Source organism: Ochotona princeps, chromosome 11 (assembly GCF_030435755.1).
Source record: "Ochotona princeps isolate mOchPri1 chromosome 11, mOchPri1.hap1, whole genome shotgun sequence".
In the NCBI taxonomy this organism is placed as follows: Eukaryota; Metazoa; Chordata; class Mammalia; order Lagomorpha; family Ochotonidae; genus Ochotona; species Ochotona princeps.
Window position 1 is genome coordinate 48,858,282 of NC_080842.1, and position 71,369 is coordinate 48,929,650.

Genomic DNA, 71,369 nt, shown 5'->3' on the forward strand with positions numbered 1-71,369 from the left:
AGCTGCCTCCTATCCATTCTCTCGTCTCAGCCACCAGACGGGTAGCTTCCCTTTCTCCACCCAACCCTAAATGGCTTTACGGCCTCTGGTAAAAAGGTGAAAAAAATAATTCACTCAGACATTTGAAAAAAAGAAAAGAAAAACCTGACCAATTGGAGCAGACATGAACACAAATTCTAACCAATCACAATGAGAGGTCAGCTGCAAAACACCATCTTTGGGCACTAATGTTTAAAACTGGTCAAAAGAGTACAAACAAAACACAGAGGAACACACATAAATAACCAAAAGGACTTTTGGAAGAACACTTTGACAATTTAAAATATTTAAATAAGTTCATAGAGCATGCCCTCCGTGCAAGGCACAATCCAGAGCCCAGAGCTTCCGCAGTGAGGCAGCAACACAAGTCCCATCCTCTTGGAAAGTTCTTTTAGCATAGGGAGCAGAAAGCAGAAGAAGACATGCAGTTGGTCAGATGCATGCTAAGTGCTGGAAAGAACGAGGCCGGCGAAACCACAGAGCACTGGGAGAGGATAAGAGGGCAGTGTCCTTTCAGACGGAGTGGCCACAGGTGTCTGAGTGGTGGCAAGAGGTGAAGGGGTGAGCCACGCAGGTGTCTGCTCAGCAGAGACGCCAGAAAATAAATACAAAGGCCCTGAGGCATCAACATGACTACAGAGTTCAAGGCCAAGCAGGGAGGCTGAGTGGCCAGAACAAAGGAAGGTGAAAGCTGCAGGAGCTAAGGCTGGAGCAGCAGAGCTGGGGGCTGGACGGTACCGGGCCCTGGAGGTCACTGTAGGTACTTCCTGCTGGGTCTGCATGTGCACATGATTCCCTGGTGTGTCTCCCTCTTTTCATAAGGACACAAGTCCTAGTGGATTAGGACCCCACTATAATAACAACGGCCTCATGGAACCTTTGCCACCTCTTCAAAGGCCCCATCTCCAAATATTGAGGTATGGGGGCTGCAGAGTTGGACCTAACAACTGGGGATGAGGAGGCTGTTTAGCTAGCATCTTCAGCTGACAGCCGCTCTCTGACTACTGGGATGGGAACAGATTCGAGGTTTGCAAGGCAACGACAATGAAGGAGACCTCCAGTCGACTTCTAGTGAGGATGTGCAGCCCTTAGACCCCAGCCAGGGGGCTCAGAGTTGGGAAGTGCCTCTCGTTCCAACTGAGTCTCTGAGGAGACCGTGGCCCATGGTGACCCCAACCACAAGGGAGATCTTACATCAGAGGCCGCCATGCTCCGATTCCCACAGACACTGTCAGATGATAAATGATCACTGGTGTAAGCTGAACTGTGGAGCAATCTGTGACTCGGCCACAGGTCCCCAACACATCCCTGAGACAGTGCTCTGTCCATGCTGGCTGGCTGAGTGAGCGAGCAACCAATGTGTGGGTACAGGCAGAAGGAAAGAATGACCCCACATAGTAGAGAGTGACTATCAACAACATAAACGCTTATGATGGATTGCTTTTCATTCCCACACACTGTTCTAACTTTATCTTGTGACATACACCAGACACATCCAATCGCATAGATGACCAACTTAAGAAAACATTATGAAATCTATACCCAGGGAACTATCAACCAGGCCAAGGAATAGAATACACCTGCATACCAGATTAACGACATTAAAAAAAAATAGTCTCTTTTGCATAACCCTGTAGTTCATGTGTTTTATTTATTTATTTATTTATTTTAATTATTGGAAAGCTGGATATACAGAGAGGAGGAGAGACAGAGAGGGAGATCTTCCATCTGATGATTCACTCCCCAAGTGAGCTGCAACGGGCCGGTGCGCGCCAATCCGATGCCGGGACCAGGAACCACTTCCAGGTCTCCCCCGCGGGTGCAGGGTCCCAATGCATTGGGCCGTCCTCGACTGCTTTCCCAGGCCACAAGCAGGGAGCTGGATGGGAAGTGGAGCTGCTGGGGTTAGAACCGGCGCCCATATGGGATCCCGGGGCTTTCAAGGCGAGGACTTTAGCCGCTAGGCCAAGCCGCCGGGCCCAGTTCATGTGTTTTCTATCAATTACTTCTCTTCCCTATTTTCATTGTGATGAAGTAGAGGGTAAATGTTACCAACTGATAAAGGTGTGGTTGAATAGCATTAAGGTACTCGCAGTGTTACATCACCATCGTCGCCACAGCACTTCATCCTTCCAAGCTCCAGTACTGTTCCCTGTCAGCACTATTTACAGCTTCTTCCTTCTCTCCAGTCCCTTGCAATAACCATTCAGCTCTGCCTTGATGAAATCAACTCTTCCAGATGCCTCATATAAGTGGAAGAATACAGCATTGATCTTTTAAAATCATTTTTTAAAAATAGCATTCAAAAAATAAGACTGAACTCTGAAGAAGCGGTTCACCTTGTCTTAAACCCCACGAGGTACAGCAACAGGCAGTTGGAACACGCTGAAAGCAGCTCCCTGAACCATCTCAATATGCCAAGACAGTGATTTCCTGGCAAGGACTTGTTTTTTGTCTGTTCCAACCATTCCCGAGTTCCTTCAAACTAGTCCGGGTGGGAGAGAACAGGTGGTGCGGAACAGGAAGGTTTAGGGAATGCCAAAACAGTACCACAGAATGCCTGTCCCTTTGCTCCACTAGCCCTTGCCCTGGAATGGTTCATAGCAGAACAAGAACAATAGCGCTGTTAATAATTAATTCTACCAGCTGTCATCTATTCAGTATTCACTGCAGACCCAGTCTAAAGTGCTCCAAGGCATGCTCTCAGCCCTGTGGGGTGGACTAAGCTGCCAGCCTCCCAGCCCACGTGAGGGCACTGAGGCACAGGAAGTTGAGCGACTTGTTCAAGGTCACAGAGTGAACAGGAAGCTCAGCTGGTTTCTACCAAGATGGAGAAACATCCTGTCCCTGGTCTCCAACAGTGGTTCTTGAACCTGAGGCCACATCAGAATCCCAGGAGGGTCTGACCAAACCCAATGACTAAGTGTAGCCCAGAGACCCTGACACAGCTCCTGACGGGACCCCAGAATGTGTGTTACAGGGTCCCAAGTATGAAGCTGCTGATGCAGGGAGGTCACACGGAAAATCACTGCTCCTAGCAAGCTAGCAGGTGGCTCAAGCCAGGCCTGAAGCAGCTACCAAGCGCACAGTGTGAGAGGTTTTGCAGCTGAAGACCTGCCCCAGTTCACAGGCATAGCCTGTGGTCACTGCCAGCCGTCACTTTGAATGTGAAAGACCCTGTGTCTTGGCGCCCACTGCACTGACTCAACAGAACTGAATTGGGCGCTCTGGGTAGTCCAGTAACTGGGCGCCCTTTGATAGCAATACTCAGGAAGTGCTTAGCGGAGGAGGAGAAATGGTTTTTCTTATGGCAATTACACACACCACACACATACAGAAAGCTTTATGCTCAAACAGAATTCACCTGCGGCACTAAACGGCGCCTGTGATATTTTCACCTCTGAAGTAGTGTCTTTCACCTCATAATTCTCATCATTCATAACTGTAGTGCATTTGATCATTCTCAGCCACTCAGGAATGACTCAACAGATACAGTGTCACAGTCTTATTCAACATTTTTCCAAGTTTGCTTTGTTCTGATATTCATGTTGGTCTAATATTTCCTTAATTTTTAAATGCCTTTTCTCCCATCTATGCCCTTTTGAAATTTATCAGCCAAGGCACATTCTGAGAAAATCAGTAACGGATCTGAGTTTCCGACTTGTAAAAGCTTGCCCCAAGAGCTGACCTTATGATTGCTGCTTGACTGATCTGAGACATGGGATCTAGAGAAGTTTTTGCTCCCTGTTCAAACTCAGTAATCTGCCTTGGCAAGGAGACACATTTTACACCTGCCACGTTACGAAGCACGAAGCGGGTGGCTTAGACCTTTATCCACTGGCACCGTTTTGTTGCTTGTTGCCAGGTCCCTATGCTCCACACTGCTGTCTGCCTACAGAGCTGTGGCCTACTGTGCCTGCTGTTGCTCAGGTATTGCAACAGCAGCAATGAGTAAGGCAAAGAGGATCCCTTCCCCAGCCCCAGGAAATAAACTTGATTGTTCTAAAGTGAGTCGGGTCATCAACACCTTTGTCAGCAACTGGTGTAGGAGTGCACCTGAGCCCAAACTAGCTAATGAGCTGTAGAAGAAACACTGTTGGAGGACCTGGGAAATACGGAGCTGACGAAATTAGGGAAAAGTTCCTCCACGCCTGAATTCTCTCTCATTGCAAATCCTTCTTTATGGCTCTTGCACCACTTCTAGAACATTTCTCAGAATGGTATCAGTTACTTCCTAATGTCAGACACATTGCACTAAGCATTACAGCTGGTCTCCATGAACAGACAGAACGCATGGAAGCGTACAGCTTTGCCCCCACTAGTTGCCCAACACACGGCAGGAGCACACAGAATCCACTGTTGGGGACCAAAAACGCCAGCATGCTGGCTATCTCTCTGCCCAGGAGCTGGCCCCTGGACCTTGGCCCAGTTATCTGATATGAGAATCTCAATTACTGTATGTTGTACAGCTAGATTACCCTTAGAGGCAGAGAGAGGCTCACAGTTTAAATTACTTCCCATAAAACCAGCCATTAAGAACTCAACTAGCTGGCACACAACAAATCCTTTTCTGCAGGAGGTTTTCTGGATTACAAGGGACACCTGTGAACTGTGGCTGAGCCCTTGCTGTTCTTCCATTACCACCACAATTGTGCACTACTTCTTAACTGGATTAAGGAAACAAGGATGATAGCATCAGCTTCAACCTGGAATTCATTTCAACCTGACCCAAGATTCTCGAGTGTGGGAGGGTTAGAGCCCTGCTTCCAATCTCCGAGATCTTAGAATAAGGCAGCTCACCTGCTGGGGACTCACGGATCTGCCTTCAAACCTTGGGACACACAGGTGAAGTTACCATTCTGCAAATGATGGAAGCCAGAAAACTCTAATTGTTCCAGGCCAGGGGCGAAGAAAACCCTTCTCTGGTTCACAGCCAAAAGGGGACCACCTAGCCAAAATTCATCAAAACACTATTTCCCCAAACACAAAGAAGAATCAGACTTTGTCTCCTTGAAAATACCAAATTGTAAAAAAAAATGTAAAGAAAAGAAAATGTTGAATTGTTTTACCGTTCCTGATTTTGAATCATCCCATTGTCTCTTCTTGCCTAGTGTTTCTCAACTGATTTTTTTTTTAAACCCAAACCTCCTTCAAAGTTTTCTCACACTGAATTCTGTGGATTCCTCCAAGCTAAGATTCAGTCTGCTTCATTTCCTGTAATTTGGTTAACAAAGACAGTAGCAACACAGAATGTTCTGGTGTTGAACTAATGACACAGCTCTATCCTGCCAGAGTCCTCTTCCCTGATTTAAGAATGTGTGCTCTAGTGCTTAATCCTAATCCTAATCTGAATCCTTTGGACCAGCACCTGACACAGCTGCGAAGCCTCACCCGGGACACCTGAACTCCGAGTTTGAGCCCCAGCTCTGCTTTAGCAGCCAACTTCCTGCCGGTGTGCTATGCGGGAGGTGGCACTGGTGGCCCAAGGATTTGATACTCTGCCACTCTCCTGGGAGACCTAGACTGAATTTCCAGCTACTGACCTCGGCCTGGCCTTTCCCTGGCACCTGAGTGGTCAACAAGACAGGATCTCGGTCAACTCCCACCCTGCCTTCCAAGTAAATAAACAAACATTTAAAAAGAATTTATTAAACTTAATCCTTACAGTTCAACCTGTGATAAATCACTTATTTTTAAATGCAACTGAGGTAAAACTGCAAAAAAAAAAAAAAAAAAAAAAAAAAAAAAAAAAAAAAAACCAAAAAAAACCCCTCACATTTGGTGGGTTTCTGTGAGCTAAAAAAAAGACCCAAAAGTCTTCTATCATATCTTTCACTATCTCCAGCCCCATTCTTGCCTATTATTTTATTGTTAATACTTTGTAACCCTGATCCTCGCGAATTATGGATTACAAAGCAATGTACAGTTTATCGTTCTTATACTTTCATTTGGATCACTAAAACGGAATTGCTTGTTCAAAATCCCATGACCTTTTTGATATGAAAATTCTATGACTGAAATTCAAAAAACAGCAATTATCAGCCACCAGCCTGTACTAATTTGACATGGGCCATCCATATATTACTTCCCAATCCAGTTTCTTGGCTCCCACAGAGGTAGAAAAACTAAACAGAGACCGGTATCACACGCAACAATAAAGAATTTAACACTGATGAAATAAACATACATTCACAAGCGAGTGTAGGCGCCCCCACACAGAGAAACACTCACCGTGAGTGGAACAGAGAGAAAATAAACAGAATGCTCTTCCACAGGGAGACGAGGAACCAGCCGCCGGAAAGTAGTCCATGGTAGAGAAAGAAATTCCAGCGCATTTCTGCTCCTTTTATAAGGAAAGGGTGGTCTCCGCATGCGCGCTGGTCTTGGAAACCGAAAGTGCCCCTGGGAAGGTGGGTATATCAAACTGACAGTTAAAGAGGCAGTAATGGGCCCGGCGGCGTGGCCTAGCGGCTAAAGTCCTCGCCTTGAATGCCCCGGGATCCCATATGGGCGCCGGTTCTAATCCCAGCAGCTCCACTTCCCATCCAGCTCCCTGCTTGTGGCCTGGGAAAGCAGTCGAGGACGGCCCAAAGCCTTGGGACACTGCACCTGCGGGGGAGACCCGGAAGAGGTTCCAGGTTCCTGGCTTCGGATCGGCACAGCCCGTTGCGGCTCACTTGGGGAGTGGATCATCAGACGGAAGATCTTCCTCTCTGTCTCTCCTCCTCTCTGTATATCTGACTGTAATAAAATCAATAATAAATCTTTAAAAAAAAAAAGAGGCAGTAATACAACAAGCCTTGTAGCTCACCTAAACTATAACTCGCTGCCCTGTTATACTGCTGTATTAGATAGAATTGTGTTCCCCTGGCCCCAAAACTCTAAGTTCTAGCCCCAATGGGGGATACTTGTGAAGGTTGTCTTACTCTTTTTTTTTTTTTTTAAGATTTATTTATTTTTGGGACTGGCGGTGTGGCCTAGCGGCTAAAGTGCTCGCGTTGAACGCACTGGGATCCCATATGGGCGCCGGTTCTGGTCCCTGCGGCTCCACTTCCCATCCAGCTCCCTGCTTGTGGCCTGGAAAGCAGTCAAGGAGAGCCCAAAGCCTTGGGACCCTGCACCCGCGTGGGGGACCCTGAAGAGGTTCCAGGTTCCCGGCTTCAGATCAATGCAGCACCGGCCGTTGCACTCACTTGGGGAGTGAAGTATCGGGCGGAGGATCTTCCTCTCTGTCTGTCCTCCTCTCTGTGTGTCTGACTCTGCAGTGAAGTAAATGAAAATTTTTAAAAAAATTTAAAAATATATTTATTTATTTTTATTGGAAGGGCGGATATACAGAGGAGGAGAGACAGAGAAAAAGATCTCCTGCCTGATGGTTCACTCCCCAAGTGAGCGCAACAGTTGGAGCTGAGCCAATCTAAAGCCAGGAGCCAGGAGCTCTTCCGGGTCTCCCACACGGGTGCAGGGTCCCAAGACTTTGGGCTCTCCTTGACTGCTTTCCCAGGCCACCTGCAGGGAGCTGGATGGGAAGCAGGGCCTCCGGTATTGGAACCGGCACCCATATGGGATCCTGGCACGTACAAGGTGAGGACTTTAACCACTACGCTATTGCGCCGGGCCCAGAAATAGGGTCTTGCTGTTCAAGTGAGGTCATGCTGTATTAAGTTAGGCCCTAAATCTGAGGCGTAGTGTCCTTTTGGGAGACAATACGGGGCACTGAGGAAAAACATCAGGTAGAAGACAGAGGAGGAAATCAGAACATGAGCTGGAAAACAAGGAATGCCGAGATCCATGGAAAACCCCCTGAAGCTGCAAAAGCAAGGGTTTCTCTCCCAGAACCCCCAGGGGTTCTGCCACAACTGCATTCTGGCGTGCAGCCTCCAGAACAGGAGGCAATTTCAGTTGTCTTATGTCACCTTGGTTACAGCATTCCTTGGACAATGCCCCACATGTAAAGATCAGATGTGACTCCTATCACCAGGTATCCCAAGCTAGGGAAGAACCCCTGAAGGCCCCTTTTGTGCGTGTTTCCTGGGGGTGGGCATTTGGTGCTCATTTTCCCATGTATACTTCAAGACTCAGCGTTACCAGGTACGTGTTCTGGCTCAGCCTCAGAAGCCAGCTCTGATTCTCCTTTGCAGTGAACACTAAGAGTTCTCACTCCCATACCACCCTCCATGCCTGCTGCAGGGGATCGTACATCCTCCCCGCAGAAGAGATCCGATTACTTTATCTGGAGGACATAGGAGGGGTTACTGTCTACACCAAGAAGCTCATTTACACTCACCGGGGTGGACAGGAAGTACCACTTCCCACAGTTTTAATTTCAGTTATATCATATTAAGGAAATTGGACTGTGTCCTTTAGGCATTTTAGCTTGGCATTGAAAAGGTGTTTTTTTGTAAGATTTATTTATTTTTATTACAAAGTCAGATATACAGAGAGGAGAGACAGAGAGGAAGATCTTACGTCCAATGAGTCACTCCCCAAGTGAGCGCAACAGCCGGTGCTGCGCCAATCCGAAGCTGGGAACCAGGAACTTCTTTCCAGGTCTCCCATGTGGGTGCAGAGTCCCAGCACTTTGGGCCATCCTTGACTGCTTTCCCAGGCCACAAGCAGGGAGCTGGATGGGAAGAGGAGCTACCGGGATTAGAACTGGCGCCCATATGGGATCCTGGCGCGTACAAGGCGAGGACTTTAGCTGCTAGGCCACCGCACCAGGCCCAGCATTGAAAGGCTTGAAGTGGAGGAGTCATAAGGTTAAGTTCGGCAGTGGTGAGAATGATGAATTTGAGAGGAATAAACCCAACCTGGAGTCCTGGTGGAGGTAATATTGCAACGGTTCAGGCAAGCATGATACACACCCAAACCAAGGCAACATCAGGGCAGAGTCTAAAGCTTGCAAGGCAGACAGAATCCACAGCCATCAGTTTGCTGTTGGGTTGGATATGCATCCAGAATGACTGCTTAATGTCTAGCCGGGGTGGTGATGTTAATGACAGCTAAACTAAATGATACAGGAGACCCAGGAGAAGGGATAGTCCTGGGTGGCAATATAAATAATGAACTTCTTTTGGGACTTGTTGAGTTTAAATTCCTGTGAGATATTCAAGTACAGTCATTCAACTGACATGAAAACTGTGTTGGATTTGGAACTAGGAAGAGATCAAGACTGAGAAAATGGGTATAAGAACCATCCACATGTATTTGATAATAAAAACCATGGAGGAGGGGAGGCATTGTGGTTCAAGAGGCTAATCCTCTACCCGAAGCAATTGTTTTCCAGCTGCTCCACTTCTGATCCAGCTCCCTGCTAACGTGCCTGGAAAAACAAGCAGAGGATAGTCCAAGTGCTTGAGCCCCTGCATCCATGTGGGAGACCTGGAAGAAACTCCTGGCTCCCGGCTTCAGATCAGCTCCGCTCTGGCCATTGTGGCTACTTGGGGAGTGAAGCAGCAGATGGAAGATCTTTCTCTCGGTCTCTGCTTCTCTTTGCTAATTTGCCTTTTTTTTTTTTTTTAAGAATTATCAGGATGCACTTGGTAATAAAAGCCATGGAGAAGGAAAGCCGAGGCTGGAATGCTGAGGGACCTCAATCCTAGAAGAGGAGGAAATCGGAGCCAGCTGGGAATTCTGAGCATGCGCCACTTCGGGGACAGCAGGTGGGGACACAGGAGAGAAGAGTTTCAGGAAGGAAGAACAAGTGGTCAGCCACAACGAAAACAATCAAAGGGTGTCAGAGTTATTCCGTGGATGATGGTGAAATCCAAGATGAACCTGGCATGAACACTTTCAGTCGAGTGGGGAAGAAGTTTTAACACAGAGTAAAGGCAAGGAGGGAAAGAATGTGCTCAGAGTGTCCTCTTTGTTCCTGCAGAGTGACACTGTGCTCTCTGTCCTGGGTACACTGGCCACATCAACAAGTGTGTGTGGCCGTTGAGCTTGGCCAACAGAGAGCCCAGAGAGACTGCAGGGAAGGAGGGCGGGGTGGGGAATGTGGATCTCCTCCTCTTGCCATATCCACTCAGCTGCATTTACTCAGGCCGTGGTTGCACCTCTGTCCCCCTGCCCTTGGGCAGCCAAGCACTGTCACAGAGTGGTAGCAGCCCTGCTTGCCAGCCCTGCGATGCTCCACTGCTTCTCGTGTTCCTCTATAGCCTGCCCCGGGCCTTTGTAGCTAATCCTTCAGTAAACCTTCCTGGAATTCTCCTAATTCAAGCGCACCACCTGTGTCCTGCCTGAGCCCTGTACGATGCAGGGAGGAAACTTGGCTGAGTAGAGAGAGGTAGACACACATAAAGGCAAGGCAGGTTTTGTCGTGGGATTTTACGTATTTAAGGTTGTAGAGGTTCAGATGGACTGACAGCTCAATAAGCTTTACCAGCAAGTCCTGTTTCAAAGGTTTACACTGAGAAGGAAGACAAAACAACGACATGGCGAATGGCCTCTCCTCTGTTGCTTCAGCTGTTCTAGAACTTGAATTTCCAGTTTGTCCAAGGCCATCCACTAGCCAGGTTTGCCCATGGCTGTGTTGGCAGGTACCAGTGTGAGCCCTGAGCTGACAAAATAGATGCAAAGGCAGAAAGAGCCAAGGTCAAGGTCTCGGCCGAGGTGGTCACACCTTAGTGCACTCAACAGCCAGACATGAAGCAGGGCACTGCGTGTTCTTCTAACCTGGGCCAGGCTCTGCGTGAGCGACCAGCCCTGCTCACCCTGCAGGTTTCAACTCTTGCATCTTCTGTAGGTCATGGATTGGACTGAGCACCTCAGTCTTTCTTTTTTTCTCTTTTCTTTTTTTAGAGATTTACTTATTATAATTGGAAAGGCACAGTTACGGAGTGAGAAGAAGAGACAGAAAGATCTTACATCCATTGGTTCACTCTCCAAATGGCTGCCATGGCCGGAGCTGAGCTGGTCCAAAGCTAGGAGTCAGGAGCTTCTTCTGAGTCTCCCAGGTGGGTGCAGGAACCTGAAGGCTTGAGCCATCTTTTGCTGCTTCCTCAGGTGCAAGGAACTGGATTGGAAATGGATTAGCGTGGACTTGAACCGGTGCCCATTATGGGATGCCAGCACTGCAGGTGGAGGCTTAGCATACTATGCCTTGGAAATAGTACCTGCCCAGTCTTTTTCTATCCGAAATGTAATCAGGCCTATTCTGCCCTTGAGCCCGAGTTCTGCCTGCAGCCTGTCACATTCCACAACTCTTACCCTGGATTAGCCTTCTCATCTCCTATCTTTCCTCACCAGGTTGGAATTTACTCCACCCCCTTGTGGCTTCCCTGCTACAGAGAGCCTGGACTTCCTGGCCGAAGTAGCCACCAGTGCTAGAATTTACCAAGCTGGAGCTGATTCAGAAAGCCTGAGATTCTCTTGCAAGCCTTTTATTTTTACCTTTCATGTCTCTAAATCACCTATACAGATTTCCTTTACTACCTTTGTGGCTCTAGGCTGTTGGAGCCACTGTCAAAGAAACTGTTGGAGCGCCCTCATGTTGGTAACCTAGGAGACAGACCCTGGCAGCTGCCTGGATATGGGGTTGGGGAGAGGGTGGTGCTGGGAATGACTTAGAGAAAAGGGAGAAGACTCGGGAAGGACTAGGTTTTGCAGGACAGGGTTCTTTATGGGGCATTTGGAATTAGACACACCCACAGGGACCTCCAGATTGAGACATGTGGTAAGCAGCTGCATATGCACATGGAACTTTGGGGATAACAGAAAGCCAAGCTTTAAAACAAAAACAAAAACAAAAAAACAGCTCTCACACTGAGGTTAACTGTTAAGTTTTTATGAAGTAACTTCAATGGGTATTTCCACAAACTGAAAAAAAAAAAACAACTAAAACCACATTCCTGGGATGGTTATTTAGGCTAGCAGTCAACACGCTACCTAGGAAAACCACCATCCACATTGTGGAGCTTGAGTTTTGAGTCCCTGCTTCATTTCCAACTGCAGCTTCTTGACGGACAGGTGATGGTTCAAGTAGTTGAATCCTTGCCCCCATGTGGGGTGAGAGCATCTCTTTTTCCCATTGACAGAGTCCTTCTCCTGATGCCATCTCCTTGGCTCTCTCCTCTGCCTTGTTCTTCCACATACAAGGACCTTTATGATGACTCTGGGCCCACTTGGGTAACCCAAAATAGCTCTCCCCGTCTCCTTGTCAGTTGATGAGTGATTTGCATTTGCCAGGTCACTTACACTCATAGGTTCTAAGACTTAGAGCATGGTCCTCTTTGGAGGCCACGGAACATAAAAAGCAAAACACGTGTCCAGTAAGAGGAAAATAATTGAATAAATTACAACAGCATTGCTCTTAAGAATAAATAACCATTTAAAGTATAAATATCAATTTTCTGGTTTTATGTGACCATATGCAACTCTGATAAATTTACTTATGACAAAATCACTTCTATGATTAAAAAAGCTCTCTGATCCCCACTTAAGTTTCCTCAATTTTTTTACCAGTCTAACTGATGACTAGCCCAATGTGTCTATTCTTCTAAGCTCTGCTCTCACTCTTATCCCTAATGCCTTCTAATCCAAACCCTATTTCTTCATCTCTCTGGAAAACTCCTACTTATCCTTCAAAATTCATCCCAATATTATGTCCCGTACCAAATCTTTACTAAACTTTCCCTTGAAGACTCTTCATCTTTGCTTCCATGACACTTTGTCCATGACTCAGGGCTGTCATCTTTCACCCTGTTCTGTACTTTGTCCCTGACCTTAAGTATTGTCTCCACTGAACCGTGAGCAGCATGAAGATGGAGGGCAGAAACCAGGCTTTGTAGTTGTTCCTCCCAAGGCTGGCTTAGCACTAAGTATACGATGCATAACAAATATTTTTGAATAAGTAAACACAAGCATTTTTTAAAATTCCATTTTCTCTAATCTAAATAGCATTCCCTCCTTCCTCAATTAATTAATCTTTTTTCTCTGTTTTGAATTGGAAAAAATAGTTGCAGAATTGGAAATTAGGGAATGGATTGGGTTATTTTAATCAAGGTAGGGATGGGAGGGGGTTGAAGGCACATTTGGAAGTAGGAAAGAGACATGTAGGAATTGAATTAGGATAGAAAAGTAAGCAAACAAATTCGTCAGTCTCTCCTATCCTAAATCATAATCTATCATGGTCAAAAACTGTGTGGCTTTAGCAGGCCTGGTTTAATGTGGAGTCACAGGGAGGGTTGAGCCCCATTTCCTCTTTATACCTGAAACTGAAGATCAGCAATACTTGCCTGTATAGTTCACAGGGTTACAAAGATTACAGTGAGCAGGACAGTGCACGAGTTGTGCTAACACCCAGTGTAAATGTGTGTTCTATCACTGTGTTACATTAGAAACAGCTCAACGTTTGATGACTAGCTGAACAAACAAATGAATGAGTCCAGCTTGCTGACTACCATATTTTACTCAAACGCTCATTGCAGGAATGGCCACACCTTTAGGGCTGATAAAAAATATAACCGACATATAAGACATGATTGTTATGAAGAACAGTTATCTTTCCCCATTTCACCTCTAACTCTTAAAATTTATTGACCTGGGACAAAACCTTTTATTCCACCATTTGAAAATTGATTTGAAATGTACCATTCCTGGAGAAGTCACCATCATGACTTAAATCACATTGAGGTATACATGACTAATCTCCTTTTCTTATAGGACATTTTAATAGGGACTAAGGAGAAAATGAGCTCGTTTCCCTTTTTCATTTTTGCTTTAAACTTACAAGAGCAATATGATGTACTTTGTTATTTCCTTCCATCTTTCTGCCCTTGAAATTTTTAGATCTCCTGCTTAACTGAACCTGACAGGTTGCTATGATATTTATTTGAAGTTAAAAATAAAAATCACAGACAATCTAACCACTGAATTATATATGAGCAAAAGTCTGGCTTAGAAGAAGCTTGGAGTAGATCACAAGGTAACTTATTAATATGTCCTCAGATGTCAAATGGCCACTAATCTGCTCTCGCTATGATTAAAATAGTCATCACAAATACCATAATGAAAAAAATCCACATGAAAAAACGATCGATGACTTTCGCAACCTTCTTCCACTCACTGCCCTTGGAGTTGGTGGCCTTGTGGTCCTTGAGGCACTTGGCGATGTACTCAATATTCCTCGTTAGGGATTTGTACCGGACACAGTCACCATCGTCACCCATGGTGCTGTGTGCCTGTTCCCCCAGGTCATTCTTTATGAGTTTGTTCATTTCCTTCTTTCTGGAAAGGGCTTTGTTCCTGGGTGTCTGCAGCTTAGACTCTGGGAGTTTGTCATAAACCTTGGTGAGGTGGTCCTGCTCCTTGTCCTGGTGCGGGCCAAGGCAGCTCTCACCCACATCGTAGACAAATAAGATCCTGGACATGTATTTCAAGATGACCACCCTGGCCCAGGGAGGCACCGGCCGAGCCTCCGCCCCGCAGAAGTGGATGTTCATCACCATGATGGTCAAGGCGGTGGAGGCCGTGATCAAGGCCATGGTGGCTATGTAGTACTTGCCTGGAGTTGAGATAACAATAACCAACTTAGCTTGGCAAGTGTTCAGAAAACCTCTCCCAAAAAACTAGGACACCCTGGTCATTAATTGGCATAAACTTCTAAATCAGACATTTTGGGTTCAAATGCCAGTTTGGCCACCCACTAGGCCTGTGACTTAGAGCAAAGTATACACTATCCTGCCAAGCCTCAGCTTCCTGCTCCATAAAATAGGTGTGATCGTTGTGTCTGACTCATAGGACTGTGATGAGATGATTCATTTAAAGTTCTCTGGACCATCTCTGGATCCAGGTTAAAAGGTTTACAAATATTTGCTGAGACCATGATATGGAAAAAACTTTCCATTCTTGACAGATAATTATGTTGACCAGTTGTCAGAACTGTTTCCAGGCCTCATTAACAGGAAAATTGATTATTTTTGGGCTGAGAAAAGGGACTGTGTCACTATCAGTCTTTGAAATGTGGCTGTATGAAGCAAATACTCTAGAGAAGGAGGTATCAAGGAAGGAAATGAGTTCCCCAGTGGTGCTGAAGGTCTGACATTAGGGACTGTCACTGTAAGAACCACTGCTCTAAATTGCTGCATCTCACTGCCCCTCTATATAAACCCAGAGACCACAAACCGGAGTTGATTCCCACAACCACAGCTACACTAGGAGATGACAGCCACACACACTAAGTGAATTATACGACAGTCTGAGTCGGTTGGTCCAACTGTTACAAGTTTTCAAATCCCCCCTCATTATGTATCTATGTGAGTCTGCACCTGCCTCTGGCTCTGTCTCTCAAGTAACTTTTTTTTCTTTCAATTAAAAGCACATGCAGTTCTAGTCACCACCATGCTAGGTTTTCAAGTTCAGCAAGAAGTTGAAACTCACCAATCAGAGGCACATTTTCAGACGCCGGCATGATCTCAGCCACCATCAGCTGGAATACAGTCATGGCCAACAGGATGGTCACTCCCAAAGAGACCTTCTCCCCCGAGGCTGCCGGTAGGTAAAAACTCAGGGGTGCCAGGAAAGAGATGAGGACACAGGGGATGAGGAGGTTGACGATGTAGAAGGAGGACCTTCTCTTCAGCAGGAGGGTAAAGGTCACATCCGGGTAAGGCTCTGAGCAGCAGCCGTAGGAGATGACGTTCTTGACGGCAGGCATGCCATGGACCTCCCATTCGACATCTTCGATGAAGTCGGAGAGATCCCCGCTGTCCAGGGCATTGAAGAGGTCCACCTGGTTGCCGTTGTAGGTCCAGGAACCGAAGGTCAGGTTACACTGCTGGTTGTCGAAGGGGAAGTAGGTGACATCTACCACGCAGGAGCTCTTGGTGATGGCAGGTGAGTCCCAGGTGATGAGCCCATCATAGCGCAGGACCACGTTGGTGTTCACAGGCTCTGAAGACTCGTCATCAGCTCTGCAGGGCAGAGGGGTAAGGACTGGGGGGAGTACTCACCTGCTTCCTTACCTGGAAGGCCGTGCTCCCTGCCCTTGCCCAGCACTTGACTGTCTTTGGCAATGCATCAGTACAAACTTCCTGGTTGTTCTGGCTTGACAGCTTGGGAATAGCCCTTCTATCTTGTGGCTGCTGCTGTGACATCACTCGTGATGCCGACATAGTATCCCATAGCAAAACCACTCTGCTGCCCATCCAGCTCCCTACTAGTGCACTTGGGATGATGGGGGCAGATGGCCCAAAGGTTTGGGCCCCTGTTACCCATGGGGGAGATCCAGGTGGAGCTCCAGGTTACTGGCTTCAGCCTGGGTTATAGTGACTGCTGTGACTATTTCCAGGCTGAACCAGAAAGTGTGAGATTTTCTTAACCGCGCGCTCTCTCTCTCTTTCTCTACTGCTCTGCCTTTTAAAATAAATAAATAAATCTCAAAACAAAAACAAATGACCTCCCCTGTCTCCTTGACCTGTAGCCAGTTAAGGCCAAGTTCTCTTGCTTTCTTCCTTTGCTGTGTCTCTGTCCCACATTCCTTGCTGTCCATTGCCAGTGCCATTTGAACATCCAGAGGAAAAAAGTAAGCCTGTCATAGCTAGCATCTGCTTAGCTGTGTTTGTTCCATTTAGGCACAGGAATATTAAAATAGCTTTTAGTTGCTGGTGTAAACCAGGTAGAAGTTACCCACAACCTCAGAGATGCGTCTTCCAGCGCCTTATTTATACCCAGTGTTTTGGATACAGAAGTTCTGTTTCCCTTTAGGGAATTACTCTTTGTCTATCCCCAGCAAAGTAGATCAGGGTGCTCCTGCCAGTTCAGAGCTCTCCGTGTGGTACAGGGCAGGCTTAACTCAGTCACACATGCCAGAGTTCAGATCTTAGGCAGAGTGACATAAAGACCAGAAAAACAGACACCTTGGTGATGCCTCTCTGTTATACAGAAATAGCTCCATAGTGCCTGCTGTCTCCATCACTAGACCTGTCTGGGTCCTGTTCTTTCTAAAGTCTGGCTACTGACTTCTTTCACTTAGTTAGATGCACCACATTTTTCTAGCAGGTTTCTTTTTGCCACCAAGTACTCAAAGTCAATTCTGGTCTGATGCTGTTATGTTCCTGTTCACACTTGGATGCTTATCCTTTCACTTGCTCACATTTTCTTCCCCCCACAAAACATATTTTGGCTAAAGGAAATGTGATATCCTAGGCTGGATCTTGGAACCAAAAAAATGTGCCAGTGGAAAAAAATGCTAGTTTTCCCTCAGCTGGTGAAATCCAAATAGAGTCTGTAGTTTAGTTAATCACACTGCAAGAATCTTGACAAAGGCACCACCACGGTTGTGTAAGGTATAACGTTAGGGGAAGTGAGGTGACAGCTTTACAGGAACTCTGCACTATTGTCCCACATGTTTTGGAAATCTAAAATTATCCCCAAATTTAAAAAGCTCATTTACCGGGCCTGGTGCAGTGGCCTAGCAGCTAAAGTCCTCGCCTTGAACGCACCAGGATCCCATATGGGCGCCGGTTCTAATCCTGGCAGCTCCACTTCCCATCCAGCTCCCTGCTTGTGGCCTGGGAAAGCAGTCAAGGATGGCCCAAAGTTTGGGACCCTGCACCTGCATGGGAGACCCGGAAGAGATTCCTGGTTCCTGGCTTCGGATCGACACAGTACCAGCCGTTGCGCTCACTTGGGGAGTGAATCATTGGACATAAGATATTCCTCTCTGTCTCTCCTCCTCTCTGTATATCTGACTTTGTAATAAAAATAAATAAATCTTTAAAAAAATAAAAGCTCATTTACCAAAACCAAATCAAAAGAGAACAATATTTAACTAACCTGGTCATCTATTCATGGTCTTCTACTACATTCCTTCCTTCACGGGTGAACTGTACTGTCTGATATTCCACAGCGTAAATGCACCATCCTTATTTAACTAACCTACGCATGTTTCGCATCATGGTTGGGTTCAATTTCCTATGTATAAGGAATTCTTCAGGAAACATTTCTGTCACTGAATTTTTACATTTATTCACTAACTCCTTACTTAAGACAATGTATTGGGTCAAAAAAGGCATTATTTATTTATTTATTTATTTTTTTAGATTTATTCATTTTATTACAGCCAGATATACACAGAGGAGGACAGAGAGGAAGATCTTCCGTCCGATGATTCACTCCCCAAGTGAGCCACAACGGGCCGGTGCGCGCCGATCTGAAGCTGGGAACCAGGAACCTCTTCCGGGTCTCCCACGCAGGTGCAGTGTCCCAATGCATTGGGCCGTCCTTGACTGCTTTCCCAGGCCACAAGCAGTGAGCTGGATGGGAAGTGGAGCTGCTGGGATTAGAACCGGCGCCCATATGGGATCCCGGGGCATTCAAGGCGAGGACTTTAGCCGCTAGGCCACGCTGCCGGGCCCAAAACAGGCATTTTTTTAAAATGATTTTAAATTTTCAAAATTGGCACCAAAACTATTAACTGCAACCACCTGATTGGGTCTACACCATACTCCAATGGGATTTTTCCTTCTTTTAAAAATGTTTATTTATTTATTTGAAAGGCAGAGTTATATAGAGACAGAAGGAGAGTTGGAGAGAGAGAGCAAAAGCAAAAAGTGTTGTCTATCTGATGGTTCACTCTCCAAAGGGCCACAGTGGTCTGAGAGTTCACAACTCCATTGCTGTCTCCCACATGATGCAGAGACCCAAACACTTGAGCCATCCACCACTGTTCTCCTAGACGCATTAGCAGGGAGCTGGATCAGAAGTAGAAGTAGAACAGTAGAACAGTAGAACTGGAACCAGTACTCCAATATGGGAAACCAGCATCATAAGCAGTGACTTAACTTGCTATGCCACAGTGCCAGCGCTTATGTGGGTCTTTGTGAAGACTAAAAAAAAAAAAAAAAAATTAATTTCTTGAAAGTGCCTGAACCTGTCCCCTATTGCAATAAGAAATATGTATCATTAGTTATATGAGAGTTGAAAGGTACACGTGGGGACTTCAAAACATTCATAGAAAAAAATGGAACTAAAAGATAAATTTGTTTTGGTACAAACAGTTTTTGAAATTCAGTTTTTCATCATCTACATTGGCCTTATATAAGCTTTTTGAAGACCTCTCATGTGTGAGTGGAAAACACTCACCCATCCTACTGCCTTGAGTGAGAGCAGAAATCTGGGGACCAGAGAGGATCTATCTGGACTAGAACAATGGCATTCACCTAGACCCCTGTAGTTAATGTACAATCTGCTGAAACTAGGTCATTTTAGGCAGGTTTGTTAAAGGGATTATTTGCAAAAGTATGAGTAAGATGAGGAACAACCACAGCACACCTAGGCCCAGCTGAGCTGCTGTCATTCAAGGTCCGAGGAGGTGAAGGGAAGGTGTAGTTGCTACAACCTGGGAGGAGAGTGTTGCATGAAGAGTGACTCTGTGGTAGAAACCATGACTTTCTTTAGAGCCACAGATAACTCTGTAGGGAAGAAGCAAGGGGTTATATACCTCTCCTCACTCTCTTTTATCCCCCAGCAAGAACCCATTGGCCAAACCCAACCAGAAGCCAAAGATATCCACTAAAGATATCACCTTAGCTCACTAGGAGTAAAGACATTTTTATTCAGTCATTTAATGACTAGTACTTTATTATTTTACCCCCCTAGCTTTTTCTGAAAAAAAAAAAAGAAAAGAAAAGAAAAAAAAAGGTGTTTTCTTTGGAAAGGCACAGTTACAGAGTGAAGGAGAGAGAGGGACATCCTCAGATGGCCACAACGACTGGGGGCTGGGCAGATCTCTCCTGCGCGTTACAAAGGCCTATGTACTTGAACCATCCTCCACTGCTTTCCCAGGTGTGTTAGCTGGGAAGTGGCACAGCTGGGATTTGTCCTGGCACACATGTGGGATGCCAGCACCACCATTTAGCATCATAATAGATCTAGAGGGTAGAAATCTTAAAACCAGTGTGTGCCTGTCCATCTCTCTACCTTTCAGATAAGAAAAATAAATAAAAATAACAAAAAGCATCAGCCCATTCTTGGAAATTGGGGAGGAGCAGCCTGGTAAGCAAGAGCCAGCCAGGATTTTTTTTTTTTTCAGTTCCTGGGAAGCAGCTGGCCTTTCAGCGTAGACTTGGCAGCTTCCTCAATCCTGCAGTCCCTTCTCCTTTCTGTCCCCAGAGTCTCTGCCTTCTAAGGGGTTATCTTGGCCACCGCACACCGCTGTGCGTTGTTCCTCACACCCTTTCTTCCCCATGATGTAGCTCTGCTTCAGTTCTGTGTCTCTAACCATTTCTTCTTTCTTTGCCCTGTAAATTTCTCACACCATAGGGATTATCCCCAATATGATCTTTAGTCATTTTCTTCCTTTCCTTGACTAGCTCTGCAAGGGCCTGAGAAGGCTCTGGACGCCTCCAGCCCTGACCTAATTTTTGGGCTCAAGTTGTGCCTTCGCAGTCTCATGGTGGGGCAGCTCCAGGCATACGCACCTTGCGTTCCCTAAACTAGACCGACAGACCCTCTCCCTCCAGATCTGCTCCTCTCCCCTCCCCTTTATCTCCAGCCCAGTGGGGAGTCTTGTCATTCCCCCCTTCATCTCCTGTAACTACGAAAGCCACCTCAAAGCTGACTTCTATACAAAAACCTTCTAATTCCAGAGGGCACCCAATTCCTCCTGAGTCTAAATATAGACCATTAAAACACTCCATTAACTTTTCCCATTAAAACTGCCCATTAAAATTCATAACTCTCCCCTAATCACTTGAAATGTCTGTGGTCAACTTTTTTACATAATTTGAAAATGTCAGAAATCCTTGCAGCCTTTTATTTTAAATACTGTACTAAAAACATTCTTGCTGATACTAAGCCCATACCAGCAATTCAAGCCCAATTCATTTATTCCTTTACCAGTTTACTGGGAGTTTAATATTTAATATCTACTTGAAGGATTATATTGCTAAAGAGTTCATTATATCTTAGGAAGATTCATGACTAAATTTATTAGGGAATTTGTCCTTTTCTAAGTAGAACTTATCTGCTGTTTAGCTGCGGCTTCTTCTCTCTGGAGTTCTTTCCCATGATTGCTAACGTAGAGCTAAGACCCTCTCTCTTCAGAACCAAGCATCAACAAACTCAACTGTTCCTCCTATGACATGCCTTCCAAGTGCACCATCTTGCTTGCCCACCTCTGACATGTCCAGCACCATGGTCTCAGGCACCAAGAGTGACTCTAGATGCCAAGTACCCTAGTCGCACCAGGCTGAACCACCCCATGCTTAACTCCCCACCCCAACCCTCCACCCCCATCACCACTCAAGAACAGTTTGTGGTTCACAATGTTCAGAACCAGTTTCTGAGAAGTAGTAATACTGTATCTGTCCTCAGGACTGTCTGCAGAGCCAGGGATTCTGCCAGAAGGACCAGGGTCAGGGGAACAACCCTGACTGGAATCCTTAGATTGCTCTTCTATTTTTATTCCAGTTGGCAAAAGGTACTCAAATGCCATCCGAGCCACAGCCACGCTTAGAGCTTCTCTAAATAGGAACACTGTGAGACGTTTCATTGAGAATGAGAGGGCAAAGATAGAGCTGCAAACCAGAAATAGAATTGTCTGTGTCCGGAGGACAAGGAGGCCTGGAGGCAACAGAGAGCGGTGGATTCATCCACAGGGTGAAAAGGTGCTTCGTTGAGAACGAGGTGAGAGCAGAACCCACACAACAGCTCAAGGCTGGGAATCTGGGCCAGGGCCAGAGAGTGAGGACAGAATTGACCAGAGCCATGGGAGGTTTGTGAGAGGTCAATGATACGAAATTGGCATCTCTAAGCTAGCAAGGTTGGCACTCTGGATGGGCTCCACTTAGGTTACCATTCAAGCTTGCCTTGCACAGAGTGGGAAGGAGAAATATGGAGTTATTAGAATTTATAGAAGATTGGGCCCCGCTCAGCAGCCTAGTGACTAAAGTCCTCGCCTTGCATTCACCAAAATTCCATATGGAAGCCAGTTCCAATCCCAGTGGCTTCACGTCCCATCCAGCTCCCTGCTTGTGGCCTGGGAAAGCAGCTGAGGACGGCCCAAAGCCTTGGGACCCTGCACCCGCATGGGAGACCTGGAAGAGGTTCAGCTCCAGCCATTGCGGGCCACCTGGGAAGTATCAGTGGACGGAAGATCTTTGTCTCTCTTCTTCTCTATCTGACTTTCCAATAAAAATGAATAAATCTTAAAAAAAAAAAAAAAACTTCCAGAAGGCCATCAGTGATCACCTGTGTCAACTGTGTGCTCTGTGTAAGAGAATGGAGAAGAACAGTGTGGTTTATTTTCTTGTGCTGTGTGTATGTGAGAGACAAGGAGAGCACATGCGGAGGAAGGCAAACTACAGAAGAAAGTACCAGTTCTTGCATGCTGTCTCATGTCAGAAAGATCATGGAAGCTTCTTATGGCCCTCAATGAGGGATGGACAGGAGGATCAGGCCTATGGTTCCACAGATCATGACCGTGGCTGAACTCTCCGAGGCAGGAGTGAAACTAAAATGCAGGGTGTGGCTCACCACAAGGGAACAGGAAGGCTCCACCAGGGGAGCCCCCAGAGGTGCCCCACTTTCACATGGTTCTGAGCCCCAGAAGGGTTTTCCCAACTCAGGGAAACATCCATGGAGAAGCTCCCTGGGCAACAGGCACAGAAACAGAGCTCCAACTGTGACAGGGAGACCTGGTTCCTGCTTCAAGCCTAGCCCAGGGCCAGAGCTTGGGGCAGACAGCTCTGTGGGCCCCAGACCTGAGGCAGGTGCTGGCCAGCAAGATCCCAGGGGATTCCTGTGCACGTGACAGTTTACACAAGGTCAGCAAAGGGCCAGCTTGGGTGCCCCAAAAGAATGTGTGCTCCACTCCACAAAAAGCCCACAGCTCATCCCCTCCACTTTGGGGTTGAATGACATTCCTGGAAAATTCATACGTTGAACTCCTAGCCGCAGCCCCAGCTCCTCTACCTCAGCAGGTGACCTTACTTGAGACTAAGATCACTGTAAATTATAACAGATTAAGTAAAAGTGAATCCTTGCTGGAGTAAGGTGGGAACCTAATCCAACATCAGTGACATCCTTCTAAAGGGGGGGCACAGACAATTCAGTGAACATGAAGGCAGGCATCAGCCTGGGACTTCTCCCACAGTCCAGGTGCTGCACAGAGGCACGGAACAGACGCTCCCTTCCAGTCCTCAGGAAGAACAAACACCAGCTTGCATCCCATTCTTCCCGCCTCCAGAGCAGAGATGCGACAAGCTGCTGTTGTTTCATGGGATGGGCATCCCAGATCAGAATGCCTGAGTTTGACTACCAACTTCCAGTCCCAGCTGCCTGCACACGTACACCCTGGGAGGCAGCAAGGAGAAGTCCATATTTGGGGTCCCTGCCACTCCCTCATGGAGGACACCTGAACTGAAGCCCCAGCTCTTGGCTTCAGCCTGGCCCAGTCCAGCTGTTAAGGGCATTTGGAGTCAGTGGATGGAAGGCTTTCTGTTCTCTGCCTTTCAAATATAATGAAAATAAATAATAAATAAATAACATTTCTGAGGGTCTCCCAGTCCACAATATTTGATATAACAGCCTAACAAACTCAAGCCCTAGCAAACTTACCCGAAAAAGGAGACAGCAGATTGAATTTGGCTTTTATGTTAGCCCAGACTTCATAAAGTTTATTTCAAGGCCTGTGAGAAGGGCTTCATAATCAACTTCATGTCTATTTTAAAGAGCTCTTCTTCGTTAGGTTGCAATTCTGTCAAATCAGCAAGTCCATTCCTGGAAAGACACTTACTTGTTATACAGGACAATGTCTGGCCTCCACACGAGATCGCTGGGAATCCTGATGGAATCCAGTCCATCATACTGGTCTCGATCCCACGTGAGATACGCGTCATGCCAGGTTTGGCGAATCCATAGGTAGGCAGTCAGAATTTGGTTTCTTTCATCCTACACAATGAACTCAGAGGTTAGTTTATATAGGAGCTATCTCAGCCAAATGCCTGCTAGTTTCATAGCAGAAATGTCAAGAACACCTCTTCTCAATAAGTGAGAGCTTTTTCATTTGATACCTTTAATTGGCTACCAACAGCACATTTTGTTTTCCTTCATTAGTGTTCAGAATATGAAGCATACAAGTGTTTGTCTTCAGAACTTAGCACAGATCAATTGTCCACGAATGATACACTTGAATGAGAAAGTCAGGCAAGTTATGTACAGAAGAAAAATCTGTGATTCTTACCTTTGTATAATAAAGTATATAAAGCCACTAAATAAGTTATGTGATCTTTAAAACACCACCTGTCATCTTTGATAAAAACCTAAAAAAAGGGATTCGATTCTTGTGACATAAAATTCATTGCATTAACCACTTTAGAAGTGTAAAATCCAGGGCCTGGTGTGGTAGCCTAGAGGTTAAAGTTCTTGCCTTGTGCACACCGGGATCCCATCTGGGCACTGATTCTTTTTTTTTTTTTTTTTAAGATTTATTTATTTTTATTAGAAAGTCAGATATACAGAGAGGAGGAGAGACAGAGAGGAAGATCTTCTGTCCGATGATTCACTCCCCAAGTGAGCACAACGGCCGGTGCTGCATAGCTCTGAAGCCGGGAACCTGGAACCTCTTCCAGGTCTCCCATGCGGGTGCAGGGTCCCAAGGCTTTGGGCCGTCCTCGACTACTTTCCAGGCCACAAGCAGGGAGCTGGATGAGAAGTGGAGCTGCCAGGATTAGAACCGGCGCCCATATGGGATCCCGGTCATTCAAGGCGAGGACTTTAGCTGAGGCCACGCCGCCAGACCCTAGGCACTGATTCTAATTCCGGCTGCTCCATTTCCCATCCAGCTCCCTGTTTGTGGCTTGGGAAAGCAGTCGAGGATGTCCCAAAGGCTTGTGACCAGGACCCATGTGGGAGACCTGGAAGAGGCTCCGGGCTCCTGGCTTCAGATTGGTTCAGCTCCAGGCGTTGCAGCTGCTGGAGGAGTGAACCAGGTTCCTCTCTGTCTCTCCTTCTCTCTGTATACCTGCCTTTCCAATAAATAAATAAATAAATAAATAAATAAATAAATAAATAAATCTTTTTTGTAAAGTGTAAAATCCAGCAGCTTCTAGAAAATTTACAGTCGAGTGTAACCCTTGCCATTGTCTGATTTAAGGACATGTTCAGCATCTCAGAAAGTGACCCATAGCAGATAGAGGTCACTGACCATTTCTTCCTTCTTGCCCTCTGTCTTTCTGTAACCATTTCGCTTTCTGTCCTGATTTACTCATCAGGTGCATTTCACGTCAATGGACTTATACAACATGGAGCACCACCTTTCTTTAGATTGCATAAGACTGACCAGGATTAGCTAACCCTTAGTGAACTAAATTCTGCAAAAGCTGGAGTTGTCCTCCTGTTGGCTTGCACGCAGAACTGACTATTCTCCTTCCGTCTGAAACCCAGCTCGTGACAGTCCTGTTAAAGGGCCCGGCTGTCTCCCCTCGAGGAAGCACTCCAAAGTGTGCTCACTGTTGGCCACTCACCATGTCCTTGATCTGAGACAGTGTGATCTGCAACGTGACATTCAGGACCGTATCTGTATCCTCCACTGGGCGGAGGGCATTGGAATAATCTTCAAAAAGGTCATTAAACAACTTCTGTGCGTATTTTCCATCTGCCGTCTCTACAGCTGCTCAGAGAGAAGGATGCAATCAACACTGAAGAGCAACCTCAGACGGAGATCTAAGACTGGAGACGGCCCAGCCCCACCCAGCGAGAGCCTAAGCATGGGTCAATGGAGGTGCTGTCTTTCTGGCACGTTCCATCTGGAGCAGGACAAGTCAGGGTGGGGCAGGGACCACTTCCGTGCACTTAGATAATTTCTTCTGTCTCCTGCCCCACTACCTCTCACCAGAGAATTGGCCACACACACCCACCTCTACCCCCCTCACCTTTCAGTCTGGAAGCTGCCAGGTAAATCGAGCAAAAGGAGATGCAGGAATAGAGCCAGCTCATCTCTTTTTCCTGAGCCTCTATGAAGTGCCAGGCCGGCAGTGAGGTCTTCTATGTTGCTCTGTGAAACACAAAGGGCTGGGCACAAACAGCCCACACTGCCACAGTCTCAGTGCAAGAGACCGAGAGCTTGGGCATGCACTGCCCATGGCACGGAGGTCCTGCAACCCAGATGCCTGCCTGCCTGCCCTCCCCTCTGGGTAACCGGAGAGCTGCAGCTCCAGTGGCTGAGGTGGAGCCCAAGGGTGGGGCAGGACCAACAGGGCAACTGTGGCGGAGTCATCCCAGTAAGGGGTGGGGGCCGGGGAGACAGTCATGCTTGACAGGGGCATTCAGACTGAAGAAAAGAAGAAAGGAGCAGGACTCAGAGGGTCTGTCAGACCCCGGGAGACTGCAGCTAAGCTGAATGTGAGTTTTCTACACCTGTGGCAGGTAGCAGTAAGAAGTTGCCACGTGAGGCCAAGGGAAGTTGAAATCAATCCAGAAAGACCCTGTGTGCTTCTAGCAGCATCTGAAGGCAGAAGACAAATAGCCTGAGGTCTCAGGGTCAGATGGTTACCTGGGTTTCTTTTCCCACTTCTGCTTCGGATCAAGTCCTCAGGTGTCCCACTGGGCATCCATCTCACCCAGGAAGCAGGGCTGAGTGGATGCCCAGTGGGTGAGTGATTCCACAGGGTAGGAGGAGAGAACTCAATCCCTCGAAAAAGCAGCAACACGGCGAATTGGATTTGGAGTTGAATGCTTGGGTCTGACTGCCAGGCCAAGCCCTTAGTAGCCCTCCTGGGTTCTGGGATATTCCCAATCCTCCCTGAACTATGGACCTGGGTGGGGAGGGAGGATGATGTTCCCTCTTGCCCACAACTACAGCTGTGCTGAGTGTGACAGCTCCTTGTACCCAACACAGCACATGAGTGTCAGCAACTGTCCCTTCTAGCCAGCTTTGCAGGTCCATAATTTCTACTTTTATCAAATCGTGATTTTACCAGCACTGGAAAACAACAGAACGGTACCCGGGTGAGGTGAACCCAATCAGCGGAGGATGACTCATAGCCAATATCAGTGGTACTGCTGGAGATGATGTGGCCTCCGCTCGAAAGCACTTCATGTAATTTCAATCATTTCTCATCTGTGATCTAATTTTGCTCCCACAAAAGAACCTTGATTTCCAATTGCTAACGTAGCCTGCGAATTGGGGGGTTGTGTGGGAGGTTCTGTCCCCTCCCTTAGCCTGGGGGAGGCGCCTTGGGAAAGCAAATGAAGATGGTTTGGCTGCCTGGAATCCGAGAGAGGTAATTGGATAGCCCTGTTTCATCAGGTTACAGTCGTCTGATGAGTCACCCTCTCCCTCTTCAGGAATAGATCCTCCAAGTGGAACAAGACACTCAGGCCTCAGTGGGATCCTTAATTGCCTCTCCCCGGTGTTGATTGTAAAGATGTTATTTTCCTCCAGCCCAGGCCTGACTCACTCATGAAATGACACGGTTGCCAGTGCCCACGCTCAGATGCTGCTCTGCAGCAGCCAAGGCAGCGGGAACCTCTGGGATGGAGTTAAATGTCTGGCCCCCACAGGGGCAGATTGAGGTCCTGGGATGCAGACTGGCAGTAGACCGCCTCAGTTGGTCACTTACATACACATACATATACACATACATACACATATGCACACATATAAATATGTGTATATACATAACCACACATTTGTAATATATAAATATATAATATATTTACATGCAATGTAAAATATATAATATAAATGTATATTATTTATTGTTGTGCCAGATTTTGAAATCCCCAGAAAATCATCAAATCTGAAGTTGGTGCTAAGGCATAAAGGTGGTTTATTCGGATTAACCTAGGTCTCACAGCCACCTCCCCCAGTCCAGCAAGGCTGGGCAGGGAGGACAAAAAAGAAAGAAGAGCGAGCTTAAGCCCCCTGGTTGAACAACCCAGTGTTATACATTTTAGGCTATTAATTATACAGTCATGTTTTAGCAGGCTTCTATTGGTGGATTTGAAACAAGCAACTTTCAAAGGGTACAAACTGATGGGCTGTAGGGTGGTGGATCTTATCTAACACCAGGTACCTCCTTCCTGAGGAGTGGTCTGCCTAGTGACCTGCCAGGTGTCCTGCCGGGTGTCACGTAGACTGTCAGGCCTGGAGTACACACAGCCCCCAGCCAAGCCACTAAGGCAGAATCACAAAACCAGAAAACATCTAAGTTCTTCATTATAATAAACAATATGGTATATATATATATTTAAATGAGTCTGCAACTCTGAATGCTAAAGCAGGCCAGAGTAAACCAAAGCTTAGGGGAGATATTTTTGATTTTTAGGGCAAAGGAGCTGTCAACTAGAGAACAAACTCCTCTCCAGTTCACCCCGAAAGGGACAACCAGGTGTTTTCCAGGGATCTGCTCACCTTCTGCCAATCACTGTCTTCCAGGTAGCTTCGAACCTTTCAGCTACAGAGCCAGCAGCGTCGGGATCCTGCAGCTCCCCAGGCACTAAACGGAAGGAGAAAATAGATGCACTGGTCAGAGTTTAAATTTTTTCTAAGATGTGGGCTCAGACCATGAAAATGATTTTTTACGATTTATAGGAAAGGCAGAGTTAAATCACTAAGATCAAGTGAAAGAATGAGTTACAGAGAAAGAGACAGCAGCTTCCATCTGCTGGTTCATTCCTCCAAATGACTGCAATGGCTAAGACTGGGCCAGGTTGAAACAGGGAACCAGGAGCTTCCTCTGGGTCTCCCACGTCGGTGTCAGGGACACAAACACTTAGACAATCCTTTGCTGCTTTCTCAAGTATATTATTGAGCTGGGTCAGAAATGTAGTGGGGCTCAAACTTGGAACCGTATGGGATGCTGGTGTTGCAGGCAGCAGCTTAACATGGAGTGCTACAAGGGCAACTCTGGACAATGAAAACAATTTTAATAATCCTCAGGTATTCAGAAATGTTGTCCCTCTCTAGTTCACCCCATTCCTGATTGCCCCCCAACAATCAAGACAGATTGTAGCTGTCACTATGTAAGTTCAGATTAACAGAGCAGTCAACTACTGAGGTGTGTGAGTTCATGCTTTTCACCCCAGCCGCTACCTTTCCTGGGCATGTGAGTGGAGATTCCGAGCAGCATTTTGCCTTAGCTATGTGACATCACCACCCAAGGGACTCGGAATTCAGGGCATTTCTGGAGAGCCCGGCAATTCTTTCCATAACTACCCCATCTGAGAAACACTAGGCTCTTGTACCAAGATCACAGATGTGCAGCGTTATGGCTGCTCCAGAGTGACCAGGAGCCAAATCCCTGCAGACAGGCCTAAGTTGAGATGCCTGTCTGCTCTCAGAATGTGATGTGAGGACATTGGGCATAATTCCATAAGATCAGAAGGTCTCTTACATACAGCTCTTCACCAAATACGCAACATGCACCAAGTGCAGGAAAGTCAGACCTGCACAGTGAAGATGAAAGCTCCTTCCAAGAGACATCCAAGCAGCAGAGACAGAGAGAAGCTGGCCTCCTTCCAGCAGGAAAGAAGTGGGCCAGCAGCCGAGCTCTCACTAGATGCAGGCCCTGGGCACATGGGAGGACAGAGGATGTGTGCACTCCTGCCTGCTTTGATCTTGTGGGTTTCACTTATATGACTTCCCTTCCTTTCCTCTCCCTCCCCCTTGCCCTTGGGTCCCTCCTTCCTGTTGAAGCTTCTGGAGAACATTTGTCCACTGGGGTCAAACCTCCTGGGGGAACATCCACGGCTCCATTCCAAGAGGATGATGGCAGTGCACAGACTGCTTGGGAAAGAGCAGCCCCCAGTTGCCAGGGAATGCCAGCAACTTATTTTGCTAAAAGACACCCTCCCCAGAAGCCATGGAGAATAGAAAAGTCAAGTACCTTTGCCCTGCTTCTGCTACATGTCCATGGACAGAAGTTGCAAACATCTCTCTCCTCTAATTTTACTATCTCTTTATGAAGAAAACATTCACAAACACACATATACACATATTTAACATATATGTTATAGACACACATGGGGTGGGTGTTGTGGTACCACAGGTTATGCCACTGTTTGGGATGTCTGTGTTTGAGTCCAGGCTCCTCTGCTTCCTGCTACTGCACCCTGGGAAGCAGCAGATGATGGCTCAAGTGCTTATATCCCTGCTACCCAGGGGGATGCATTCCAGGCTCCTGGATTCAGTCTGGCCCAGTGCTGGTGTTTTGGGAAGTTGGGGAGTGAATTACCAGGTAGGAGAACATTGCCTCTCTCTCTCTCTCTCTCTCTCCTCTCAACCCTGTCCTTCCCCCCTTACTTTTGTGAGGTCAACATTTTTATATTCTATACATCAGTGAGACTAAATGGTACTTTTATTTCCACGCATGGCTCATTTCACTTAACATATTTGCTTTATTCACTCGTTGGCAGATGGACATTTGTGGTTTTCCTCTCTGGGCCATTGTGAAGAGAGCTGCAGTGGACACAGTGGTGAAAATGTCTTTACGATGGACTGATTTAATGGCACTTGAATGCATCCCTAGTGGCGGGATTACTGAACCATGTGATGGTTCTAGTTTCCTTTTTCTTTTAAAGATTTATTTTTTTTAATTGGAAAGTTAGATATACAGAGAGGAGGAGAGACAGACAGGAAGATCTTCCATCCGTTGATTCACTCCCCAAGTGACTGCAATGGCTGGAGCTAAGCTGATCCGAAGCCAGGAGCCAGTAACTTCTGCCAGGTCTCCCACGCAGGTGCAGGGTCCCGAGATTTTGAGCTGTCCACAACTACTTTCCCAGGCCACCGGCAGGGAGCTGGATGGGAAGCAGGGCTGCCAGGGTTAGAACTGATGCCCATATGGGATTCTGGTGCATGCAAGGTGAGGACTTTAGCTGTTAGGCTACAGCACCAGGCCTGGTTCTAGTTTTTTGAAGAACCAGTGTACCATTTTCCATAGTTGCTGTGCTAATTTATGATTCCGCTAACTGGGCACTGATGGTTGCTGCCACGGTGGCCAGAAGAGGGCCGAGCCTGCTTCGAGCTGGTCTCAAGCTACAACCCAGAAGTGACGGTGGAATTCTGGCATCCCTCAGGTATCGGGGTCAGTGCTGCAGTAATGATGGACACAAACCAATATTCTCCACCAAATAAGGGTTGAAGTGACCCCCTCTTCAGCTTCCGTGTTAAGGGGTTTTAAAGCTCCCTTGTACTTATAACTCACTGGGTGGGACAAAAAGATTAGTTACTCCTCACTGGAGTATGAAAGATTTCTCTGCACACCCGTCCTAAACATGCTCACCTAAACTGTTGACATATATCCTGTTGGAATTATAGAGCTAGACCACCTGAAAAACAGCCAGGTTCAGCGAAAACATGCTTCAATGCTATAAACTGCTAAATACTAAAATTAGAATAGGCATGAGACAGCTGAATAACAATCTAAGCCATTTTAAGGTGTATAGAACATGGTTGAATATAAACCAAAATTGAAATGTCTATGAAGAAGTCACAGGTTGTGGTTGAGAACCTGCATTTCCCTATTAACATATTGGTTAATCAATACCATGTCAATTAATGCCACAATGTTGTAAATGGTTGGAAATATTATGTTGGGGCTTTTAATTGATTGGGATGATACTCTGCCGGCTCTACCTTCAGACCAGAGATGGTCTCACCAAGAAACCATTGAACTTACCAGGACAATAAGATGCTGGACTTTATGCTTGGTAAATACCTCCAATGAAAGAATGTCAACTGAATTTGAACTATGGAAATGCAACAAGGTGGAGCAATCCGCCGTGGGGGGAGGGTGTGGGAATGGGTGGGGGAAATCCCAGTGCATAAAAAATGTATAACATAATGCAATGTAATTAATTTTTAAAAAATTAAATGCAATAAAAATATGTTTAAAATAAAAAAAATTAAGGAAAAAAAATAAAGCTCCCTTGCACGTCTCTTCTTGCTTTTTCCTTTGCAGCTCCCTCCTTCGTCTCTGCCTTTCCACTGTACGGGGAAGGAAGCCCGGTTCCGCAGCTCTCGGGAATGAAGGCCATTGAATTCTTCTCTATGCTCGGCTGATGTATTCCTTCCCTGGTGATCGGCGAATCTAACAGGCTCGAGGGTTGCCTTTTCTCCATGTTTTCTCTAGCATTTGTTGTGGTCTGTCTTTCCAGTCATAAACAATCTGACTGCAGTGAAGGGATACTCCATGGAGATTTGTATTTCCCTAATGATGAGTGATCTGCAGCATTTTGCCACATACCCTTTGGCCACTTCTATGTCTTCCTTTGAAAAAAAAAAAAACATCTATTTAGGTCTACTACCTGTTTTTAAATTGTATTCTTTGTGGTTTTCTTCATGACTGAGTTGAATTCCTTATTTATTCTTGATAAGAGAAAACCCTTCACTGTCGAGTTTCACAGTTAAGATTCTGGGTTAAGGATTCAAAGTCCTGAATTCAAATCCAGCCTCAGCACTTACCAGCTATGTAACCTTGTACAGATAACAGCTCTGTGTCAGATTCATTATCTATAAAAGGAACGAAAATGCATCCCAGAAGCTGAAAAAAAGTTAAAGCTGCAGTCACATTTCACTATTTACTTCTGCCTCCCTGTTTCTCCGGCTCTCTTTGTCACCTAAGTTCTTGATAGACCTGGTTAGGGGAGCATTATCTGAAAAGCAGCTGTAGGTGGGAGACTGTCACACCAACCATTTTCCTGTCCCCTTTTATTTTTTTTTTTAAACTACAGCATTAATATCATCAATCCACGGTAGATGGGTTGATGGACTTGGTTATTTTTGCTGCAGTGTTTCTAATCTTACCCACTTTGTGAGGGTTGCCTTCATCTAAATCTAGCACAGAGCTTGGCAAACTCCTTCTGTCAAGAGCTGGATAGTAAATGTTTGCAGCTCTGTGGGCCATCTGGTCGCTGCCGCAACTCCTCTTCCCTGGAGTGCTGTGGAAGCAGCCACCAGCAAGATGAATGAGCGTGGCTGTGTTCCAGTCAAACGGTATTTACAGAAGTAGGTAGGGGAGGCAGGCATTGATTCTGCTTAGCCATTAAGACACCTGTTAAGGTGCTTGCATCACATGTTGGAGTCCCTGGCTTTGGTTCCCCACTCCTGCTTTCTGCTGATGTGGATCCTGGGAGGTAGCCACGATGGCTCATTCAGCCACTTACAGGGGAGCCTGGGACGAAGTAACCAGATTCTGGCTTTGGACCCCACTCCCACACATCCACACCCTGGGGTCACTGCAGGCATGTGTGATGTGAACCAGTGGATGCTCACTCTCCGACTCTCAAAGAATAACAAATTCGAAAGAAAAGATGTAGGTAGTGGTCCATTCTTTGTTAGGGCAGAGACCCCCAGGTCCATATTTTGTTTCTAGGATTGTCACTCCTCTCTTTCAACTGTTCCCAAATCCATTGGGCTGGGGAAATGCAGTTTAAACCAGGACAGAAGGGATTCAGGAAGGGAAACGAGAGTCTCCTGGGAAAACAGGTGCAGTGGGCTCCTTATCTCAGATGATGTGGGCCCCCAGAAGGTGTCTGGTTAGACATCTGGAGAGCAAGTCCTTCCTTTTTTCTTGTTAAAAGAGATTTCATTTATTTGAAAGGCAGAGAGGGAGGGAGGGAGAGAGAGAGAGAGAGAGAGAGAGAGAGAGCGAGAGCAGTATCTTCTACTGCTTTACTCCCCAGATGGCTGCAAGAGCCAGGTCTAGGCCAGGTCAAAGCCAGAAGCTGAATCTAGGTCTTTCACAAGCATAGCAGGGAGCATTAGTGGGGAGCTGGATCAGAAGAGCTGTAGGGGAGACTTGAATAGGCACTCTGCTATCAGGAGGCTGGCATGCAAGTGGCCAGCTTATCCCTCTGCATCCCATGCAGCCCCGAGTCTCTCTCACACATGCCCATCTCTCTCTCTCTTGCTGCCCCACAGGGTACCACTCGTGCTCTTGGCCTTGGCTATTTGTCCCCCTCCACCTGGGGTGCCCCAGGCTCTGTTCTCTTGGCTCCCTCTCTTTCTTCCTTCTTGGGTCAGCTCCAATACCACCTTAGCAGAAACCCTCCCCTGGTGAGCCTACATGGACTAGTAGTCCTCTCCATCTTCCTTGCTTTACTTTTTCCTCCCACTTGTGACCAGCTGACCTGTGTGTGTGGTCACATTTCCTACTGGAAAATGAAGTCCCAAGAAAGGGGATCTAATCTCATTCTGGGCTGTACTTCCAGATACAAGGAGGGTGTCTATTGACCACATAAATGAGCAATACCTAGAATGAGAAGAGAGAATGAAGGGCTGAAAAAGGAGGGGAAGAGCCAGCTTTCAGACAAAAGAAGGATAGAAATATTGCCTATGATTCATAAGCTTACCAATTTTTGTTCTAGCACTCATGCACCCTTACATTATTAATTAGTTTATTGCTGTATTATAGTTTAATCCATATCAAAGCCAGTTTCCTAAGAATTGGGACCTTCACTGTTAATTTTCTGTGTATGTAGTCTGTGCCTTGTATTAGGGAGGCAACCATCAAGTAGCTTGGGGTGGAGGAGGTGGGTATGGAGGCATCTCCCCCTTGTCTCCGCAGACTTATGCAACAGAAAGAGCATAATGACATAGGAAAAGCCCCACAGCTCAAGTTCAAGTTCTGGGACTGCCACTTATTAGTTATATGAATACTGTTTTAGAATTCTCACGTTCTCATGTATAAATGTAAAATTGCACCACTTACCTAAAATAGTCATTGTGAGGATTTAAAAGGAAGAGATAAAACCAGGCTCAGACTTGTCTTAGAACAGGCTTTCTATGAGAATTCATATGAAGTGGCCCCTTCCAAGCCACCCAGGCTCCAGAGTCAGTGAAGTTCCCATCAGTTGCATAATAATAGTCAGGGTTGGGAGGGGAAAGGGGCAGGGGCATTAAGCTACCAGTGTGAGAGCCAAGTTCCTAAAGAGTCATGGTCAGGTGGGAGGGCTCATGCTGTTTTCTGGGTCAGGGAATCGGCTGACACACAATCCAGGGCATCTAATACATGCAGGTAAACGATCTGGGGACCGTAGCAGGCTCTGATGTCTTGCTTTGTCAGAGGGTGCAGACTGGTCACTGCAACTCCCAAAGGGAATATATGTAATAGTACCAGTGTGGTGGGTGGGGGTGTGTCGTCCCTGGTTGTGTGCTGAGCAGCTCTGGTCTCTGGGAACCTTCTCTGGGGGGCCACCAGCACTCCTGAGGTTCTGTTCTTTTTTCAGACCCAGATGTTCTCACTTCACTGGTTCTGGTTCCCTTTTCCCTAGCAGATGGCTACGGTTGCCTAATCTGTCCTTGCTGCTGGCAGTCACCACCTCTGTGATGACAATGCCCGAGTCCAGTGAGCGATGAGCTGTGGTGGGGGCAGAGGGGAGGCAGGAAGGGATGCTCTTCTCTTGCTAGTCCTCTGGAAGAGGAGAGGGCCATGTGGAGAGATGGCCCCCTTACAAAGAAAGCTGAGACCTTCCAAGGCTACTAGGGAGCTGCTGGTCTCCAACATACCTGAGAAGCAGCATGTCCCCAAGGTCCTCACGTATTCCCTCCATCCCGTCTCCTGTGCTGGTCCTGGCAGGTAGGAATAAAAGAGAAAAGGAGTGGAAAGCAGCTTCTCCCTGACATAACATTCTCCTCCATCTCTCAGGACACCTGCAGTTCCCAGCCTTCGATCCGGCCCGGCAGGGACACCCCCCCACAGCCACCACACTGTGGGGAGCTGCAAGCCACCCCCAACCCCAAGGCCCAGACCCCTCCCAGATTCCATTTCCTCATAGCTACTGTTGAACAAGCCATTCCCTCATGTATCATGGCCATGGGTTCCATACACTTGATCTGAATGAAAAAAGACCAGAAGAGAAGGCCCAGCATAGTAGCCTAGTGGCTGAAGTCCTCATCTTGCACACCCAGGATTCCACATGGGCATCAGTTCTAGTCCTTGCAGCCCCACTTCCCATCCAGCTCCCTGCTTGTGACCTGGGGAAGCAGTCAAAGACAGCCCCGAGACCTGGGACCCTGTACCTGTGTGGGAGATCCAGAAGAGGCTCTGGGCTCCTGGTTTTGGACCAGGTCAGCCCCAGCTGTTGTAGCTGCTTGGGGAGTAAATCATCGAATGGAAGATCTTCCTCTCTGTCTCTCCTTCTCTCTGTATATCTGAGTTTGTTTTAAAAAAAAGGAAGAAAAAGAAGAAGAAAGAAAGAGAGAAAGGAAGACCGGAAGAGCCATAGAAAACACAAAGAAATATACGGCTGGGGGCAGGAGTGGGGAGGTACCAGGGCTGGGAGTGGGGATGGGGAGGAAGGGACATACACCCACTGACCACACACAGGCCAGGCTGATGTCCTCCTGTCTGAAGCACTCTCCAGCACTTTCTGGAGTTCCGTTGAAGCCTGAAACAAAAGGAAGAACCAGTAGCACTAATCTTGTATGTAAATTTTTGGTAGTTTGGTTCACTAATTCTATGCACTCATTCTGACTTTGTAACATATTGCAATAGAATGCAGCCTAGGTCTCCCACAGAGATTTTGGCATCCATTTACCTGTTGATATTATTTAAAGGAAAGAAAGATTGGAAGCTGTAAAAATAAATAAATAAAAGTTCACTTAAAAAAGATGTATTTCAATCTTGCTAAATAACTGGAGGAAAGAATGGATTCCTCAGGCACAAAAGAAAATCAAATTTTGAATGCAGCTCAAGTCCTTTGGCTTGTTGTTTCACGTGTTAACAAAGCCGGGGTACTTCACCTCCCCGGCCACCAGGTGTCTCTGTAAACTCCCTGCAGGTCTGCTCAGGGCATGGAGGATAACGTCATAAATGAAATCCTATGCTTGTAACCAGCTCTGAAGAGATGGCAGGCACACAAGAAACTGCTGCAAATGTAACGGCCTCGAATACCAATACACAGCAGTGTGTCTGCTTACTTAGGATTTCTGGCCAATCATGAAATGCTTATAAAAATAAAACTATTCACAGATGGAAGCTAAGAAATAGATGATTGGGGTCAGTTTGTCCTAGCTAGTATAGCTACTTTCCAGAACATTTTCACTCTGTGCTTCTTCCTGTCCCCTAGCCTGATCAGTGTCTAACAAAGTGCAATTCTGCAAAGACCAGAACAGTGACTTCCAGGAGGGGTCCCAGAGCAAGCTATGCTTCCCGGCTTGGAGGGCTGGGTCTCACCCACCATAGAGTGGGCAGGGGATTTTGAAAACAGTATTCAAAGCATTCCCTTGAGTTGGGGGGGGTGCATGAACTGTCAAGTTGTAAAAAAGTGGGGCTGGTGGCACTGCATAACAAGTTAATCCTCTGCCTGCAACATTGGCATCCTATATGCGCGCTGGTTCAAATCCCAGCAGTTCCACTTCTGATCCAGGTCCGTGCTAGTGGCCTGGGAAAGTAGCACATGGGAGACTCAGAAGAGGCTCCTGGTCCCAGCTTCCAACCAGCTCAGTTTTGGCAACTGCGGCCACTTGTGGAATAAACTAGCAGATAGAAGATTCTCTCTCTCTCTCCTCTTCTGCCCATAATTTTGCCTTTCAGATAAAAAATAAATATTTTTTTAAGTTGCACCTCTTTTTAAAATTGAAATGTATTTATTTATTTGAAAGGCAAACAGGCATGGGGAGAGAGTGAGATCAGTCTTCCATCTGCTGGTTCACTCCCCAGACGGCTGCAATGGCCAGGGCTGCTCCAGGTTGAAGACAGGAGCTGGGAACTCCATCCAGGTCTCCCAAATGGGTGGCAGTAACCTAAGTAACTGGGTTGTCCTCCACTGCCTGCCCAAGTGCATTAGCAGGGAGCTGGACCCGAAGTGGAGCAGTTGAGCCAGGACTCAAATTGGCACTCCAATACGGGATGCTGGCATTCCAAGCAGGTGCTTAATCCAGACCCTGGTTGAGCTCTTCTTTACAAATAAGCTTACTGACGTGGTTATCAACATTCCCCTCCATGCTCCCAACCTCCCACTGAAAGAAGATGTGCTACTCCACCAAAGACGGCTGCCTTTACCTCACTTCTGTGAATTCATCCTGCACATAAGCCCGCCTTGGGCCACGCCCTGGAGGAACCCTCAGTCCTTCTCACCCGTGACCAGGAACATCTCTTGGGGAGAACTCTCAGTGATCATGCCCTCTGGAACTTCTCCAGCTTGTCTAAGACAGCCTCCATTCTTCTTTTTCGAAGTTGCTATTTGTAATAACCACAGCAAGGATGCCGGCTAAGGGTCCCAGGGTGGGGCATGCTGCGTTTTTTTCTAGAATGAACTCTCCCACCGCTATACATCTCTTTGGGTGCTCATGTGCTTTAACCACTGCCCTTGGAGCCGGTTGATCACTGGACTTTGTGTCTTACAGTGTCACCCTGTGTACAGGAAGCAGGCTTGCAGAGTCTTCAGCCGCGTATCCAAGCTGCAGCACTGGCTCCAGCCCAAGCTCTCTCTCGCTCTCTCTCACTTGTGAGCTCCAATCATTCTCATGCCGAATCCCAGCAACACTAACTTCTGATGCTGAATTCTCACACTGCTCGGGAGGTCTGCTGTGCTGTATGCATGCAAGGCACAGGACTGTGGGAACACCCAGAGGTTGCGCCCTTTCTTGGGGGACCAGTCATGAGAAAACAGAGTGAAAATATAAGTGTGCTTCCAAAAATTCATGGAAAATGGAATTAAGAGAGGTTTATTTGCATGCAGAAACGTTCATTTTTAAGATTTATTTGAAAGTCAGAGTTAGAGAGAGAGAGAAAAGGAAAGGCACATAGAGAGCAAGAGACAGAGAGAATCTTTCACCTTCTGGTTCACTCCCCAAATGGCCATAACAGCCAGGGCTGGGCCGGCTCAAGCCCAGGAGACAGAGAGAACCTTCCACCTTCTGGTTCACTCCCCAAATGGCCACAACAGCCAGGGCTGGGCCGGCTCAAGCCCAGGAGACAGAGAGAACCTTCCACCTTCTGGTTCACTCCCCAAATGGCCACAACAGCCAGGGCTGGGCCGGCTCAAGCCCAGGAGCCGGGAACTTCACCCAGATCTCTTCTCTTCTCTTTTCTTTTTTCTTTTCTTTTCTTCTCTTTTTTCTTTTCTTTTAAATATTTATTTATTTTTATTACAAAGTCAGATATACATAGAGGAGGATAGACAGAGAGGAAGGTCCTCTGTCCGATGATTCACTCCCCAAGCGAGCGCAAAGGCCGGTGCTATGCCGATCCCAAGCCGGGAACCTGGAACCTCTTCCAGGTCTCCCATGTGGGTGCAGTGTCCCAACACTTTGGGCCATCATTGACTGCTTTCCCAGGCCACAAGCAGGGAGGTGGATGGGAAGTGGAGCTACCGGGATTAGAACCATCTCCCATATGGGATCCCGGTGCGTTCAAGGCGAGGACTTTAGCCACTAGGCCATGCCACCGGGCCCACCCAGGTCTCTTTTCCCACATGAGTGCTGGGGCCCAAGCACACCAGCAGGGAGCTGGATTAGAAGTGGAACAGCTGAGATGCAAACCAGTGCCTGTATGGGATGCTGGAGACTTAGGCGGCATCTTTACTCGCTATGCCATAGCACCAGACTGGATGCAAAAAGTTTTGAAATCCATACACAGTTTTTTTTCAAAACATGCATTTTCCATGAACAGTTCAAAATCCCTGTGTACCTATAATTTAGGTCTTAGTATAAATAATGCCACTTGCCCTTCACAAAAATCCATAGGCTAATTAGAAAATCTAGGCCATGGCCCGGCACGATAGCGTAGTGGCTAAAGTCCTCACCTTGAACACGTTGGGATCCCATATGGGCGCGGGTTCTAATCCTGGCAGCTCCACTTCCCATCCAGCTCTCTGTGGCCTGGGAAAGCAGTAGAGGACAGTTCAAAGTCTTGGGATCCTGCACCTGCGTGGGAGACCTGGAAGAGGCTCTGGCTTCGGATTGGCTCAGTTTCAGCTGTTGCGGCCACTTGGGGAGTGACTCACTCGACAGAAGATCTTCCTCTCTGTCTCTCCTCCTCTCTGTATATCTGACTTTCCAATAAAAATAAATAAATCTCTAAAAAAAAAAAAAAAGAAAATCTAGGCCCTACAAAGTGGGGTTTGCTGATGTTTTTGCCTGGAGCAGCAGACCAACCCAGCAGCACAGATCCCCTGCAAAGACCCAGGACCCAGAGTATCTGTGTTCAAACCTTGGAACTGCTACTTTCCAACTGAACGGCTTGGAGTTAAGGCATTGTGAACTCTGTGTGTCCCCAATTTACCCATCTGTAAAGGGGACATTGTGAAGGACACAGGCCACAAGATTGTGTTGAGCCCTAGGTGAGGTAACACACCCACAGAGCTCAAGAGGACCACTGCATTGCAGTTCACAAATGGGTACGGCCCCACGGCTGGTCTAGTTATCGACACCCACCTCCTGCTTGGGCTGGCGCGTCACACTCGCCTCTCTTCCAGCTCTCTGCCCACTCTGCCATCCATTTTGCCAGCAACTTGCCACTGTTTCTGCCTTGCACGCGTGACCTGTCCTCTATGCAGCCCTCGGCCCGTTTCCATGGCTGCCTTCCTCCTCCTCCCTGTGTCATTGAAAACTCAGCTGCAGAAGCAGGTTTATTTATAGCTGAAAAAAAAAATTAGTGTGACTTCAACTGAGCTTCTTGCAAAATCCTGGTCCGTTCCTGGGGAGCATCAGCATTTACACTGCAGTGTCATTCTGTTTCCCCAGTACCCTGTAATCGTTAATTTGCTACTCAAAACAATGCTTGTTGAGTGTCTGTATGGAGAGGGAGGCTGGATTCAGCCTTCTTCCACCAAAAGCTGTGTCTCGCCTAAGATCAACCTCGCTGGTACCAACCGCTCATGACATGGCTCTCTGGGGATGGCCGTGGCTGTCTAAACATGGCCACAGTTCAATTCACCACCCCCAACAGCTCCCTGCCATTCACCTCTAATTTTGGTAAATGGAGTCACCAGTCTGGTCCCCCATGCCAAGTCCTGCAAGTGGTCTTGGATGCCCACTCTCACCCCTGCCCCCATACCACCTGTTCCCAGGGCTGGCCTGTTCAACCCACAATACTCCTCCTCTCATTTCCTCTAACACACAATGCAAATCAGCTTGTGGCTGGCCCCTTAACCTCCCCTAGTGCCCCTTCACACCACCATTATATAGATCTTTTGAAATTTGACCGTGATATATTCCCCTACCCATTTGAAATTCTTGCATCATCCCTCTTCACTCACAGGAGGACACCCACACTCTAAAACACAAGGTCCATCCATCTTCTCACCTTCCCCATCAAATGTCCTTCCTGCCCATCCACATAGCTTTAACGGCAGGTGAGTTGGCTGCATGCCTTCGCACTCCAAAGCAATGGCATTACCTCGTGTCCACTGTGAGAACATGGCACCACCTGGGTGGCTCTGGGCATTGACCTCCCTGCATCCATCCCTATGCCAAGTATGGCTTGCTCCCAGACAGCTGTCCAAAGATTATGATACAAACCTGGGTGCACATGGACCTGGCAGCACCCTTGTTACTCGCTCCCAGGACCATCATGGTCCCCGTTTGGCAGAGCAGACTCCTGCTTGAGAAGAGGTGTTGGACTAGGAGCTGACAGATTGTAGATAGAATTAAAGGAGCTAAGTGAGTTCAGATTGCAGCTTGAATCCAAATCCAGTGTAGCAAGAGCCAAGCCAAATATGTACACAAGGCTCTAAGCCCTAAGAGAAAAGAGATCTGTCTTTAGCTTAGCTCGGAGTACAGGTCCTTGTGAGAGAGAAGGACCAACATTTCTGAAGAGACAAATGCTTATAGACAGAAAAAAATTAGAACTATTTCCCAGTTTCTCATTCAGGCACTGGGAGAGAAGTTCTGATCAGCACTCTACAGCTAAATCCACTCCCAATGCAAATATTTACTGGGCAGAGAGTTAGTGGAAGGATTGATGCATTGGCCCACTCTTCAAGATGCTCCAAGACTGTTTGGAAGGAAAAAAAAATCAATTTCTCACTGGAGCAAAAAAGGTTGCATAACAATAAAAGAGTTAAGCAAGCTGCGCAAAAAGAAGCTGCTGTAAAGGGCTGACAATGCCAAATGAGATGTCCAGAGAACAGAGAGAATGTGGGACTAACCACGAGAAGGGGCAAATAGGCCATTTTGTGATTTTTTGTTGCTCTAGCAAAACACCAGAGGCTGTGTGCATCCCAAAGAGGTGAGCATAGCTCCTGCTTCCGGGAGCCTGAGCTCATCGAAGCCACATCATCTGGCAAGGGTTTTGTGCTGCATCATCAATGACACATGACATCACTTGCAAGGATGAGAGACAGATGTCCCATGTAAGAGTGCTGCTAAGAAAAGTTGACCTTGCTTCACAATACACCTTCCTAGGAATCAATTCAGTCCCACAAGACCAAACTCACCATACAGAGGAGAAATGGGCAGTGATGCCCTCCAAGGGCAGTGCCTGAAGAGGCTGAAACACTTCCCCCAAGACCCCACCTCTCTCAATCGCTTTACCTTGGGGACCAAGCTTCCACTTCAGACCATGGCAGCCCTCCTCCTTCCCCTCCAGGTGGCTCTCATTGGACAGGAGGGCTGCTCAGGCCCAAAAGTCGCATCATGGATTGCTGCTTTAGGGTTCAGAGGTTTGGGGGCCCAAGATTCTTGTCGCCTGTCCCTTTGCAAGGTGCCTGCCCTCCTGGCCCACTCTCTGGGAGGAAGCGGAACTGTCCTTATGGAGGCCAGAATCCCTGGTTAGCAAGCTGAGTGTATGCATGGCCAAAGACAGCAAACTCATTATCCAAAGCACCTGCTGTCTACTGCCTTGCTGAGTATTGGAGTTTTTTCTTATTGAAAAATGACCACTAGGCGGCCTAGGAGCAAGAAACGGAGTAATGTTCCCTCGTGTTAATGGGATATCCGTTTCCTTCTTGCAGAAAAGAGTAACCACACAGGGAGGGATGAGGACAAGACCTTCCGCACCTCCTGTGATCCTTCTGTGAACGAACACATCTCCCTTGGGGCTAGGGCCCTTTCTTAACCCAGTCCAGCCCTCACAATCCATCCCCCCAGGCCAAGGGTTTCTTAGCCCCGACTGCACATTCCAGCATTTTGCCTTGCCTCAAAGCCCCTTGGCTCAGCAGGGCTGTCTCAAATGGCAGTAAATGGCTCATGTGAGACAACAAGAGGCTGACAGTCATCTTGTAAAGTCTTGCCAACTGTCTGGAGTCACAGCCCTAGATGCTCAGCTGGGCACTGGTGGGGTACCTCGTTCCCCCATCCCCCTTCATTTTCCTGCACCTTATGCAAAGACATGAATATCTAGCTCTAGGTACACACCTATGGCAATCCTCACTAAAATCAAACATACATTTGCCATAAGAATAATAGCAACGGGAAATGCTGGGGCTCCTAGCTGCCTTGGAAGGTCACAGTCCATCAAATCCCTTGGCCCCAGCTGGGTGGTGTAGCTCGCTTCCCCTTAGCGGGCGTCTGCTTTTCGCAAGGCTTCATCTATGACATTTTCTCTGAGACACTCAGCCACACTCCAGCAACCATGGAAATGAACATGATTTCCCAAGCTGGTTGCCTAGAAACCACCCCTGTGTTTCTGAAACGAATTTAAACATGAAAATCCAGCTCTTGACTCATGCCAGCAACGCATGTCCTGGTCTTCTCGGTATTTTACTTTCTTTCTGTTTCATATCACACAAGAATGGCTGCTTGCTGTAGATCAGTCAAAAAGAATATGAAAATATAAAGGTTCAGGAAACAAATTCCCATAATCTCACTATCAGAGAAGACTGCTAGATTGCTACTATCAGTTAGGGACATTTTCTCCCATGCTTTGTTTTCTATGCATTTTTTTTATAAAGATTTTATTATTATTGGAAAGCCAGATATACAGAGAGGAGGAGAGACAGAGAGGAAGATCTTCCATCTGATGTTTCACTCCCCAAGTGAGCCGCAACGGGCCGGTGCGCGCCAATCCGATGCCGGGAACCAGGAACCTCTTCCGGGTCTCCCACACGGGTGCAGTGTCCCAAAGCTTTGGGCCGTCCTCGACTGCTTTCCCAGGCCACAAGCAGGGAGCTGGATGGGAAGTGAAGCTGCCGGGATTAGAACCGGCGCCCATATGGGATCCCGGGGCTTTCAAGGCGAGGACCCCAGCCGCTAGGCCACGCCGCCGGGCCCTTTCTATACATTTTTAACATCATTGTTAACACTGTACTACAAGATTAATACTGAATTTACTTAACATATTGTGTTTCTCCATCTAGCAAAAAATTTCGGAAACTTGCCTTGTTAAAAGTCTGCATTATATTATATCCATTTTGCAATAACCTGACCCTGAATATTATGCATTAAGGTTAGTCCCAGCCCTGCCACTGTAACTGTCTTGGTAAATATAATATCTTTTTATAAATATGAAAAATATGACATACCTATTTATTCAGGATAGAATGATAAAAGTAGCTTTTTAAAGAGCCTGAATATTTTGAAATCTTTAATTTTTTTCTGTTTCTTCTGGAAGGCAGAGACTTAGAGGGTGTTCTACCCAATGGTTCACACTACATATCCACACTAGCCAGGCCTGGGACAGGCTGACACTGAAGTTCAGCTGGGGTCTCCCACAGGGTGGCAGGCACCCAAGTTCTCAAGTCTCAGGGTTTACATTAATAGGAAACTGGAATAAAAGCAGAGCCAGGAGTTGAACCTATATCTATCCTGAGCTAATACATTAATGTTTTAACACTTTGCTTATTCTGGAAGCAGTCCAGAGAAGGGACAGAGAAAGTGGGGAGATCTTCCATCTACCAGTTTAGTTCCAGATGACTCCCCTGGTTAGCTCTAGGCCAGGCTGGAGCCAGGAGCCAGCAGCTTCATTTGGGTCTCCCAAACATTTGAGTCAGCTTCTGCTGCTTTTCCAGGGCCATTAGGAGAGAGCTGGATGGGAAGTGGAACAGCTAGGACATGAACCAAAGCCCATGCAAATGCTTGCGTGTGGTGGCTCTACCTACTACACCACACACTAGCCGAATTACATAGGAGACCTCAGTGCAGTTCCTGGCTTCTGGTGTCTGGCTTCAGTCTGATCCAACCCTGGCATTTGTGGCCCTCTGGGAGTGAATCAACAGATGGAAGATCACTCTGTCTCTGTCTCTCTCATTGTCCCTTTCCCTCCCTCCTTGTCTCCCTCTGTAATTCTGACTTTCAAATAAATATCTAAAAAAAAAAAAAAAAAAAAAAAAACCCTACAGAACATTAATCTTTCTTTTTCCCGTCTCTAGTGCCACTCCCTAGAAACGCCACTGCTATTCAGCACCTTCCTGTAGATTCAGAAGTAAGTCTAAAAAGTTTGTTTGATCCTCAACAGTCATAATGAGGTTTCTGTCAACAGCAGCCCACACATATCTGGGAGTTTCCAGGACGTGACATTGTGGCATCTCTGTATGAGAACATGCTGGGATATTCACACAAGGATGGAGCTGTGTAAAGATTCTCTTTGCAGAACTACACCCAGCATTAGGCCATCATGACCACATCTTGTGATACCACTTGTTACGTCTCAACATCTTCTCATGTCAGTCTAGATCAATTCATTCTTTTTAGAATGCCACTGGTTGATGCATTGTCATATAAGTGCTTGGACAGACTCTCTGATAGCTACTCAGTGAGCTGCGTTCCCAGCCCTGGCTCTGCATCTAAGCTCCTCCACACTGATATACCTTTCTTGGGAGGGAGGATAGGGGTGGTGAAGCCAGCAAGGAAGAATGCCTGGGTTCTGGGCCTAGGACCTGGGAGGCTGGGGTCCTTGATAACTGAGATGGAGTCTTCCCCAGATGGAACTAAAGTCAAGGTCGAACATGGAGGTCTCCAAGCATTTCTGCTCTCCATGATTCCTGATTTAAATTTTGAAATGCACCCACGTATATTAATACATCTGTCTTTATTCCTATGTGAATATATTTTTCCCATGATATAACACACAAATGGACATCTTCAGAGGTTGAATTAAACAGGGAATGAATAACACTGAGAATATTTTTCTATGATAAATTATTACAATATAATAGTAAAATATTTTTAACTATTTGAAAAGAGTAATCATAGCTAATGTGCTTCATTATATTTTAAAATTTTGGTTTTTTAACATTATGTGTTAGTTATTCTGAGACCTGCTTCTTAATTCAGCATTTTCAGTCATTGATCTGAAGGGGTGTCATGGCAAAAGAGACCCTTGTATATTTAGGAGAACTTCACAAAGTTTGTGGAAAATTAAAATTAAAAGATAAAACTATAGCAACAACCTTCCAGTTCAGTGGTTAAGACATTACTCGAGATGCTCACATCTCATGTTGGAGGGCCTGATGTGAGTACAAGGCCCACTTCCAATCCAGCTTCCTGCTAATGCACACCCTGGAAAACGTGATGGCTCAGGTCTTCGGGTCCCTGTCATGATGTGGCAGATCCAGACTGTGTTCCGGGCTCCTGGCTCCAGACAGGCCCAGGTCCACTTGTAGAAGGTATGTGCATGGAGAACCAGTAGATGGAAAATCTAGCTATCTGCCTTTCAAATATAATCAAAATAAACCTTTAAAAATTTTAAAATATAAACTTTACTTCTCATCAAGAGCTCCACAAAGTTCAGGATACTTCTGAAAACATCTCCAAAGAACTGAGGGTCTTGAAAACCTAGCCAAGTTAATGCATTTTTTACACTCTTAGCTGAAATAGCCTTTCTTCATTAGGGTACAGATATTAATGGAGAATATAAATCCCTGCTTCTCTCCCCAAACACTCAGGGTGTTAGAAACTCAATCCAGGTCTCCTACATAGGTGACAGGAACACAGTACTTGGGCCACCACCTGCTATCTCCTAGGGTCTGCATTAGCAGGAAGCTGGAGTCAGGAGCCAGAGCAGGGACTCAAATCCAGTCATTTCAACACGGGCTGTGGGAGCCACTAACAGTGGTTTAATCCCCTAATCGAACCTGCCTCCTCTCTCCTGCGGGTTTAAAATAGCGTTGGTTCATTAGGGTTTTCTGATGTTTTCTCATCATTGACAGTTCATGTATTCTTGGCCAGAGCACTGCACACATAAAAGATACCATATCCTTTTTAGAATAGCACAGCTGGCAGCACACCAGGTTTATAAATGCCAATCACTTAGCCAAGTTCTGTTTGGTTTCTCCACTATAACTATAGTTATCATCTTTTTTCTCCTCCGTAACCAATCAGCAATCACTGAGTAGGCGCTTCAGGACCATGCAAATATCTTGCTCCTCGTTCAGATTTAGCAACCCCCAATGATTCTTACGTGAGCCAATTTTGACACTGGTGATTATAAATGGTGCCTTTCTGACTCCAGCACACCCGCACACCCAGTTCTCAGCATTGAACCATGAGCAGGATTTCCACCAGAGGGTGCGTGTTATTCTGTGTCCTGGTTTTAAAATCAGACTAGCCAACTCCTCTGCTCTGAAGTCTGGCCATCTTTCCACAGGAATGGTCTATTACTTGCTCTGGTTTCTGAGAATTCTCCCAAGAAAGTAGCATTCACAGCCATGGGTTAGTCTGCATCCCATACTAGAGTACCTGGATCGGATTCCCAGTCTTGGTTCCTGACTCCACCTTCCCGCCAATGCAGACCCTGGCAAGCTAAGCAGATGGTGCAGTAACTGAGAACCTGCCCCTCCACAAGCAGCGTAGACCTGCTCTTGGCTTCCAGCTTCAGCGCCAGCCCCTCTCAGCCACTGCGGCTCTTCCTTTCTTCTGCAGGTGACTGGCTCCCTTCAGCTTTTCTACCATGAGCTGGCACAGAATGAGGCCCTCACCAGAGGCCAAGCAGATGCGGGTGCTATGCCCTTGGATTTCCAGAACTTTCAGGGTACCTGTTGTCCTTACTGGAGACCTGGATTGATTTTCTGGCTTCAGTCTGGCCCAGTCCTGGCTGTTGAGGCGTCTGCAGAGTAAACAATAAATGCGAAATCAATTTATCTTTCTCTCCCCCTCCCTTATTTCCCTCCTCCTCTCTCCCAACTCTCTCCTCCCTTCCCTTCCTTTCTGTCCTTGTCTCTCAAATGAATACAAAAATCAGAAAGACCAAATCAAAAGTATAATAGTTAATAACTTAGAATGAAATTTTTAAACCAAGTATAACACACAGCAAGACCTCAGCAAGCACTGGCTGTTGCTAAAATGACATGTAGTAAGTAGCAGTGCTGTGTAGAGGAAGTTTGGACCCTCCAGGGGGTTTAGCAGGAAGCAGTGAGTGAACAACTGGAAGGAGGGGGAGGAGAAAAAGGAGGAAGGAAGAAGAGAAGGAGGAAGAGGACTCCCAGGCACACTGGGGATTCTGATCATAGAACAAACATTCCATTTGCTACAAGTCGTTTGCTGCTGAATACTCTCTGGTCTAACTTTGTGCTTCCTCTGCCCTCCAACACCTTCTCTTCCTTATGACAGAAAGGAATGACTGAATTGACTTGGACACACCCATCCCGGGACAAGGCGACAGCCTTTCCCAGGGTTGCGGATGTTTGAGCATATTGCTCAACTCAGAACTGGCTCTCCTCTGGTATCCATCCGTCCTCTCCCGATGCTAAACCTCCTTTGCAGGCCTATTCTAATGTTTTCCAGGCCAAGGCAGCTGGGAAAGCCAGTCCAAGGCCTGAATTCAGCTGATTTGGGGATGGAACAAGAGTCATGAATTCAAACACAGGAAAGTAGTGAAGAGGACAAGGCAAGAGCAAGTGCTGTGGGCTGTGGGAGCTGCAGCACTCACAACCAAGTCCAGGTACTCACATTCATTCTTGGAAAACACTGTTCTGCCTGGGGATGGGGGGCAGCGCTAATCGTCTCCATGGCCTGGGCACCATCCCATCACAACAGAGAGTGACAAAAGCAGCTGGCAGTGATAGGAACAGAGCAACCGAATGAGTGCCAGCCCCTCACTCTGGCCAAGCTGGACACTTCTACAGCCAAGACTCTGAGGCTCCCCAGCTGGTCTTCAAGTTTCAACATCTACCCTTGTGGAAGACTGGGCATGACGAGCAGGTGTGCAAACCAAGAGCACTACATGGCACCACGTGCAGCACGCGTAAAGGCAGCTGCTGAAGAATCCCTGGAGCAAGGGATCATGTGGCTGAAAAGTGTTGGCTTAGGACCAGGGTGATGCTGTCACCTGCTTCTGTGGCCTTGAGCAAGTTTTTGAAACTCTCCAGATTTCTACTGCCCCATCTGTAAAGTTGGGTATAACAGTAGCTGTGGGATTCAGTTAGAGAACACTTATAGAGGAGTCAGTGCTGTGGTGCAGTGAGTAAAGCCACTGCCTTTGATGCTGGCATTGCATTTGGCACAGGTTCTAGTCCTGGCTGCTCCACTTCTAATCCAGTTCCCTGCTAACGCCCCTGAGAAAGCAGTAGAGGATAGTCCAAGTGCTTGGGCCACTGTCACACACATGGAAGACCCCAGACAGAGTTCCTGGCTTTGGCCCAGCATGGTCCTGGCCATTGTGGCTATCTGGGAAATGAACCAGCAGATGGGAGATCTGTCTCTCTGTTTCTCCTCCTCTCTCTGTAACTCTGCCTTTCAAATAAAGAAAGAAAGAAACCAGAAGAATGAACGGCACCTAGAAAATGACGAATACTCAATAAACACAAGTGAGCAATGTGGGCTCCACAGCACTGAATAAAGAGTAGTGTTGGGATTTCATGCCAAAGCAGACAGGCACCCAAGCCAGCAAGCAGGATCTAGGCCATCAGTCAGACACAAGAAACCCTCACCCCACCCTGAACTGCTCTCACATAATGGAAGTCAGGCAGCTTTCACCAGCATTCCTGACTCCAGAACTTTCTGGATCCCTTCCCCTTTGCCTTGTGCCAGGTATTCTTCACCACAAAGATCATCTTACAAAGAAGGAAGATGTATTCTAACAGGCTTCTGGGTGCACCATCTGCACACCGGGCCAGGCTCTGGCAAACCAGGAGCAAGGCAAAGCCTGAGACCAAGGGACCCCCACATATGCTCTCTGGTACCCTTGTTTCCTAGCTGGAGCCCTGTTTATCCCCTTCCTGTTATACCCAACTTATTCCTCGCACAAAAGTTCTTATTCCAGTGTCACAGTGACCAACAGCAAGCAGTGTCCTGCAAGCAGTGTACCTCCCTGGCATCCCAGGGCACGAACAGGTGTTTGTGTTTGCAGATCAGCCACCTGCAAGGGGTCACAGGCTGGCCCTACAGGGCTAGCGGGAAGGAGGGCCAGCAAAGGCAGCTTGGGCTGGGGTCCAGGGCATTTTTCAAATGAAGCCATCAAGCCATCGGGACAATGCAAAGGCTCCTTTCAGGGGCTCTTCTGTTGTGTGGTTCAGCTGGCTATCTAGGGAGCCAAACCCCATGGTCACTTTTATCTTATAAATGAGAGGCAGATTAGCAATAATAAATATCAATAAAATAGACCAGCTCTAAATATAACATTATAATACAGGTTAGCTGAACGGAGTCTCTTTCAAAATATCTTTTTTTTTTTTAAATAGAAAGGTAGATTTACAGAGAAAAGGAGAGACAGAGAGAAACATCTTGCAACCACTGCCCCACTCCCCAAATGGTCACAGTGACTGAGCTAAACTGATTCAAAGAGCTTCTTCCGGGTCTTCCACGTGGGTCCCAAGGCTATGGGCCATCCTCCACTGCTTTCCCAGGCCACAAGCGACCAGCTGAACGGGAAGTGGAGCAGCCGGTACTAGAACCAGCACCCAGCACTAAGCCACTGTATAAAGGTGTCTCAACCAAGAATATGCAGCACCAATGATGTGACCAGAGACCTGATAATGAGACAGCCCCTAAGGGACCAGTGAGCGGGTCATGTCTACAACCAGGACACAGCAGACAAACGAATGATTCACACTCTAGATATGGAACTGTGTCAGAGTTCATCATGCCACTCAGAATGGCATATAGTTTAAAACTTTGAATTGCTTCTTTCTAGAATTCTCTATATAACCTTTTTATTGTGCAGTTGACTATGGGTAACTGAAACTGAGGAAAATGAAGCTGTAGCTAAAGCTGGGGAGGGAGAGGGGACTACCAAACATTCAGTCCCTGCTTATCTTCTGGTTTATCAATGTCAAGACAGTTTTTATACAATGTTATGATTTTAGGGGTTGGCATTGTGGTGCAGAGGGTTAAGGTGCCAACATCCCATATGGGCACCAATTCATGTTCCGGCTGCTCCAGTTCCAACCAGCTTCTTGCTTATGCACCTGAGAAAGCAACAGAGGATGGCGCAAGTGCCGTGCTGGTGGAGTCCCGGCTGCCGGTGGAGTTCAGATCGCCACTCGCTGAATGCCGCTGGGGTATCAGTCACTGCAACATGGACAATATTGTGTCCGCTGCTTTCCTGTGTCTGTCAATCTCCAGGTGCCCCTCTGCTGGCGTCCTGTCCTTTCCTATTTCCTGGAATGTGCCCTCTCTGCTTCACACTGGCTAATGTTTCACCATCTGTGTAAACATGTCCTTACCCTATTCTGCCATCTTGATTCTCCTAAAAGAAATAATAACTGTTATTTGGAGTTTTCAGTTGTGTGCGAAATCATGCCATTCTAATATCGAGATTGACTATTTTGAAAGTTTCCTACAGAAGTACCTAGTAAGAGAATCGAGGTATCTCATTCCTGGGCGCTGCCTGCCTACTGAAAGTGAAGGGTCTACTCTGCAGGGGGCTGGGAGCCAAGAACAGCCTGGTCACAACCACACAGCCTCTGCCCCTGCTGCTGGCATGAGATCACTGGGAGGGTTCAACCAGCTTCTCTTTGAGGACAAACGCTCCTGGGAAAGCTAAGCTCATGATGGACTGCAGGCTCACAGCGCAGCACCAGGACATGCTCCACGGCTGAGTTCTAGGAAACCGGAGGAAGCGGGGGAATTACAACTAAGACAGGATGCTGGATGGAGGCGGAGCCCAAGGCCCAGTGAAACGGATGGGGCCGGAGGAGTGCCCTAGAGTGGCCAGGAAGAGGGGGTGCATGAGAACACCATTGCAGGGGCTCCACTGAGTTGTTCTTGGGACCTTGGGCACAGTCCATGGCCACAAGAGGGCAGCAGTGGGAGGTGAAATTCCAGGAGCTCCGCACAGGGTGGCTTACTACAGGGCCCACCTGGGCATCACCCGTTTTCTGCATTCAGAGCCATCTTCCTCAACAAGAGTGGGAGTCCCCTCTCTGAACAGAGCAGGGCTAGGCCAGCCGCTCTCATGTCCTGTAGTCCAGGGTATCAACCACAGCCACACTAGCCACCTTCACTTCGCATCAACAGGGCAGCAAAACAGTGTTGAGGTTGCACTTGGTCTTGTGTTGAAGAGACCTGTGAAATGCTAGGCCAGGGGTGCTAGATTTAGGGAATATAGATAAGATGATAATTACAGTAAACATATTCGTAGCTCCCACACCTGCTTACCATATGTGGAGGATCAGTGCATCATCTTGCCAAGTTCCCAGTGGCCACAGGGACCATCATGATCCTCTTTGTAAATGGGCTCAAACTGGGGAACTGGGTGCTCTCACCTGCACTAAGACTTGAACTATCCCTGTTTTCTCCCAAGAGGAAGGAAAACAGAAACCTGCTAAACTACAGAGGAGGAGGGTGAGGGACCCCTCACTTGCCAAGGTGGGAGGGGAGTGGGCCTGACCCCAGCACGGCTGAGAGAACGCCCCTGCAGCTCGCTCAGCACCTCCTCTCCTGACCCATCCTCTTCCCAGAACAGCACACTGCGGAAGGCAGGCTGCCAGCTCCACACCAGGAGGAAACTGCCCTTGGCCAATTCTAAATGCTTCTAAAATGGCCGTAAAGAAAACGTGGCACTGTGTGGTTCTGGGCACAGGGAGGGAGGTGGGGCTGCAGCTTCTGGTGAGAGCCATACGCACAGGAGCCCACACAGGCAAGCACAGTGTGCATGTGCACCTGCAGGAGCTCCTGGACACAGGTGTGTCAGGACAAAAACACCCTGGTTGCTAAACCTACTGGCTGTGCAGCCCTGGGCAAGTCCCCTCTCCCCTCCACGCTGCAATTGCTCCATCAGTAAGGTGAGAACCTCCCGAGTGTTGGGGTACCCTTGGCAGTCACTGAGGAACTGTATGTCAGCACCAAAGCACCCTGCAGTTAGTTTGTGTGTGTGTGTGTGTGGTTAGTTTTTAAACCCACTTTGTCAAAAGGGCCTTTGTGCTCAGAATCCAATCAGTGTAAGGTAACTTACACCACTTGGCAAATAAGAGAGAGATGAAGAACAATTCCTAAAAAAGGGAAGTGCTCAACTTTGACCTACTCTTGAACCCAAAGACCCACCAGGAACCTCATTTCCTCATTTCCCCGTATTCTAGACCAGCATGCATAGCCCCTTGCTCCCATCCAAGACAGAAGAAAGACATGGCTCTTCATTCAAATTCCACTTCCTCCTCTCCCGCAGGGTCACCCATGGGGTGGACAGCTGTTGTCCTTGGTGCTAACAGCTGCATCTTTGCTTTGTGCTGTTTCAGCTTTCCTTCTTTCTTTTTTTTTTTTTTAAAGGTAGAAAGACAGCTGCTCCCCCCACGGCTTGGCCCACCCCTCAGATGCACCGCAGCAGCAGGGGTTAAGCCTAGGCCACAGTCTTGGAATGTCATTCTGGCCTCCCACCCCAGCCCTGCTCTGCAGGCGTGCACAGTAGCAAGAACCTGCACTCAGAAGCAGAGCTGAGATTCAAGCCAGGCACTCTGATATGGGATCTGGGCATCCCCAAGTGCATGTTAACCACTGTGCCAAACGCTCTATTTTTTTATTATTAATTATGTTGGATTATGTGACATAGGCTCTGGGATTCCCCCAACCCCTCTCTATGCCCTTCCCCCATGGTGGATTCCTCCACCTTGTTGTGGTATTACAGTTCAAATTAAGTCAAGATTCTTTCTTTACAAACATATACCAAGCATAGAGTCCAGCATCTTATTGTCTCGCTAAATTCAACAGTTTCTTGGGGAGACCATCTCTGGTCTGAAGGCATAGCCGGCAGAATATCATCCCGATCAATTGAAAGCCCCAGCACAACAGCAACAACAATTTACAACATTATGGAATTAATTGACATGGTATTGAATAATCAATACGTTAAAATAATGCAAGTTCTTAACCACATCCTGTGACTACTTCATTGACATTTCAATTTTAGTTTATACACAGAACCAACTGCTATACATCTTAAAGTGGTTAGAGGGTACTCCTCAGCTGTCTCATGTCTATTTTCATTTTAGTATTTAGCAGTTCAAACACTCTATTTTAATCAGTGCAAGAGAGCCGAGACATTTTGGTCAAAGAACTTGGCAAGGTGGGGAATTTTCCAGCTACTAACTATGTGTTCCCTGTTGACAACTCTGTCTTCCCTTCTGACCCCAAATCTAAGCAAGCAACCACTTTCTTACAAACAGAGCCATCTGCTGGCACCAGCGGTAAGCAAAAACCAACAAGGCAGCCAGCCTCGTGGTACCATGGAGTAGACTGACTGCTATGGTGCTGGCATCTCATATGGGTTCCAGTTTGAGTTCTAGCTGCTTCACTTCTGATCCAGCTCCCTGTTAATGTAGCTGGCAAAGCAGTGGAAGATGGCCCACGTGCTTGGGTCCCTGCCACCCACATAGGACACCTGGATGAAGCTCCTGGCTTCAGCCTGTCCCCATTCTAGCCTTTGCAACCATTTAGGGAGTAAACCAGCGGTTGGAGGGCCTCTCTGTGTGTGTCTGTGTCTATGACACTGTCTTTCAAGTAAATAAAATAAATCTTTAAAAAATAAAAAGAGAATGACCAGTGAATGGGTTACCCTTCGCTGCTACCTCACCGCCATGTGACATGGTCAGGTCATGTACAACGGCACTATAAAAGGTTGTGGAAATTCAGTCTCTTTTAGTTTCATTTTTTCTTATATGTTTGCAGTCCCCTCCCATTGAGAACCGCAGAGCCAGAAGGTAAAAGACAGATCCCCAGTGTGCCGGATGTGCCAACTAGAGAGGCTTGTCATGATGTAATCACCTAGGAGTGCTCTGAAAGCCTACTGTCGCCACCCTCTTCCCTGGAACCCTGGCTGTGCACCACACTCCTCGGAGGGCCTCAGCCCCAACCGCATCCTGTTCTCCCTCAGCCCAGACAGCCTGGGAAGCACCATTCTCCTGACCTCCTTCCCTGCCCCTGGAATTCAATTCCTGGAGCCTTGTTGTGCAGAAAGAACTTGAGCAGCCAAGCCAGAGGGGGTGGGTGAGAGGCATGATGCTAGGATGAGCTGATTGCAGATGCTCAGGGCCCTGTCCCACCACCCTAAGGCTGACGCCAACACAGCCACTTCTGAGTACTGGCCCAGGATTTGATCTTCTCTTCCTTTTCTTCCTTTTCTTCCTTTTCTTCCCTTTCTTCCCTTTCTTCCCTTTCTTCCCTCCCTCCCTCCCTCCCTTCTTTCTTTCTTCCTTTCTTTCTTCCTTCCTTCCTTCCTTCCTTCCTTCCTTCCTTCCTTCCTTCCTTTCTTTCTTTCTTTCTTTCTTTCTTTCCTTCCTTCCTTCCTTCCTTCCTTCCTTCCTTTCTTTCTTTCTTTCTTTCTTTCTTTCTTTCTTCTTTCTTTCTTTCTTTCTTGATTTATTTCAAAGCCAGATATACACAGAGGAGGAGAGACAGAGAGGAAGATCTTCCATCCGCTGATTAACTCCCCAACTGATCACAACTGCTGGAGCTGAGACAATCCCAAGCCAGGAACTTCTTGCAGGTCTCCCATGTGGGTGCAGGGTCCCAAGCCTTTGAGCCATCCCTCTACTGCTTTCCCAGGCCACAGGCAGGGAGCTGGATGGAAAGCGAGGCTGCAGGAACAAGAACCAATGCCTTATATGGGATCCTGGAAGTACAAGGCGAGGACTTTATCCACTAGGCTACCACGCCCCGCCCAGGATTTTACTTTTCTAACTTATTAGCATAGTAGTAAAGGAATGTGGAGCTATCTGACACTCACCCATGACCGACAAAGCACAAATATGAAGAGAGCCATTATCAAGTGTTTGGTGTCAACTAGAACTTGGATGTGTCAGTGTCTGAAAGGACTCTGAGTAGAATTTTGCTGATGAGCTTGGAGAAAATAATGATGAACTCTAAGAGGCAGAAGGTAAGAGATTAAAAAAAGAGAGAGAAAAGAAAAAAACAGAAACAAAAGAAAGGCCAGCTGAGACCATGTTCCTTGGTGTTTCTCAGCAGTCAGCGCCCAGGACATTGCCTTGGGGATAATTTTCTGCTTTGATCTTCTGGAACAGAATGACTGGGCATGGAGGCCTTGGGTAGGGCATGGGGTAAACAACGGGTATAGACAAAGACCGGAATGACGTGCCAGAGACAGGGACAGCACACCTCTGTCCATAGGCACTACCATTCCCTCCCCCTCCTGGCTGAATACTAAGTTGCATTTCCTCCTTTTCTCTGTATCAAATCTACCAGTTACACAGCAGGAGGTTTCCTGTGAAATTCACTTTCCAGATTTATCTTATCTCACCTCACATCTGCCACATGCCTCTTGCACAATCTCTCCTCCCTCCCCTGCTTCCCCCACATGGGTGGGGGACCCTGGAATCCCACTTATAATTCTCTCTCTGACTGTGGGGTCCCAGGGGATCTGATGTTAGCATATAACTCTCTTGCAAGTAGTCTCCTGCTTTCTTACTTCTTACAAACCATCCCCCACCCAGATACTTTCTTTTGACCAAGATCTCTCAGGTCCTCTCCTCCTAGTTAGGCAAACCTTAGGGCATCCCTGAGGCTACATGATAAAGAATAAACACAGATGGCTAACCTGCATAAAAATCCTAGCTTTGTGCTGTTCAACAGTGTAGCCTTTGTCAAGGTATTAAAATTTTCCTAGCATTTCTGCTCTAAGAAATTGTTATAATACCTCATAGGATTTTTAAAGTGTCCTATTTGTTTATTTTCATTGTTTTGAAAAGCAAAGAGAGAGAGAGATGCTCTATTCGCTGGCTTACTCCCCAGATGCCTACAGCAGTGGGAATGGGCCCAGTGCAACTCTAGCCCTCAAAAAATCAGCCCAGGTCTCTCACAGGGGTAGTGGCAATTCAAGGTCTTGAGTCTGGGGGTTCAAATCAGCAGGAAGCTGGGGATAGCCGTTAGAGCTGGGACTCAAATCCAGGCACCCCAGTGTGGGACCTGAGCATCCTAACTAGGAGGTAGGTAAACCCCTGCTGCCCTCACAGGACTTTTCAGATGACTCAGAAAATAAACCTAACCTGTATGAGTATGCTAATTAAACAATGGTTCTTTTCTCCTCCTCTCCTATAGCCCTGGCTTGGAAGACTTGTCACAGGCTACACTAAATAGTCTGATATTATTGATCACCCGGATTTTATTCATCAGGCTGAGGGACACCATGTTATGTCACTTGTGGCAGCTTCTCTGGGGAAGTGGCGGCTTCCGGTCACAGACCATCCTCACACAGCTGGATCTGCTCAGACCGAAACTGGCAAGAGGCTCTTGGGTTTCACACTTAGCCCCCTGGGGCGCCAATGCAGTGCCAACAGGAAGTTTCTGCTCTGCGTCCATTCAAAGGGCCCTGCCGAGAACAGAGAGGAGAGCTGCCTGCCCAGGCGGGGCCTTCAGACTAGGCGGTGAGGATGTGGTGCAGCAACTGGAGGCTTGAAGTGGGGTAAGGGAATGGAGCAGCCCCCTAAGGAGGCATGGAACAAAATCAGCTCTTGGGCTGCCTGTGAGGTACCACCCGCAAACAGGTGCCTCCCCTCGCCTCAAGAACTCAGAAAGGGCTCTCTCTCAGCATTGTTTTTACCAGCAAGAGGATTTCGCCACCTGTCAGCTCTCACCACAGTTGGAGTTGATGCTGCCTGCTTAAGTCCTACTCACAAGGAAAACAATGAAAACTGTGCAAAATCATGAACTATCTGTCCCTTTAGACCTCAAGTTTCCAAGTTTCTTTCTTTATGGAGCCAGGGGCCAGAGACCCCACTGCAAATGGGGTGAATTCAATATGGTAGAGTTGAGACCACAGTGGGGGAGAAATGGAGGTTTACTTTCCTTGCGTAACTACCTGAGCACAAGCTTTCCAGAACCGACACATAGCTCCATGGCACTGCGAAGCCAGTTTCTTCCTATCTTTTAGCTTTCTATTTCCCACTCCCCAAATGGCTGCAACGGCTGGAGCTGAGCCAATTTGAAGCCAGGACCCAGCAGCTTGTTCCAGGTCTCCCACACAGGTGCAGGGTCCCATGGCTTTGGGCTGTTTTCGACTGCTTTCCCAGGTCACAAGCAGGGAGCTGGATGGGAAGCAGGGCCACTGTGCCCATATGGGATACTGGCACGTTCAAAGCAAGGACTTTAGCCACTAGGCTACGGTGCCGTGCCCATAGCTTTGCAATTCTCAGTACATGATTTCCATCTTATGATATCAGATGGCTGCCTCAGCTCCCACCAACACATTCACATGCCAGCTGACAGCAAAAAGAAAACAGCAAGAGAGGACCTGCTTCTTCCCTCGAAAATCACAACCTAGAAGTTCCAAACATCAATTCCAATTTCACCTTCTGGCCAGAACTTAGTCACATGGTCACACCTAGCTGCAAGGGAGGCTGGGAAATGTAGCCCTCAGTGGGCAGGCCTGAACATTGTTATAGATTACAAGGTTCTATTGAATGGCAGCTAGCATTCCCTGCGTGTGGAAGCAACAGGAGAAGAAGGCAGAGAATCCTGCGGGGTCTAAGTACAATGTGACTCTCTCGCAGGTGGCACAGTGTAAGAGCCATTGACAGGGACAGTCACCTCCACCCTAAGTAACCACACTGTCATGGAGAAACTCCGGCTCGGTGTCCAGATCTGCTGGCTTTCAAAAGAAGTCAGCAACCAACATTTGTCAAAATATAAAATCTTTCCATCTAAAAATAACTGGCTTAGAAATGTATCTTAGCACCATGGGGGCCAAATATAGCTATAGGCTAGATACGGCCCAGTAACCACCATTTAGGGCCCTAAGGGTGATTTGATTTGCATGAAAAGGTCAATTGTGTTCAACTTTTCTGCCCAGGATGCAAAACTACCAAAATCCAAATTAGAGTTGAAAGGCAAACAGGATTAGTAAAGAGCGGGGATCCAGACAAATCCCTCCCAATAAACAAGGCGTTGGGCTTGTGGGCTGGGCCATGAAACCAGAGGACCCCACGACGGCTAAGCATCGTTTTTCACCCTTCAGACACCCTTTTGCGCTTCTAGGTGTGGCATCCTATTAGTCCCTCTGGGACCTGCCAAAGTCAAGTAGTTACCCGGTGGAAACCCTGCTCTCGCACGTGTTAGATGGAGAGGAGGTGCAGGGCAGCCAGGAGACCGTGCCACGCAGACTTCCTGCCAGGGGCAGTGCAGTGTCTACTTTGCTGTGTTTACGTAAGGCCCACACCTCCTGGGAGCTGCTCCCAACCCCAGCATGAGGACTCCACCAATGGTCAGCCCAGCCCAGCCTTCCTACAGGCCCCGCCATACCTTGCCTGAAACCACATTGCTGTCTGAGATGCTCCTACTCCCTGCACCTTCTCTGGTCCAGAAGCCTCATCCTCTCCCCGCTTGCCCCTGCTCCTTTCTCGACCTGCCCTTGCTGGTCTTACCTCCTAAATTGCGAGCCAGTCTCTTGCCTGTCTTGGCGTCTGCATCTCTGGAGACCCCAGCTCATGCCCGGTGCTAATGAGGACAGTGGCAAGCCTGGGAGCTGACTGCTTACCAGGCCCTGGGAGGGCACAAGACAGCAGACGGAGAGGTCCTGGCAGCGAGAAGATGCGGTGCTCTCCTTAATCCACAGGTCCCTTGGACTTCAGGCTTTTGTTCAGATTGTAGACGATCTGCATATACACAATAAGCTGGCTTAGGGAAGGGACCCAGGTGTAACTGAAATTGAAAATTTCAATTGTAAGTGAAATTGACTTCATACACATATGTTGAAATAATTTTTTAAAAAATTAATTTTATTTGAAAGGCAGAGTTACAGAGAAGAGGAGGAGGAGGAGAGAATCTTCAATCCACTGGTTAACTCCCTAAGTGGTCACAATGATCAGAGCTAAACTGATCCAAAGCCTAGAGTTTCTTCTGGGTCCCCCAGAGGAAGTTCCTGGCTCCTGGCTTCTGCCTGGCCCAGCTCCAACTGTTGTAGCAACTGGGGGTAAGCTGGTAGACAGAAACCAGTGCTTCTCCTCTCTCTGTAATTCTGCCTTTCAAATAAATATTTAGAAAAAAATCTGTTTATTCTGAAAGTAAACATCATTTCCCTAAAGTAGATGGCAAATGGCTGGTGCTCACCATAAATTAAAGGTAATCAAAAAATAACTACTACAAAACCAAAACACTATCGTAGCACTTAGCTAGACACTATGGCTAGCTAATCAGGGGTCTGCGTTCAGTTTGTTTTGGAGTTTCCTTTCCTGTCGCTGTTTTCAACTTTTTAAAGGGCAGATTAACATTGGTATCAGCTTCCAAAAGAAGATTTTTTTAAATTATTGACAAAAACCTAAAATGACACCAACTTGTCAGCGTGTGACTCAAGACTGCTGCTGTGTCCACATCTCCCTCAAACCTTCCTGCGGAGTAAGTTTTGGGAAGCAATGATTGATGTGAAAGTGAAGAAGACTCAATTGCAATCGGGAAAAAATTGCTCCTCATCCCCAAAAGAGAATCAAGCAAATCAAAGCCACTCTGTTTCATGCTCAGCAGTTTCCCGGTGCACAGCCCCATGCCCTTGGGCTTATCTGGAGGGTACGATCTTCTCAAAAGTGGAACCAACCGGAGCCTGCAGCGGTGAGCTAACCCTGCCTCTTAGGCAGGTGTATCCGGTAGAGAAACAAAACACCGCTCTGTGGTTAGGCTGCTGCTACGTTGGAGTTCAACACATTCACAAATCCACCGGCTCAGGACAGGGCTCCAGCACACCCCATGTGGGGGCCTCAGCGGAACCTCCCTGCCTCTTGGAGGTCAGAAGACAGTACTGATCTGGAACTGGCCAATGTCCAAGGCCAAGGACATGTCTTCCCCCGCCACACCCTCCCCCCAGTGCGCAACCACCACTACCATGACAGGCACCACACTGCTCCCCAAACCCTGCCTGCCAAATATCACAAAGCTCGGCTTCACAGTGAACACATTTCAGAAAGTCACACCCTTCCATTGTCCTGAATTTAACTCCCAAAAGAAGGACCAACATGTGGCCATTCTGTCCATGGGGTCATGCTTGGAGCAGCTGTGTAACCAACCCACCTTTCTGCCTCTGAATTGCTCGCACAACTGGCTTTTATGTGTTCTTTGGTTTGGGCGTGGCGAGTGTCTGGCAAACACATCGGAGCTGGAATGACAGAAAGGACTGCAGGGCCACGGTGAGGAGGTGTGCTGGGTGCACCCTTCATCCCCACCAAGTCTTGGTCTTTTTTGCCCATTTTACAGATGGAGACTCAGAGCCCACAGATGCTGAAGCGAGTCACCATGAGTCTGTGTTCCTCTGCCCGCACTGCCTCACATCTCTGGATTTCCTCTGAATCAGTCACATCTCTGGCAGAGGAGATCCCTATTTGAGTGCTGAACGCCTTCCATGAGCTTTTATGCCACCTGTGCTGAGACCCCTGTGAGGTCTGTATGCACACAGGTCCTTAAAAGCCGTGGTCTTCTCTCTGATGTTACTACTCAACTGTTGGCCTGCATCAAGTCTTCCCTTTGACCTCAGCCACCTCTCTGGTGCTTCTCTGGGGAAGGAAAGGCTGCAAGATGGAGAGCAACTCATCCGGCGGCCCGAAGTACTTGCCCCTGCCATTCACATGGGGCACCTGAAGATTTGGCCCAGCTCGGGCCACCATCGCAGCCATCTGGGGAGTGAACTAGCAGATGGAACATCTGTGTGTGTGTGTGTGTGTGTGTGTAATTCTGCCTCTCAAATAAATACATAAGTAGATCTTTATAAATACAATAAAATTCATCTTCCTTGAGTCAACATTCCTCACTGGAGCTGCATGCAGAAGTCAGCAGAATCCCCACAAACTGCTTGGAGAAGCGCCAGGGACTGTTGGAGACAGTGACAACACCTGGGAGGTAGAGGGCGCCCTAGAGCCTCGTTGTCCTAAAGCAGGATAAGCAATATGGGGATCTCTGAGAACCCCTCAGAGTGCGGAAAGCTGTGTGTCAGGTGGCTTTTCAGAGCACAAATCCTTTGTAACAAGGGAACTGAAGAACAGCCATACTGTAAGGACAGTAGTCTGCAGAAATTCCTTGTATAATTCTGAAGCATGGCCATACATTCTTCTTTCACATTGCTGTCATCAAGAGGTGGATTCTAAAGTTCCTTACCCTGGAGCGTGGGTTGGACTTAGGGACTCCGTGTGGCACTCGGCGCTGCCATTGCAAAACATGTTTTAACCTGGTAGTCTCTCTTAGGATGCTAACTCTTTCGTGCTGGGGGCCATGGCAGGAGGAAGCGCAGGTGACAATGGTGAGGTCAGGCTGTATCTGACAGTAACCTCATTGCAGCCCAGGCGAGAGCCTCTCCCAGAGCCCAGCCCATCGGCAGCAGTCATCGTGTTGTGCCTCTGCATTTGCAGTGCTGTGTTCCCCTGCGGGAAGTAACTGCAGCCATACAACATACACAGCCTGTTTCACGACACCTGGGGCTGCGGTCAGCTAACAGGAGCGTTTGCATCGCCACAGATGGGATGCTGAGGAGCTACTGGCTTAACATTTACTTTGTGATGGATCACAATTTTCATCAAGCGTTTTTTAAATGTTTTCTTATCCTTTTTTTTTAAACTATTCACAGCCATCATTTTATTAAAGTGACTATAACAAGAAGAAGAGTACCCTGGGCCCGGCGGCGTGGCCTAGTGGCTAAAGAAGAGTACGTTATATGTCCTGAGAAAGACATGGAGTAAAGCCGAGGATGTCCTTAGGCATCAACATCAGAGATGCGTGGGGCGGGGACGAAGTCACCACCTGGGATGCCTGGCTGCTCCACTTCTAATCCAGCTTCCTGCTGCCGCACACCCTGGGAGTCAATAGATGATGGCCCAAGTGTTTGGGTCCCCTTCACCCATGCAGAAGACCCACATGGAGTTGCTGGCTCCGGCTCCTCAGCCTGGCCCAGCCCTGGCTGTTGCGGGCATTTGGGAAGTGACCAGCAAAAGGAAGACCTCTCTCCACCTGTTTTACCTCCTTTGAAGTAAAATGAAAATATCTTGTCATGGGAAAGCCTTGGCCCTGAATACTCTCTGAAGCAGGCATGAAGCATAGTCTTGACCTCCGGGCCACCCTAGCCCCTCAGCCCATGAGACAGTCACTTAAACTGCAAACACTCGGACAGTCTCAAGTGCCTTCCAGGAATTAGCTCGGTCCTCAAAACCTGTGGAAGGGGAAAACAGAGGCCCAAGGGCCCAGTGCTATAGCCTAGCAGCTAAGATCCTCACCTTGCACACCCGGGATCCCATACAGGTGTCAGTTCTAATCCTGGCAGCCCCATTTCCCATCCAGCTCCCTGCTTGTGGCCTGGGAAAGCAGTTGAGGACAGCCCAAAGCCTTGGGACCCTGCACCCGCGTGGGAGACATGGAAGAAGTTCCTGGATCCTGGCTTCGAATCGGCACAACTCCAGCCATTGTGGTCACTTGGGGAGTGAATCATCAGATGGAAGATACTCCTCTCTGTATATCTGACTTTCCAATAAAAAAAACCCCACAGACGCCCAACAGCAATAAAAATTGGGTAGCTGTATAAACATTAATGTATACATCCCCATGCAAACACACAATACACCGCATATTACTCTGCAGCTGTGTATCTTGAACACGTCACTTAACCTCTTTGTATCTCAGTGTCTTCTTCTGTAAAGTAGAGATAATTATACTTTCGTCATCGCATTGCTGAACCACATGAGCTTGGGATACTTAGAGCAGGAGAGTGTGGCACACACAGTCAATGTGAGTTCTTCACAATAACTCACACATGTGCATACAGAAACAGAAGGGGTGAGGAAGAATCACACTCAAGATTTCCTGCGGTTTTCTCTGGGTCATGCAATCACCTTCTTCCTTATTCTCTTTTATTCTTTTCCAAACACCCTGTAATGAACCTGTGTTTGTTTCACTAATATTTTAAAGCACCATTTCAGTGGAAACTATCAGAGAAAACAGAAAGGAGAAGGAAACAAGTGGTCCCTATAAACATGGTAAGACTGCAAATAACTTTCTTTTTTAAAGATTTATTCAGTTTATTACAAAGTCAGATATACAGAGAGGAGGAGAGACAGAGAGGAAGATCTTCCATCCGATGATTCACTCCCCAAGTGAGCCGCAACAGCCGGTGCACGCTGATCCGAAGCCGGGAACCAGGAACCTCTTCCGGGTCTCCCACGCGGGTGCAGGGTCCCAAAGCTTTGGGCCGTCCTCGACTGCTTTCCCAGGCCACAAGCAGGGAGTTGGATGGGAAGTGGAGTTGCCGGGATGAGAACTGGCGTCCATATGGGATCCCGGGGCATTCACGGCGAGGACCTTAGCCGCTAGGCCACGCCGCCGAGCCCAGTAGTTTTCAAGATTTTAACAACAGACTTCATCAGTGGTCATTTTAGGCCCTGAAAATGAAGATGAGCAGCCATACGGTCCAGATGCATGATCTGCTTCATTAGATGGATGCCTGAGAAGGCCTACACAGTCATGGTGGGCTTCTCGGAGAGGGTGGTGCTCAAAGTAGACGTGGGGGGTAGAGGGTGGAGCCTTCCTTGGAGGGCAGATTCCAGTCATATTTCATTGACACATGCATACTCACACTGTTTGCCACTTCAGCTACACCAGATGATGAGGGAATCGAAGCCATTCCTGTTGTAAGGAATTTTGCTTAAATGGGCAAAGCAGGCCTAGAAACAAATCACCTGTTCATTCAACACAGGAACTACTCTTCTTGCACCCTGCATGGGGTTCAGGGTGAGCCAGGCACAGTGCACCAGATGAGAGACTGACCTCTTGAAACTGGAGTGGCTTGAGCCATGTCTTGGTTGGCTCTGGCTTCTGCAACAAGCACCATAGACAAGAAGACTTAAGCCACAAGCGTTGGCTTCTTCCAGTGATGGGTGCTGCGAGTTTGTGCTCAAGGGGGTCACTCTGGCTTGCAGAGAGCCACCTGTTTGCTGCGTTCTCATGTGGGGGTCAAGCAGCCGCGTGCGGGCAGCTCTGATGTCCCCCCATTGAGGAGGCTCTGTTCTCATGACCTCATGACCTCCCAGAGGCCTAAGTTCCTGGCAGCATTACCTTCAGGGTTAAGGTTCCACCATATGAATGTGGGGGCACACAGACCTAGTGAGGGAGGGACAAACCCAGGAGCAGAAGGTCTGGCGTGACATAGCATGTGCTGAATTCAGAATATGCCTCGAGACACAGGTGTTTCATTCAGCACTGCAGATGCTGGTTGGGGTGGCTGAATACCCTAATGGGGTTTGAGTTCCAGTTTCACTCTCAATTCCTGCTTCCTGATAGTGCATACTCTGGGATGTAGCAGGTGATGGTTCAAGTGTTTGGATTCCTGCTGTCTGTGGGATCCCATATTGAGTTCTGGGCTCCTGGCTTCAGCCTGGCCTGGGTCCAGCTGCTGTGGGCATTTGGGAGAATGAATCTGCATGTGGGAGGTCTCTTTGTCTGGGTGTCAGCCTTACCATTAAGTAAACTAAACAAGCAAACACATTTTTTTAAAGAATATTCTTTAAGCATCTTCTCTCCTTCTGTGTCCCACAGAATCCTTTACCCAAACATAAATGGTGGTTTGTGGGAAGCCAGTAGATTCAACTGGGCTGACTGTGTATGGATGCTTGTGCCCAGAGGTGACCCACAAGGCAGGCTCACAGGTCATGCATGTATCACAGGCTCCCGGCCAGGGTACCACAGGCACAGGACTGGATGCTCTGTGGCATGTGACCCTAGAGGGTACATCCAGCATGGCAGAGCAGGTTCAGGTCTTGGAGGGACTGACGTGCTCGGCCTTTGTCAAGTGGGTACTGAGGCACCACTGACGAGGTCCTAGTCCCACGAGTGCTTTGTCCACATCTGTGCTTTTTGGACAGTAGTGGCTGCAGGTGAAGGGGGACTCCTCACCCATGGAAAGGCTCCTCATCCCCCCCACTGTGGACTAGGACAGAGGCCACAGCCTGGGACAAGGGTGGCAAGGGGACGTTATAGTCATCTAGTTTCCTAACACCATCTTGGCACTTGATTCTCCAGGAGCTGTCGTGGCCTGAGGCAGGTGCCAGCCCTTCTCTGTGATCTCAGGGTCTACCTGTCCCTCATTGTGACCCCTTTCACAGGTCACCTTGTAATCTCATTAGCTCAGGGAGATCAAGTCTTCTTTTAAACACACACACACACACACACAGAGTTATGTGGCCTTGATGATTAATTTTAAGTATCAACTTAGCTAAGTCACAGTACTCAGATATTTGGACAAACACCAGAATGTGACTGTATTTTTTAAAAAGATTTATTTATTTTTATTGGAACATCAATTTTGTAGAGGAAGAAACAGAAAGAAAGAGCTTGTGTCTGCTGGTTCACAATGCAACAGCCAGAACTGAGCCAATTCGAAACCAGGGGCCAGGAGCTTCCTCCAGGTCTCCCATGCAGGTACAAGGTCCCAAGGCTTTGGGCTGTCCTCTACTGCTTTTCCAGGCCACAAGCAGGGAGCTGGATGGGAAGTGGAGCACCTGGGATATGAACCAGTGCCCATATGGGATCCTGCTGCATGCAAGGTAAGGGCTTTAGCCACTAAGCTACCATGATGGGCCCGTGACTGCATTTAAAAAATAAGATCAACATTTTGATGAATAAACATGGCAATGAGTAAAGCCAGATACACTCCTCAACCAACCAGTTGATGGCCCTACGAGGAAAAAAAGAAGAAGAAGAGGAAAAAAGAAGAAGAAAAAAAAAACTAGAGGGACTCCAACAGGCAAAAAGACATTCTGTGGGCAGGTGCCTTCTGCCAGCTGGTGCCTTCAGCCTCAAGTTGCAACATCAGCTCCTCCCTAGAGCTCTAGGTTACTGGCCTGGCTTGCAAGTCTCAGACTTGCCAGAATCCACAATCTAGAAGGTTAATTGCTTAAGCATATATGTTTCAACAGATGGATAGATGGATGGATGGATGGATGGATGGATGGATGCATAGGTAAGGTTGGTAGACAGAAGTAGGAGACATGGATAGATACAGAAACACAAAGGGTCATCAAAGAGTTTGTGGAAAATGTATTTCATGGAAAAAACTGCATAGATTTCAAAGTTTCATTGAGCCAAATGAAGCGTCTCTTCATTCTGTTTTCCTGTGAATTTCCTAAGGACACTTGCCCATATAGCTACATCAGGATCTAGTTGGTTCTGTTTTTCAGGACAGCCTTACTGCACTGGCTTGGCCCATTGTCCGGTTGGGATGGAGTCAAGGGAGGAACAGAGTGCTGATCTGTAAGGATGTACAGATTCCCCTGCACGTGCTTCCCCCTGCAAATCTAGGTTCAGAAGGTGGAACAGGCTGTGCTCTGAACGGGGACAACTCTGATCATGTCTCCATTCTGCTCAGGCTTCCCACAATTGTCTTTAGCTTTCCAGTAAGCTTCCAGTTACTTAACAGTCGGAGACACCTGGACCCTGGATTCCACTTCCCCTCCTGGCCCACCTCTCCTCAGGACTGGTGAAGGGATTCCTGTTCACTCTCCCCCTGTCTCCCCAGAAAGCCAGGACACCTGCATCCTTTGCCTTGAGACTTTCACCACTTCTGAAGGATGACTTCCTCTTCCATGGGTGTTGGCCTTGTCCACATAGCTGCTTTTGACCAACGCAAGGTAATCACACTCAACTTTGGTCCAATATCAACCGCACATGTGGTCTGACTGAGCTGAGGGGCAGGTGGCCCCTTGCACGGCAGGGAAAGGAGCATGCAGCACTCTCTTGGACATCTCTCTGCTTTCCAAGTAATAAAAGTAACAGCTGCCTGCTTGGAAATGTTCTCCTGGAAGTCCAAATTTTATGCTCCACTGCCCTGTGAAATGCTTTCCTGTTTAAGCAGTGAGCAGCCTGTGAGTTTGGAGGGTTGTTAAATCCCTTAGGATTTAGGCTGTTTACATTACAGACCAAGGGATTTCTTCAAATTGAGACTGTCTTTTTTTGGCGGCTGAGGTTTGTAGGGGGATAATGATGTCCTGCTTGATTTTTACCATGTGACGGGATAAGTGAAAACAAATCTCAACAGCTGGTGCCAGACTTCCTGGTTGGAGTGTGAAATGTCTTTGTTGAGGACATAGTTTTAAATATGGCATTTGGGATGGCGCGTGAGACCCTGAGACGTGAGAGAACAGGAGGTGGGGTGAGCGATGGCTGGGCTGTTCTGTTTAAAAGCCAGGGAGGGAAAGCCACGATGAAAGGGGAGTGAGAAGAGAGCCAGCCGAGGCCCCAGGATGAGGTAAAGGCTGCAGCGCAGGCGGACTGAAGCACACAGGCCAGTCCACCTGCCCGCCACACCCCCCACCCCACAGAAAATCCTCCCCTCTTCCTCTCCGCTGTCCTAGGCCCCAGCTCTGTATGCTGCAGCCTTGCTATACACTCCATACACTCCACTTCCCAGGCTCTTCTGCACCACGTGTGACTGTGTGACAATGCCCTGGCTAGCACAGTGAGCATGGGAAGGGCAGGACAGCTGTGTCCCTAGAAGGATGTGCTTGGTCTCCATGCTCGCCTGGTTGGAGTAGAGCCTTGGCTGCAACCAAGGAAAGTAAGTGGTTTCCAGGTCTGGCCAGGTGAGGGGAACACCTGCCGGAGGCGCCCTAGGCTGGGTAACCTGGAGACGGCTCTGCAAGGGAGCTCACCGAGAGCCACAGGGACCTCAGAGAGGCCTGGGGTTTTGCATACAGCATGCAGACAGAGGGAGGGTCCAATACCCACGGGTCAGGGGGCAGCAGAACACCCATGGTGACCTGACCCAAAACACAGTGAGTGGGTCATCCTAGAAGGAGGGCCAGGAAGGTGTGGAAGAGAAGAGGACAGCTTCTGGAGCTGGATTCTGTGAACTCTGATGTCTACACAGGGAAGTCATCTGAAGTCCTTGTTAAAATTTTTATTGTAACAAGTGTCCATGACGCAAGGTAGTGGAAAATCTAGAAGTAATAGAAGTACAACTGGGGTCTCCCTGTCACTGAAGTTTAAGGTATTCTTGCAAAGCCATTTGGGACACGCTTTCCTCGACTTTCAGATCTCTCAGTGAGCAGGTCACCATCCCCTCAGGAAGGGGGCAACAAAGCCACAGCCTGTGGTTCCTGTGTCCAGTCAGTGCCCCGCGGGTGTCAAGTTCATCAAGGTGCATGCATGTTCCCCACTCCTCTCCAGAAGCCTGCTTCTGCCACTGCACTTGCCTCTCGTTTTGTCCTCTCTCAGCAGCCAAAGCGTCTTCTCCAAATCTCAAAGCAATGATTGCTGTCCCTGCTTCTCACACCACTTCCCAGGGCCCCCAGGGTGCAGCCCACACAACTGCCCCCGTGTGCTTCCACTAAGGATGCTCTCGGGCTCTCTGGTTACCAGCCACATGTGCTCTGCTTTCCAGAACAGAGCTCCTTACCTTTCATTTCATCCTCCAGTCTTTTCCGACCTGTGATCTATGGCTAACGCCTAACCTATTTCACATCAAATTTTCCCACCTGCTAAGCTGCTCTCTGGTCCCTGATTCCTCCCCCGCAGGCGCAGCAGGATCTCCTCAGCCTATGAAAATTGGCAGTGACAGCTGCATGGCCTAGGGAAAACCAGGTAGCTCTCACTGCCAAACGCAGCATAACCATAGCAACCCACTCCCTGGGGCTCAAGTCCAAGGGGCCAACAGTGCAAATCTGTCTAGGTCAATGGGAGGCAAGCAGAGAGATGAACCAGCCTCTCTGAGTGACCCATGCATCTTCCCCCAGCACCCAGAGCCCCACTCTCCCACACACACACATACTCTGGAGGTCCTGCCACCCACTAAACACTCCCTGTCCTTTGGAGAGAAGAGAGGCTTCCATTGCTACTTCTGTATCCCCTGGGGTACCAGCCTCTTCTCAGCAGGGGATTTGCTCCAAAGAAGAGAAGAGTTAAGATTCTGTGGGCCTGGGTTTCAGTCATATTCATCATCCTGAAAACGCCCAGCCGCGCAGCCAGGAGCAGTCCTGCCAGGTCTCCGGGAGGTGAGAAAAGGAGCAAGCATTGGGCATTCACGTTTCTAATATCCTTTGCTCCCTCTTCATTTTGCCTCCCTTTCACCCTTTCTCCAGCAACTTGGCCTCCAGTGTCTTCCCTTAAGGCCCCTTCAGAGGGTGCTTTGGCCTCAAGCATCTGAGAAACAGGTTCTTCCCAATTTATCCAGTTATGGTGGAGGAAGGCAAGCCCCGCCTCCACCAGCTACCTCCAGGGTTAAAAAACATGTTGCCCAGCATGCTGTTGGCTCTGGTTTTTTAAGGCCATTGCCAGACCTTACCTGGGGTCTGAGGACAAACTCCTACAGAGGTGGGGTGTCTCTCACACCCCGTTATTTCATAGCTGGCCTGCAAGATGGAGGCCACCTTAGACCTGACAGAGAGGTGACTATGTCAGAGTGCCCATGTGGTCCAGCCATGTGCTCAGGGCATTACACACACACACACACTACCTCAATTTACTCCTCATGATTACCAGGTCGGTACCATGAGGACCCCCACCTAATGAAAGATTATTATCTGAGCGAACAAGAGACTGCTACTTCAAAAAAGCTGAATCACTGGCCTAAGACTTCTTAAGGTTTTAAAGTCAGATCACCTGACTCTACAACCTTGGTGTCCCCAGATGCCACCCACACAGGTAAGAGGACTGGAGTAGACACTTTGGGTTGCAGTTAGGCCAGAACCTTCTTTGGGCCCAGAACTGATTGATTGGTCAGCAGGAGGCGCTGCGGACCATGTTGTCATGGGGCCACTTGAATGGCCACCTGTGTCACCAGAAAATGCCAACTATCCTTAGTTGGCTGACGCAGGGCCCTCCCATGGCGTGCACGCCTAAGGTGGCGGCTGCCTAAGATTTTGATGTGGCTTTCCGCTTTAAGCTGGCCTTGCCAAACTGCCTGGGAGAAGAAAAGTCCCTTCCATGAGATGGCATCCCGGTTCCTCTTGTCCACAACCTCCAGGGAGGAAAGAAGAGAGAGACAAGGGCATGTGGGTGAGCTTGCTGCTGTGGGTAAGGAAGCCAATGGAGGGGGCTTCCCAAACCCAAAGGCCTCGGGGTGGGAAGGGGTTTCTTCTCCTACCCCCCAAAATGGAAAGATGCTGCCAGAGCTGGGAGGGTCCCTGCAGGCTGCATTCACAGTGCTCCAGACACTGAGCCATAC

The 71,369-nt window shown here is 47.8% G+C and overlaps 1 protein-coding gene and 1 long non-coding RNA gene across 3 annotated transcripts; one reads left to right on the forward strand and one right to left on the reverse strand.

Moving 5' to 3' along the window:
* The first annotated feature begins 13,838 nt into the window (after positions 1 to 13,838).
* On the forward strand, positions 13,839 to 38,435 carry LOC131481404 (uncharacterized). Of its 2 annotated transcripts, none has more exons than XR_009246304.1 (3): positions 13,839 to 13,963; positions 15,356 to 15,535; positions 38,336 to 38,435. It is a non-coding gene; the product is annotated as an uncharacterized LOC131481404 (long non-coding RNA). The 2 variants fall into 2 exon arrangements; XR_009246303.1 differs by lacking the exon at positions 38,336 to 38,435 and adding an exon at positions 15,786 to 15,907 and having other exon boundaries at positions 13,840 to 13,963.
* On the reverse strand, positions 13,886 to 26,586 carry CHRNA9 (cholinergic receptor nicotinic alpha 9 subunit). Its single transcript, XM_004579139.2, has 5 exons — positions 25,914 to 26,586; positions 25,506 to 25,651; positions 23,777 to 23,931; positions 15,418 to 15,950; positions 13,886 to 14,542 (listed from the first exon to the last, which is right to left on the reverse strand). Exons 1-5 carry the CDS (start codon positions 25,975 to 25,977, stop codon positions 14,001 to 14,003), a joined length of 1,440 nt encoding a protein of 479 aa, XP_004579196.2. The 5' UTR covers positions 25,978 to 26,586; the 3' UTR covers positions 13,886 to 14,000.
* Positions 38,436 to 71,369: the final 32,934 nt, after the last annotated feature.

Excerpts from the sequence above, each read along its gene's own strand:
- CHRNA9 (XM_004579139.2), bottom strand. The coding sequence starts at position 25,977 with ATGAGCTGGCTCTATTCCTGCATCTCCTTTTGCTCGATTTACCTGGCA. Across the intron at positions 15,951-23,776 it reads GACATTGTCCTGTATAACAA|AGCTGATGACGAGTCTTCAG; the intron begins GTAAGTGTCTTT and ends TCTGCCCTGCAG. Across the intron at positions 14,543-15,417 it reads TGAAAATGTGCCTCTGATTG|GCAAGTACTACATAGCCACC; the intron begins GTGAGTTTCAAC and ends TCTCAACTCCAG.